Source organism: Callospermophilus lateralis, chromosome 2 (genome assembly GCF_048772815.1).
Source record: "Callospermophilus lateralis isolate mCalLat2 chromosome 2, mCalLat2.hap1, whole genome shotgun sequence".
Lineage (NCBI taxonomy): Eukaryota > Metazoa > Chordata > Mammalia > Rodentia > Sciuridae > Callospermophilus > Callospermophilus lateralis.
In genome coordinates, this window is record NC_135306.1 from 156,502,376 (window position 1) to 156,560,714 (window position 58,339).

The 58,339-nt window shown below is 35.4% G+C and overlaps 2 protein-coding genes and 1 pseudogene across 2 annotated transcripts in view; 2 read left to right on the top strand and 1 right to left on the bottom strand.

The window, feature by feature from the left end:
• Positions 1–11,589, top strand: part of Znf215 (zinc finger protein 215) — a 15,735-nt gene extending 4,146 nt beyond the window's left edge. Inside the window, exons 2-6 of the mRNA XM_076842462.1 lie at positions 3,131–3,550; positions 5,985–6,067; positions 7,527–7,659; positions 7,972–8,067; positions 10,709–11,589. Of these exons, the coding sequence (XP_076698577.1) occupies positions 3,131–3,550; positions 5,985–6,067; positions 7,527–7,659; positions 7,972–8,067; positions 10,709–11,589 (1,613 nt within the window). The remainder of the gene's footprint in view (positions 1–3,130; positions 3,551–5,984; positions 6,068–7,526; positions 7,660–7,971; positions 8,068–10,708) is intronic.
• Positions 11,590–19,418: 7,829 nt separating this feature from the next.
• On the top strand, positions 19,419–20,271 carry LOC143391473 (N-alpha-acetyltransferase 50 pseudogene; annotated as a pseudogene).
• Positions 20,272–32,616: 12,345 nt separating this feature from the next.
• On the bottom strand, positions 32,617–44,749 carry Znf214 (zinc finger protein 214). The gene is made up of 3 exons (XM_076844174.2): positions 44,733–44,749; positions 35,612–35,754; positions 32,617–34,310 (listed from the first exon to the last, which is right to left on the bottom strand). The coding sequence occupies exons 1-3, from the start codon at positions 44,747–44,749 to the stop codon at positions 32,617–32,619; spliced, it is 1,854 nt and encodes a 617-aa protein (XP_076700289.1).
• Between the last annotated feature and the right edge of the window lie 13,590 nt (positions 44,750–58,339).

A 58,339-nucleotide genomic window follows, 5' to 3' on the forward strand; every position in this document is an offset into this window, starting at 1 on the left:
CCCTGGTGGCAAAAACTCCTTTGGTTGAGAACCACTGGCCTAAAAGATATAATAAAAATGACCCCTTGAATGATAGATGGCATCTGGATTAGGGGAACTACAAATCAAATAAAAATCTGTATCTGGACTTCCCTGAATGAAGTTACTCCTATTGTTTGGCAGGTTATTTGAGGCTCAGAGAGTTATAGGAGATTTTGGCTCCTGTGAGTAAGGCTTTTCAGCCAAGGTGCTTCCTGTGTGACGTATGTGAGTCCTGTCTCCTTTGCACTTGAGGTATACTCTTGAGTACTGTCACTGGAAAAAAAAAAAAATCTCTTTTACTCCTCTGCTACCAAGCTTTTACCTTTTGAGTAAATTGGAACTAAATGTGACCTGTGATAATGTTTGTGAGTCTAAATGTTTAGTTGAGCCTAAGACCCCTTGGTGGGCATTGCAGTCTGGCCTGTTGTTAAGTCTGAACAAATGTAAATTACAGTCTGGGAATTCACTTTTTAATTTATCCCTAATAATGAAATGGTTCATGGATTTTTTTTCCTAATATATTTTAATAATTGTGTCAGTGTCTTAATTTCTAGTGCTATTTTGCCAGTTTTTCACTCATATAACTTCATTGGTTTTTTTTTAATATTTATTTTTTAGTTGTAGGACACAATATCTTTATTTTATTTATTTATTTTTATGTGATGCTTAGGATTGAATCCAGGGCCTCCCTCGTGTGAGGTAAGCGCTCTACCTCTGAGCCACAACCCCAGCTCCTCATTGGTATTTTAATAAGAGATTAGGATGACATCTATCTAGTGTGAAGCCTTAACCTTAATATCCTGCCTGAAAATTTGTCAAATATTATATAATTTTGCTCAGTTTTTTAATGAATTGTTATCTGCTATAGAATCAATCTAATTTCAATCAAATTATGAGGTTTTTTTAAAGATCAAGATACCATTTCTTTTATCACTTGTTTTGAGATGTCATTTATCTATATTTGTTTCTCTATCTTGTGGGGATGTGTTTGAGGGGCAGAGAAAGTGTATTTGCCTTTTTTTTAAACCTATATTTTTTTCTATTGGTGCATTATAATTATTCTTAATAGTGGAATTTGTTGTTACATATTCACATGTACACACAATAGTTTCATTTCCTAGTATCTCCCTTTTCCTTTTCTACCCTCCCCTCCCTGGTCTCCTTAATTCTTTCTACTGGTCTGTCTTCTGTTTTCACGAAACACCCACTCACCCCCCTGGTTTTTTTTTTCCTTGTTCCTCTGTAGCTTCCACATAAAAGGGAAAGCATAGGACCCTTGCTTGATTTTCTGAGTTCTACTTATTTCACTTAATTTAATGCTTTAAAGTTTCACCCATTTTTCTAAAAATGATATAATTTCATTCTTTATGACTAAATAAAACTTAACTATACATATGTACCACGTTTTCTTTATCCATTTATTCATTGACAGACACCTAGACTGGTCCAATAATGTGGCTTGTGAAATGTGCTATTATAAACTTGGGTATGCATGTATCACTATTGTATAGCTGGGTTATATGTGGTTCCATGTCTTTTAATGAACTTCCATGCTGATTTCCATAGTTGTTGTACTAATTTACCATCCCAGCAACAATGTGGAAGTATTCCTTTTTTCTCACATTCTCTCTTGTATTTGTTATTTATATTCTTAAAGGCTGCCCTTATAACTGGAGGGAGATGAAATCATAATGTAGTTTTGATTTGCATTTCCCTGATTGTTAAAGATTTTGAACATGTTTATTTGTTGGTCATTTGTATTTCTTCTTTTGAGAGTGGGTCTGTTTAGTCTGAGCATTTATTGGTTGAGTTATGGGGGGAGTTGCTGTTAAGTTTTTTGAGTTATTTATATATTATGGATGTTAAACCTCTGCTGGAAGAATAGTTTGCAAAGATGTTCTTCCATTCTCTTCATACTCTTGTTTTATTTGCTATACAGAAGCTTTTGGATTTGGTGCCATCCAATTTCCTAATTAAGCTTTAGCAGTCCTTTTGAGAAAATTGTTGCCTGAGCCAGTATATTGGAATGTTGACCCTACATTTTCTTCCAGCAGTTGAAGTTTCTGGTCTAATTCCTACGTCCTTATCCACTTCAAGCTGACTCTTGTGCAAGTGAGAGATAGGGATATAGTTTCATTCTTCTACATATGGATAACCAGTTTTTCTAGCACCATTTGTTAAAAGGATTGTCTTTTCTCCAATGTATGTTTTTGGCACCTTTGTCAAGGATCGGATGAGTATATCTGTTTCTGAGTCCCTTTTTTGTTCCATTGATACGTGTGTCTATTTTTATGCCAGTACTATGCAGTTTATAAAGAATGCCATTGATATTTTGATGGAGGTTGTATTAAATCTGTAGATCACTTTTGGTGATATGGCCATTTTAACTATTAATTTTGCCTACCCGTGAACGTGGGAGGTCTTTCAATTTCTTTGTTCAGTACTCTATAATTTTTATTGTCGAGGTCTTCCACCTCTTTTGTTAGATTTATTCTTAGGAATTGTATTTATTTTTTTAGGTTATTGTGAATGAAATTGTTTTCCAGATTTCTTTTTCACTGAATTCATTATTAGTGTATAGGAAAACTATTAATTTTTTGTATGTTGATTTTTATATATTGATACTTTACTAGCTCCAAAAGTCTTCTGGAGCTTTTATGCATCTTCTAAATATAAGACCATATCTTCTGCAGTGATAATTTGAGTTCTTCCTTTCCTGTTTGTATCCCTTTTAATTTCTTCCATTGACAAATTGCTCAGGCTAAGATTTCAAGTATTATATTAAATAGGAATTGTGAGAGCAGACATACTCATATTTTCCTATTCTAAGAAAGGAAAACAAAAATGAAAGAGAATCCATAATTTTTTTAGGTAATTTTAAGAATAATTTTTACTTATGCTATTTTACCTTTCAACAACATTCTAATAAATGTTTACTATCCATGGGTCAAATTTGTCTTTTTTCAGTCTCTTGGGAAGCTGATTTCTACAGCTGAAGCTCCTGGAACTCTTCTTACTGTGATATAACCTGGTTCAAATCATACTGCCTATAGTAACTGGTGCTTAGCCAAACCTAAAAAGTACTGGAATCCTCAGATTTGAACTACAGCAGGCATTCTATTTAGGAAGATTCAGCCTCTTAACAAGTTGGTGGCTATCTTAAAACTCCAAAACTTGACTCTGCATGAAAAAAGTGAGGTCTTGAGAACAGATATGTCTTGGCATCAGGAAACCCTTACTGCTATGGAAACATACGACTCTGAGGAGTCTCGTCAAAAATTCAGACATTTCCAGTATTCAGAAGTGTCCGGACCCCATGAAGCCCTGAGCAAACTCTGGGACCTCTGTCTTCAGTGGCTGAGACCAGAGATTCATTCAAAGGAGCAAATCCTAGAACTTTTGGTGCTGGAACAATTCCGGACAATCCTTCCTGAAGAAGTCAGGGCTTGGATAAATTTACAGCATCCCAAGAACAGCAAAGATGTGGTGACTCTCATAGAAGATGTGATTGAAATACTCAAAGACAAAGGTGAGAATTTAGAAAATTTTAGGTCGAGTAATTGGCTTTCCTGTATTAAGAAAAACTATCTATTCTGTATCACTCTATTAGGATTTTCTGTTACTTCACTAGCAAGACTGAACTTTAATCTGTAAGCAATAGAAATAGAGCATTAGAACACAGATTGGGCAGGGGAATAACACTGTTTTGTTTGCCTTTTAAAAATGTAGCCAGGTGCAGTGGTACATACCTGTAATCCCAGTGGCTTGAGAGACTGAGGCAGGAGGATCACAAGTTCAAAGCTGGCCTTGAGCAACTTAGTAAGGCCCTACACAATTTAGCAAGACCCTGTCTCAAAAAAAAGAGGGGGACGCTGGGGATGTGGCTCAGTGGTTCAATCCCTGGTACCAAAATAAAAGAATGTGGAGCAGGGATTGGCAAAAATATGGCCCACGAGCCAAATATTTTTAGAAATGAAATTTTATCGGAACATAACCATGTCCATTTTCCTACATTTTGTCTATGTTGCTTTCATGCTATGGCCTGAGTTAAGTAATTATAGTAGAGAGTATTGCCTGCAAAACATAAAATATTTCTATCTATTCCTTTAGAATAGGAAATGTATACCAACTTCTCATGAAATGGATAGACCTATAGAACCTGAGGGTTCTAAAAATAGGAAAACAAATTGTTGTACTAGATTAGGTATTAGAGAATGCAGATACATTAGCAAAACAGAAGAGTTTAAGCCTAAAGAATTTTGTCTAGGTAAAATATAAGAGTAGGATAAGGTTTGATATATACTAATGTGCTCTGGCTAGTATGAATGAAATAAATAGTGAATTTTTTTGTGTGTGGAGAAGTTAATGCATTAATGATGTGGTGTGTTGAATTTTGTGTGTGGAGAGGATAATACATTTAATTATGTGATGTGCTAAATTTGAGGTTCCCATGGGCGATCCACAATTTAAAAGCAGTATATAGTTAATGCTACAACAAAAAGTATTCAGAAAGATTTGGAAATAGAGCTAAGCTAGAAGTAGGAGAAATACAAATCCTCAGGAAGCATCAATATTTAAGAGCTAGTCCAGATTACAGTAAGTACAGAGGATAGAGGCCATGTTAAGCCTACCATGTTAAGGTCATTAGTAAAATTCAAACTGAGAAACTATAAGACAATCCACTTTTCTAAGAGGGCAGAAGTATTTAGAGATTAAAAGAAACTTAAAAGATGTGTGCCCAGTATTGTGAATATCTAGACCTTATAAGACATGGGCAACTGACTGGATATTTGAAAAGGAATTATTTCCAATGTCATCGTGGTATTATGGTCCTATTCAGTCATTATCTAGAAAAAAAGATATAAATTGAACTGAGAAAAAGAACACAAACCAGGTAAACAGGCTAGAAAAGAATAATGAAACAAAGAACCAAGAAAGATTATTTTTTTGAGCTAAAAAAAGTCTTCAAGAAAGAAATGTTCTTTCTGTTGAAATGTTCAACAGTGGTGCAACAAAAAATTCCTATTAAAATAAGTATTGAAGAAAATTTAGTGAAATTGTTAATTATGGAGGAATTTTAAGCTTTAGTTTGAACAGTTTCAGAGGAGTTGGGGTCATAATTTATAGTGGGTTGTATTACATTATTATTGCTACTATTGCCAACTCTATTTTTTTCAGCAATATGTTAAAATCCATTATCATTACCTAAGACATTTTAACATCAAAATACAGCCCTTGAAATTGAATAAATTTAAAGTTATAACAAACTTACCACATTGTTTCTATTTTTTTCTCATTTCACCCTGAATCAATGAAAACTTCATCTCAGACCAATAAAACTCTGTAGTCTGACAGTTGAGGATTGCCATATAACTCATGGATCCTGGAGAAACTTTAGTAGCCCATGAGTCTACTTCTTATCAAAGGGCTAGAGAAGAGAAAGTTTCATTAAATTGTTTCCTTTAAAGAATCAGTATTTCAAAGTGACCAGACTGCCTCGTCTATGCAGCTTAATAGAAAACAACTCTTAAATAGAATTTTCCTCAGTATGGCTGAGGAGTGATTAATTAAATAAAATATTTTTAGCTCCAAGTGGAATTAACAGCCTGTGGTAGCTAGGCCTTAGTTAAGTTTTAGTAATGATGGGATCAAAGCTATTTTTTTAAATCTGGTATAAACAGATAAGGTCTCAAAATACTATCTTGGCCCTCTTTGCTCTGATCTAGTAGATCATAACCCTTGATGATATATCAGAATCACTTTTGGAATTTTTCAGAAGTTATAATCAATACTCTTATCCTCTACTCTTGGGGATTCTAATTGCTAGTAGGGCCCAATTATATTTGCAAAGGTTGTCAGATGATTTCTATGATTAACATGTTAAAACTACTACTGTAATCATTAAACATTACTCGCAGGCAAAACTTCTCTTCCTCCCTAATATTTTCCTTCATCTTCCTCAGATACACCCTTCGAGAACTGTGTCCTTCAGAATGGGAGCACAAGGGAGAACATGGAAGCTGACTCACTAACAGGGAAGCCTCAGGTGAAGTAGGGTTCCACTCTTTGCTAGAAATATATGCTCTTTTTAAATGTGACCTGCTTTTACTTTTTATCTTTAAACTTTTTTCAAATATGGTTCTATCCAAGGGTGTTAGTCTCTTATTCTTTCACAGGACATTGGACTGATTTTAGTTGGTGATACACTCTGGAAATATTTTCTTTAGCCTCATATATTCTTTGTGCATCTGTTCCCTCAAGAAGATAAGATGATAATTAAAGCAAAAGAGCCTAAAATAGAAAGCTTAGAATTAAAAATGAAGGGGGTCCAAGAGTAGAATCCTGAGCAATGTTATTTATTATACAGGAGTAGAAGAAACCTCAAAGGATACTGAAAGAAAAGATACAGAAGAAAATTAGGAAACTATGGTATCACTTAGGGTCAAAGTACTAGAATAATTAAAGGAAAAAATGCTTTAAAAAGTCAGAGTAATACAACCTAGGGGCTGGTTATTGTGGTTCAGTGGTAAAGCGGTTGCCTAGCATGTGTAAGGCACTGGGTTTGATTCTCAGCGCCACATATAAATAAATAAATAAAAATTAAAAAAAAATACAACCTAAGCAGTGTCTGTTTACTTATCATGGAGAGACTAATGTGCACAGGGACAGAAGCCAGGTTGTGTTGGGTTATGGAAAGAAGAGAAGGTGAAGAATTAGGCAGAATTAATGTAGACAGACTGACTCTGAAGGAGAAAGGAAGAGATTTATGTATTTCCATGTGACTAAAGTTGCCAATAATAACAAGGTTGAGGGTGCTAGAGAGACAAGAGTAAATTTATTCACTAACACATATTTGAGAATATGATTGGGAAATAAAACAAAATCTCTACTTTGCGGAGATTACATTCTAGTACAGGTAGCAGGTAAATATAAGCTAGTATAGTATTTCAAATAGTAATAATTTTTGCAAAGAATAAAAACAGAATGGGGCCAGGGTTATGGCTCAGTGGTAGAGCTAGCATGTGTGAGGCACTGGGTTCGATCCCCGGTACCACATAAAAATAAACAAATAAAATAGAGCGTCAAAAAAAAAAAAAAAAAAAAAACAAGATGGAGTAAAGACAAATCCGTTATCAGACAGTCTTGTCAGGGTGACATTGAGCTGTGACACCTGAATGATAAGGAATTAGACTACATTTCTCAATTAGAGAAAACATCCCATCTCTTTCAGCAGAGCCTACATTTTGGTTACAATTTCCCCTTGAATCTGCCTGAAACTCTTCCCATCCTGAACTTTTATATAAATTCTTGGTGCTCTGTAATGTTTTGTTCCATATATAAAAATTTGATGAACCCTTACTACAATTTCATATTTATCACTTAGAACCTTAAACGTCCTATTTCTTATATAGTCTGACTTCTTCCCTGTTCTCTCCAAATTCATTCCTTTTGTGATAATATTTTTTGGGGTAACCTTTTGTTAAAAAGGAACTTAAATGTTTTAGGAACCATTGACATTCAAAGATGTGGTTGTGGAGTTCACCAAGGAAGAGTGGGGGCAACTGGACCCTGCTGTAAAGAACCTTTACAGGGATGTGATGCTGGAGAACTATAGGAACCTGCATTCATTGCATAAAGGTGGTTTCTATGTATTTATTTACTCTATTAGTAATCTCTCTTTCTACTGTGAAAAGCTATCGAACTGGTAGAGTCCTTATGTTCCTTTGGGTCTGGGTTCAGGTTTCCTAATATCCTTTGGGTTCAGTAGCACATTTTCCTACTCTGTGTGGTTGAAAGTCCTTTTCTATGTGCAGCCAGAAATATACAGACATGGTGCTCCTCTGGCCGCCTCCTTCAGCAGCTTATCCTGCTGTCTTGTCTTCCCTATAAAAATGTGTTAAGTGTCTATATGTTTTTTGTTGTCATCATTTTTATTTTTCCCATGCACAGCTCATCCACTTTCTAAACCAGTTGAGATCCCCAAATTGGAGAGCAAGAAAGAAGGATGGATAATGGAGGGAGAAGTCCCAAGAAGGACCATTTGGGGTAAGAACCAGGCAGATATGATATATTTGTAAGAAGCTAGGGTTTATTAAACCTACAGATAGTGACCTGCCTTTGAATTATTAGCTGGGTGTAATCAAAATTTTTACCCAAAAAAGCATCGTTACCTTTTATTCACAGGTTCTCTTTCCTGTGTGGCAAAATATTGTCATGGGTAGGACCACAACTTCAAGCTGGGTGGCTTGGGGAAACCTTTGTGCTGGTTTTCTCACCTGTAACTTAAAAGTTAATAATAGTAGCTCCCTCCAGATTACTGTGAGGATTAAATGAATTGATACATGGAACACACTTAGAACATTGCCTGGTACATGGTAAGTGCTAAATAAACAACCATTAATCAACTAACATTAAATGTTATCCTTCCTTTTGAAGAAAATAAAACTTCACTTTATGCTAGAGTGACTTTTAGCAATCATCCACTTTTCCTTCTTTGTAAAACTTCTTAATTTGTCCTTTAACTCCCACAACATCATAATCTTTTCTTATTAACACTTTGTAATAGTGTAAAACTATTGTAAGGATATATTAAAAAGGAATATAGTTCAGACCCCAGAGTTACACAATATCAACGTGTTGGTTTGAATTTTTTAAAGCCATTTCTTTGTGATGCAGATCTGTGGTTTCTGAAAATTTCTTTTATTCCTAAAATATGGAACAGTTTTCAAATTTTTTCCAAGATTCAACAGGAATATATCATTTTATATCCTGTTCTTTTCACCTTTTGTATCATGACCAGTTACCTGTTTTACCAAATAAACTATGAAAATGTGCTTTCTGATTCACACTTAACGTTCCTTTACACATTATAATATTTTTAATCATCCCCTACCACCACTGTTGGATATTTAGGCTGTACCAATTTTTCAAGCATTATCCGATGATTTCATAGGATAAAGTTATTATGTGAGACTAATTTTAAAAAATAGGATTGAAAGCAGCTGGGGTTGTGGCTCAGTGGTAGAGCGCTTGCCTAGCATATGTGAGGCCCTGGGTTCGATTCTAAGCACCACATATAAATAAAAATAATAAAAAATAAAGATCATTGGCAACTAATAAACATTAAAAAAAATAGGAATGAAAAAGTTACCTGAAAAATGAGTTGTACACATTACAAATATGAGAACAACAAAGATTTATTTAGGGAAATGCAATTATGAATGATACTATTAAATACTGCTACAACAATTACTGTTTTAATTATCTGTGGTTTCTAACAAATAATCCGAAAACAATCATTTTATTCCCATTTTTTTCTAAGTTGACTGAGGAGTTTTTATGTTCCATGTGATGTTGGCTGGGGATGCAATGTCTTGGGGTTCTAATGAGATAGAATGTCCAATATAGCACATGACATGATTGGAAGTTGATACTGACTGTCCCTGGGAACATAGTTGGTCCGATGGACACAGTACCTATCATGGCTTCTCCTTGAGGTTTGGGCTTCTCTTGGCACAGTGGCCAGATTCTCTGAGAGCAAATGTCCTGAGAGGAATCAGAAGCTATCAGTCTTTTAAAGATTAGGTCAACAGGTGGCATAATATCACTTCTACAATCTTATGTTTGCTAAGCTGACACAGGATCAAGTCTCTACTTGTGTATGAGAAAAGTGGCAAAGAATGTGTAGCTATGTCCACAAGTCATCCATACTCTTCCCCCTTGTAAAATATATGTACTCTTTCCCAAGACCCCAAGAACCTCTTCTTATTATCAGACTTGAAGTTCAGAATCTCATCATCTAAATTGGGTACAGGTTTGAAAGTGGTTCCTCTCTTTTCTCTGAAGATCTGTATATTAAAATGACATGTGGCCAGCGCCCCCCACACTCAGCATACATTGGTGAGGCAGAGACAAGAAAAATGGATTAAAATCCCATTGTATATTCCTAGGCTCCATTCAATAGATTGATTTAATACTCTAGCTTCTAGCATGGCTGTGGTGCAAATGATAATTTCTGATATAAAATTAGATTAATTTGGCTGAGTTGATAAATATTTGTCAAATTTGGCAGTATCACTGGGGCTGATTTGGGATAAAAGTGGAATGTATGTGGGTTCCCAGAGGGAACATGTAGGGGTTTCTGATCCCTAGAGCATTCCAAATTCAGACAGTAGCTCCTTTCTCAAGATGGCTCCTGGAAACAGCAACCTAGGGTTTGGTGAGAGATTAGGTAATACTCAGTCCAAAGTGAGGCTGCTATCGCAGCTGGAATTGCCAAGCATTTACATTGGTAAAAGTTTGCTGATACTCTTTCACCTTTACCCTGCAAAAGGGAGACTTTTTCCCCCAGCTATGGCATGTGACCAGGTATTTAATTTCTCTTATTATGTTCTTGACCTAGGTCTTTGAATCTTACAAGAACCCAGCTCTCTCTTGTTGATTTCCAGTGTTCTTCCATGGTCATTCACTTCAAAATACAAATACATGGTAACTTTGATTTTCTTTGTGGAAGAGGACATGAATACTGGGCTCCTCTATTCAATTACCTTCTATAAGTATCCTCACCTCTTATTTACATTCTGCATTTAAGACCAACAATACCTACATATTCCATTATGTGAATTAGCTTCTCTTTCCTCACTAAGCAATTTTACTTCTTTTTATCTAATTTTGTATTTCTTTTTAGACATGGAAACTGTTTCAAAAGATCAAGATGCAGTTCCAAAGCAGAGGGCTTCTACAGAAGAATCATCCTATGGAGTAATTATGACAAGGTTTACCAAAAGTGAACATCCTTTCTTAGAAGGCTGGAAAAGTGAGGATTGGTTACATGAAATCCAGAAAAATCAGAACATAAGTTTGCTGCAACAGGCTTCTATTCATAAAACTGTCTGCACTGAAGAGGGAGACTCTGAATGTAATGAAAATAAGAAAAGCTTTAATTCAGTTAGCTCAATATGGGATATACAACAGGGAATTCCTATGGGAAAGGGTCTCACAAAAGAACACAAGTTTAAAACTAATTTCAAATCCAATTCAGAATCAGTGGGTAAGAAACATTTAGAATATAATGAATGTGGAAATGCCTTGAATCTAAGTACACATATTATTCAACCCCCCAAAAGTCACACAACAGTGAATTCCTATGAATGTTATCAATGTGGAAAAGCCTTCAGCCGGACTTCATCCCTCATTCGACATCAGATCATTCACACTGGAGAGAAACCCTATAAATGCAGTGAATGCGGGAGATTGTTCAACCGAAATACAAACCTTATAAAACATAAAAAAATTCATACTAAGGCTAAGATTTATGAAGACAATAAAAGTGGAAAAGCCTTGTGTAAAAGTGAAGACAATAATAAAAACCCAAGACTCCATTCTGGAGACAGTTCCTATGAATGTGTTGACTGTGGAAAATCCTTCAACCGCAGCTCTTCCCTTATTCGACATCAGATGATTCATACAGGAGAGAAACCATTCAAATGTAAGGACTGTAAGAAAACCTTCAACAGACATTCAAACCTTATTAAACACCAGAAACTTCATGCTAGAGATCAATTCTGAAAAGGAAGAAATACTAGAAAACCTTCAGTTAGAGTGTAGAACTCATTCAGCATCCATGAATTTTTGCTAGAGGGAATCCCATGCATATAAGAAAATATTTGTCAGATTATTTTTTAAATGATGTAACAATATTGGAGAGAAATCTGTTTGAGAGATCTTTTCCAGATTCCCAAAATGAAGCCATAAGGGTTTGAAGTTAATACAAAGACTAGTATGGTAATATGTTTTTGATTATTTTGATGTAACCTTCATCTTTCTCTTGTCCATAAAATGTTATGTGTAGCATACTTATGTTCACCTGATTTATTAATGAAGTGTCTATTAGGGAGAAGCCAATCAATATTGTTGATGATATTCAATATTAAACTGTTGGTCCTTATAAGAAAGTCACGCACACATAAAAAGGAGCTTTTGAGGATATATGAAGATAGTTCTAAGGATTAATGGGAAAGAGTACAGTGAAAGACTGTTACTTCACCCTTAACAATATCCTTGGCAACTAGAATTGGGAGAAACTTATCAATTGCAATGGGAAATGGGTGTGGTTTTGTTCAGTTATATGTAGTCTTAATATTTCATTTTTTTAAAAAAGTACTTTGAGATTTAGGATGGAGAAACATTGTAGCCTAGGTCTGTCATTAGTTCCAGACATTCTGAGGTCAATAAAATGTCTTACTACTATGTGTGCTAGAAATGTATTTACTATAGGGTAGCTCAGGGTCCCAAATTGTTTCTTAAGCCAAGAAGCATGTCTTAATCTACCCAAATGATTGGAGACATTCCCAATAAATAATGATGCTGGCTTTTTGTCAAAAGTTCTAGACTAATACGAAAGTCAAATCTCCCTCTTATTACCCTCTTATAAGTATTCCCTTACAAAAGTATTTGTAATTACATGCAGAGCCCACCCTGTTAATTCAGATAATTTCCTGATCTTAAAATCCTTAATCACATATGTACAAAGATTTTTTTAATTTATATTTTTAAGTTTTCCGGGATTTTTTTTTTAAATCGTTCACAGGGTCTAGGGATTAGGGGTCTGGGTATCTTTGGGGAAGAGGAACATTATACAGCTCCCAACTGCTATGACCAATTACCACAAATTTAGCAACTCCACACAAATGTATCATAGATCTTCAGGATATAAGTCCAACATGGGTCTTAATTGGATAAATTCAGATGTCAATAGGCTGTGTTCTTTCTTGGAGATTCTAAAAGAGAATCTCTTTGCCTGTCCCAAACTTCTAAAGGTACTCAGATTATTTGGTCTGTGGCTCTTCCTCCATTTGCACAGCCAGTAGTGTTGCCCTCTTCTTCCATAGTAACATCTTTCCCTGACTAGCTCTCCTCTCCTCTCCCACCTTTAAGGACCTTCTAAATAAACTAAGGCCCCCAGAAAACTCAAGACAATCTCTTTAAAATCCTCTAATAAATAACTGTAATATCATCTACAACTTTAATTTCCTTTTGCCATGGAATCTCACAGATTCCCAGGTTCTGGGATTAGGACATAGAAATCTCTATTGTGCTATTATGCTCCTTACCAGAGTACACCTCTGTTATTACATCTCTGTTATTTGTGCTGACAAACTATCCCAGAATTAAGCCTGAACCCGTGTTTTTCATATTGTTTAAGGGGTAGTAGAATCAAGCTTCAGCAGCAGCACAATGCAATTGCTTATCTCCTGTATTCTTATCTGGGTAGAAAAAAATTAGATCCTAAACTCAAAGACCAAAATCAGTGAAGTACTTTAAAACCTAATTATTGTTTTCCTTCTTAAAATTAATAATATCTCAAATAGTCTAACTGAAAGATTATGAGCTATTAATAAAAGTTACCCAGTAAGACCAGGTCCCTGTATTTTTTCAGCATCTCATCTATGTACAGCATCCTCTGAGCAGAGTCCACTGCCACATCCTTGAATGTCATTGTCCCCTAAAATATCAAACATTCCTCTAAAAATATCAGAAAGGAGTTTTGCAAACTGGAACAAGTTGAGAGGAGGAAAAAGATGTTGCTCTGACCCTTGATGAGACATTATTTGGAAATCTAATTTTGTGTTATACCATGCAAAACAGACAAAAGCTGATGATAGAATTAACCACTCTAAAAAATGAGGCTAGAGTAAAATGATTTATGACATAATTAGAAAAAATGTATAATATAGCAGAGGGTCAAAATGGTTTAAGGTCTTCAAACTACACACCTTTCCCAACCATAACAAGTATACAAGGATGTTTTGTATATTTCTTTTTCATTGGGCTATATGATAAAATATAATACTTGCATACAATAAAATAGGGAAAGTCATAAGTCCCTGAAAGATTTCACAAAGTACAGAATTACTATTGGAGGAGTAAGAAGGTTTCACAGTGATGGACCATAAAAGGTGGATATTGTTTATTTAGATGATAGGAATAGCTATACAAATAATGGGTAAAGAACAAAGTAGGTAAATCTTTTAATTGTAAAGGCTATATATGTAGGCTGCAGAAAAAAACTTTGAGGAGAAAAGCATTCATCCATCTCCCCACCAATTAGACTCCCCAAGTAAACATTGTTATTGATGTTTCTTTCCAGGAAATCATATACATAGAGAAAATAGAGCAGTGATTGTCTAGACATGAGAGGTGGAAGTATAACTATAAGTGGATACAAGGGAACTACTTGTAGTGACGGATTATCTGAAAACTGCATTGGGACAGTGCACAACTCTATAAGCTTACTAAAATCAACTATATACTGATGATGGATGGACTACATATAAATTGTATGTCATTGAGGCTGTTAAGAAATAGACATTCATATATCTGTGTATTAAACTACATGAGATCAGATGTTCATACCGTTGTACAGTATTTAGAGCTGTATCATAACTTTTTGTTATACAGAGAACTATAATTTTAAGCCATTTCCTGTTGACATGTGCTTTTGTTTCCCGGTTTGGGTTCATACAAAGCATGATATGTGAATTGTCTTAATGTTTTGGTTCACTTTCAGGTTTCTATATTTTTTTGCACAATAAGAAAGTATAAATAGGAGTAACAGTTTATTTTTTATCTTCTGGCTGATGTATAATAAAATAGAAAATATTATCTTGGCACAGGGAGTAATAATATTAGAGCTGCTCTTAGGATTGTAATAAAGTTTGCAGGAAGCACACCTCAGAGATTCACACCAGAAACTTGAAAACACAATGTTGGGTATGTTGGAGACTCTTCCCAATAAAAAAGTAGACATGAGTTCTGGAGCAAGAACATTCTTTTTGTAGAAGGTAATTGTTCACCCTTTGAAAAGCAGCTTTTGACATAATACTGGGTCTTAGTAACTGAGACTGAACTCCTGTCTGCAACTTCAAATTACTATGCAGTCACACCCACTTTGAGCTTGATAGTGTCAGATCCAGTCTCAGAGTTCTCCAGAGAAATGGCACAAATAGAATATATGTATTATAATAGGGAATTTCTTAAATTGACTTACAGAGATTGAATTGTCCCAGTGCCTGTCTGCAGGCTGGAGAATTAGGAAAAACAGTAACTGCTCTGTCCAAGAAGCAAGAGAGCTTCAGAACAAGAGGGAGCAATGATGGAGCCCCATTTTGGGGGTGAAGGCTTGGAAGTACCTCACAAAAATTATAGAGTCTTGAGGCTAAATTTACAGATAGGTAGATAGTGTAGTTAGGTAAATCAGGTCTAATACCGAGTAAGATAAAGAAAATGGAGACCATTATTGAGAATGGAGTCCAGGAAAGCAGGGCAGCACTTGGGGAAATTGAAATGTTAATGTCCCCAAGGCCCAGAACCCATCCTAAGGAACTGCTAATGAAACAGCTCCCAGCCAGCAGAGAGGTACTAATCAAACCACCCCAGGCCCTTCCTGCCCAGATTACTCCTTCAGCCCACCTATCTCCCACCTTTTGGGCCTTCCCACCAGTATTCTATCACTGCAAGATAAAGGGAAACAAAGGACATGATGTTGGAAAACTAAAAGAAGACTTTAGCTATTAAAAAAGGGAAGACCTCCCCCTTCCATGGATTCTGCCTTTTGGGTCCCCTTCTTCCTCCGGGAAGAAGTCTTTTCTGCTGTCCTTTAATAAAGCTTCCATTTTCCACTCTACACTTGACTCAGTGTGTTTCTTTGGTGTTATACTTCAGCATTCGGGGGAGCAAGGACTCGTCACCGGTAAACAGCAGTAAGAATCTGACATCCATAGGCCACAGCAGCAACCAAAATAAAGCACCTGCTCAAGAAGACTCAAGTGTTCATGTGAGCTTCTGCTTTTTGGTTCCATCTGGACCCTTGGCCTATTGGACAGTGTTAGGTCAGTGGTGGCGGCTGAGAACAAAACAGCCCGCGCCAGAAAAGAACATCAATCAGAAAAGAACATCAATCAGGTGCCAGCGGAAACACCTGTCAATCAGCCAGATCTCCTGACTAACGCCTGTCAATCAGCAGGACCCCCTGCTCCAATCCTGGAATTTAGCCAACTCCCCTGACCAACTCCAAGGGGGCAAGGGACCCTAGAAACACCTTTTCCTGTCCCAAGCCCTTCCCTTCCTACTGTAAGCCCCATAAAAGTCCAGTCCGGTGGAGCTTCCATGTGGTTTCTCCTCAGACCCTTCCCCTGTCCACTCTCTGGGTCTGATTGAGTTCCGCTTGGAGTGATATCTCAATAAAGCCTGTTCAGCGGCCCTTTTAAATCTGCCTCCTTTGGTTGCTGCCTGCCTCACCTGATCTAACAGACATTCAGGGATGACCAATCTTCTCTGGAAGCACCTTCAAAGACACCCCAAAAAGTGTGCTTTATCAATTTTCTAAGCAACCCTCAATCTAGACAAATTGGCAACAAAGTAACCACCATTTTCAAAGATATAAAGTCGAATGGCTACAACAGCAATCCATCTTTGAGCAAAAATGGTTTATTTGAGATCTGAGGATTCAAATTTCATGAATAGGTGGCCCAGACTCCTCTTGGCTCTTCCTGAACCTTATGTATGACCCTAAAGGGTGTTTCCTGTGACCAAAGAGAGAAAATAAAAATACAGACCTGGTTCACCTAAGAGTTGGCTCAGTATGTTGCTGTGAGCCAAAATCAACCTGCTGCTGTACCTCATTCTCACTCAGGGATGGCCCTAATATACAAATGATGAAGAGAGATCTTTTCTGTGTCAAAATCATAACAATGGCGGAAAAAATCTGATCAAATTATTATAAGACACAGAACTGTGTATATAATACTACCACTTTTATTTTTAAAACTGAAAATAATATTCATATATCTTTGCTGTGTATGTATGATTTTTTTTAAAGGAATCTTTATACACTAGGAAATAATGGGTACTGGTTAGGTGAGAATTAGGAGTGAAAGGAAAACTGTTCACTTTATATAAACTTGTATCTTGTATTTACAGCCACATTAATGTGGCTATTTTTGAAAAGGTAATGTTTAATGTAAAACAATACACTTTCAAAGAATGTCTGTGTTGTCTTATATATGAACAGCTATTTGCATAGGTATTATCTCCATTGAAAGGAAAAATCCAGGGGCTGGGGTTGTGGTTCAGCAGTAGAGTGCTAGCCTAGCACAAGCAAGCTGCTGGGTTCAATCCTCTGCACTACATAAAAATAAATAAATAAATAAAATAAAGTTTAAGAAAAGGAAAAATCCAGACTAAGTTATTTAAGCAATTCAAAACAAAACAAAACAAAAAGAATTACGGAATCAAGAAGCAGGCAGTCTTCAGAACCAAGAACTGCCAGTCAATGTTTGTAGTACAAAGTAGAATGTTTACAACTTTTGTAGAAAAATATAAGTGAATATACAGACAACTGGTTACAGATAAACTGGTTAATTGGTTATAGTGCCTCCTACAAATTACCTGATTGGTTTAGTCTTTCCATGCTTGGTTCTGGAAACTAGTCCAAGTCAATGACCACCCACAAATTTTATCCAACACCTAATTCACCAATTCCAGATCCCCAAAATATACACATATGATTTTGAAAAAGAAGAATAAGGGTATATTTACCCTACCAGCTTTACATTCCCAACATAAAGCCTCAATTATGATATACCTGCAAAATTAAACCAGGAAAAATCTATATACACCCTCTAGCTTCACTGCTCTTAATTAAAAAAAATAACAAAACTAAATTTTGGAGATCACACAGCTGAGCAATACAGTACGAGTCTCCCACAAGCTTTGCTCTAGGTAACACACCCCTGAGGTGTGGGTTATGATAACCATTGCCTATGTTTCTCTTCAGGGACTTGAAGGCCACTTTTGCTGAAAACACTGACTCTTCAGCCTGCAGTCACTTGGGTGACTGGAATAGGGTGAAAAGGCTTGGTATCTTTGTGTTCATATGGTGTCTGTCTCCATTGCTGCCTTAACTTTTGAATCGGATTCCACTCAGCACTTGTATGTAGATGTGTTGATCATTTGAGAGATGTTTTGCCCCGAACTATAATATAGGGTTAACTTGGCCTAGACATGCCTATTCTCTCCACCCACTTCAAGGCAACAACCAGTCACCAAGATTACACCAGAACATGAAATGAGTGAAAAGAAGAGGTACCCAAATTCCTGGAAGATCTCAACTATTCCCAAAAAGACATGAATATTTCTCCCCTTTAGTGTCCCCCAGTAAATCACGAACCATTTCTGAGCTATGATTTTGCTACAAAGTGCGTTCCATGGGACTTTTCTCGAAGAAACTGTGAAATGAAAATGACATAAATTTTTGAGAAGACTAAACGGAATCCATGAATCCATGTGCTGTGAAAATTAATACAGTACTTTATTATGTGGCAGATATTATTCTAGAGAGGAAAGACCTGTTCAGATTGTCTCAAGACTCATCTTATTTCAACCTCTTTATTTTACAGTCAAATGCTACTTGAGCTCAGAAAGGTCAAATGATTATTCCAACCGCATACCCTCACTGAGAGACATCCTGAATGAGACCCTGAGAGTTTTTCAGATTTTCAGCTGATATGCTATTAGCAGGGAAACTATTCCAAAAGGTGTTAAAGTTGTAATTCAATTGACAATTTTCATGTTCAGTGAGAGGCACCTGTACACATGTAGTCATTGTGGTCTGTGTTCTAAGTTCTAGGACCTGATAAAATGAACAGAAATACACTATAGTTATTTATCACCTTTTGGGCGGGATCACATGGTTTTTCAGCCTCTGCATAGCCTCGTACAATACTCTGTAGGTATTAGGATTTGATCAGTCTACTTGATAGGCATTTCTGGCAGAATCTGCCTGACTCATTCTTTTCCTTCCAGAATTGCTGATGACAGTGTGCATTATTCCCAATTCACACTAACCTAAAGATTGTAAGTTTGTAGCTATTGTATAAAAATATACTATTTCTTCTTAAAAATGGACCTAAACTCAGGAAGTCTAGCTCTTAATCATTAGGCTATATTTATTCCTAAAACTTTTCATATTTTGTTCATCTTTTTAAATATTTCTACTTCCTCTCACCCCTCAGATTATTGCAATTTACTCAGACTAAGATAAGAAGCATTCTCTGGAAAACCCACCCTGACTCATCAAGGCATAATTATTCCCCTGGTACAATTAGAGGTTCATTTATAATATCCAGATTTAAAAAAAAAAAAAGCCCTAGTCCTTTAAGAGTAGTTCAAACCCCAACATAAAAACATTAACTGATTTCACTATCTTTAAAATACTATAGGCTCGACTACAAGGTTACACAGCAATTTTTTTTCATTTCTGGAAAATACGTTGGCCTTCTTTCCATTAAAATAATATCTAGAGGCGGCGGCGGCGGGCGGGAGCTGAGAGCCCTGAGTGCACGCGTGAAGAAGCGGCGGCACCAGCGCGGCTGCTGGAGACACCCCCGCCCCCTTCGAAGACTCAGGGCCGCCCTCGACTTTCGCGGCCTCCGTCACCCCTTCAGCTCTGTGTCCTAGGCGAGGAGGCCGGCTTGTGGGGTTGAGTGGCCCGAACTGAGGGCGCCGAGAGCTTGGGGCGGCCAGCGCGACGGCGTTGATAGCGGTGGTAACGAGGGCCTCAGCAGGCGGGGAAGATGAAAGGTAGCCGGATCGAGTTGGGAGATGTAACACCACACAATATTAAACAGTTGAAGAGATTGAACCAGGTCATTTTTCCAGTCAGCTACAATGACAAGTTCTACAAGGATGTGCTGGAGGTTGGCGAGCTAGCAAAACTTGCCTATTTCAATGATATTGCTGTAGGTGCAGTATGCTGCAGGGTGGATCATTCACAGATTCAGAAGAGACTTTACATCATGACGCTAGGATGTCTTGCACCTTACAGAAGGCTAGGAATAGGAACTAAAATGTTAAATCACGTCCTAAACATCTGTGAAAAAGATGGCACTTTTGACAACATCTATCTGCACGTTCAGATCAGCAATGAGTCAGCAATTGACTTCTACAGGAAGTTTGGCTTTGAGATTATTGAGACAAAGAAGAACTACTATAAGAGAATAGAGCCTGCAGATGCTCATGTGCTTCAGAAAAACCTCAAAGTCCCTTCTGGTCAGAATGCAGATGCGCAGAAAACAGACAACTGAACAAATTACAAATGAACTTTCTTGCACTTGCTTGTCGCCAAATAAAAGAGAGGCCCATTGATTCCCTGCCCCTGTCCCCCGCCTTTCCTAAGTTTTCCTCTCTCCTTGTTCCTTTTTTTTCCTCATTTCTTTTCTTCCTCTAGAAGTTTTAATACTTTCAAGGACTTTTAAAAATAATCATGTTTGGATTGTTTTAGTTTCTCTCTCTCTCTCTCTCTCTCTCTCTCTCTCTCTCTCTCTCTCTTTTGGTGTGTGTGTGTGTACGGTGGTTGTCTTGAAAGAAGGAGAAGGTAGATCTGTTTAGTTTCACAGTTAAAATGTATGGTCCCAAAATTTGGGTGTCAGATGATTTCAATTTTTTTTTTCCTTATTTCCTGCTTTCACATTGAAGGGCAGAGCCTACAGATATTGTTTATTTCTAAAGATAAAAAGAAGCAGCAGCAATATCTTGTTCTGTAATTCATAGACAAGTTTAGTGTGTTTGTGGTACTCTAGGTTCTTAAAAACTATTTGTGGGATGTTAATCCCTAGACATTGCCTTCACTCCACCTTTAGTCCTTCTGAGCATTTTCTCAGGAGTTGGACCATTTTTATCTCCGTAAGAAATATCGAGTTTATTTAGGTTTTTAAAGCAATCTTTCCCTGACTGATGGATGAGGCAGTTTGGGTAGATTGTGTTATATTTTGGTCTGAAAGCATTTGAGTTAAACTGCTTTTTTGCTAATGAGTGAAGTGGTTATTAGAAGATTTGTTTTTCTTGCTATTGATATTAGAGTCATTAATTTTTAGAGTATGAGCTGGTGAAAAAAACTTTTTTTATTCTCCCAGCTAGAGATATGGCCTTTAACTGACCTAAAGAGCTTTGTTGTGATCTTTTTTTTTCCCCCCAACCTTTTTCCTTCAGCAAACCCAATAATAGTCTAACCTTAAAAGTGGAGTTGATGTCCTTATAGGTCAGTATCCCTAAATCAACCTAAAGCAGGTGTTTTCTCGTAAACATATTAAAAAAAATACCTAAAAGGAAGCCTAGATGGACTGTGGCACAATAAATGCATTTAATGTCAACTAATGCAGGTTTTTAATTGAAAGTGTGGCCACTGAACATTTGATTATATAGGAAAAAATATCTAAACAGTATTTTTGAGAATAACATAGCTATGCTATTGCTTATCTGTTGGAGAACATCCCAGATTTGCTTATACTCTGTGCCTACAATAATGAGTTTAAGGATTTGGGATAAGGGGAATTGTTAAACAAATTGCTTCTAAGAAAGATAGAAGCATAAAGTGTTAATGCAGATATCACTGTGACCTCCTCTACTGACAGACTGGTTTTTGTCAGAACATTTTCTGACATGTAGAGAGTGGCTTTAACAGGTTGATAACTTTATGAGAGACATCTGACATACTTGTGTTTTACTTTCATTGCCCCATCTTCAATATTTAGAATTTTTTGGTTTGTCAGTAGTGATGGTTCAAGAAATGCCCTCATTAGACTTTACAAACAATGCACAGGTCTTGAGTTTTCTGTCATTTGACGTTAAGGAAGTTTGATTCATAATATTGATCCTCATGTAAAATTCTGGTATAAAAGTCTCATGTCCAAATAGGTTAAATGACAATATTATTTTATAGAATGTACACACTTTATATCCTTAAGTTTTTATTTGTAAGTGTGAGAGTACAAAGTAAAATAGACTTCCATAGTCTTGAGTGCCAAGAAAAAGATAAGAAAGGAAGATGGCTGGTGAATGAATTTTTAGTGTTCTAATCTTAAATTAGTAAAAATCCTAGAAAGACCACACTGTTTTCTTCATTATCAATTCTTTAAACAATCCAAATGTAGGCTTAGAAGAAAAGTTTAGCATTAAGTACCTTTTCCTTTGTGGATAAGATTCAGCTTGCTCTTGACAAGAAAAGAGTGCTTGAGTTACAGGAAGTGTAATTAGTGTGAAGAATTCAGCCTTTTTGTAAACTTCCAGATATCAAAATAGATTTTGATATATAACTGAGTTTTCTGAGATGACACTGCCTCTATTTCTATATCCATTTCACCTGGACTTTCTAAGCAGTCCTATGAATGTATCCCTATATGTGGTTATCAAAAACCGAATAGCTGCCTCACGACAATTAAGTACTTGTTATTTAAAGAGGGAAAAATATTAAAGTTTGAATTGAGTTTGTAGGCTTTCTGTCATTTAGTTTCTTTTTCCACACTAGTTAAAAGATTTAACCTAAATTCTAAGTGTTTGTAAAGGGTTAACTGTCCTACATCAAACTTGTGTTAAATAATTCCATCCACTTATACAAGAAGAAGATTTGGAAGAAGTAGAAGTTGGGCACTAGTTTGTATGCCTATGAGTCAGTAAAGACTAAAGTAATACCCCATGTTGAGTTGATTATTTTGATATATGATAAAAAAATCTTTGAGGTAAAATAGTAATTCTGTTAACTGGAAGATCACAGGATATATCCATCATATATTTCAGGACAGATAGTTTTTACAGTGGGGCAAGTAGGTTAAATTTATACTGTATGGAATTTGCATTTAGGTTCTAAAGAAAAGAATCTGTAGAGAAATCTATGCAATGTATAATTTGTCCAGATTAGTTTTCATTTGAGGAAAGGAGTTCTGAAATATCTTCAAAGTTTACTCATCAATTGAAAATCTTTAAAAAAGAGATTATTAGGAAACTGGTGTGTGGTGGTGGAAAAGAAAAGCTCCCTCAGTTTTTGGAGGGAAAACTTTAAAATTACTTTAATGGCTAAGTTTACTTGGTGCAGTTAAGAATTAAACTTGTCAATTTTAACATTGCTGTTACATCTGAAATAAACTTATGTGATGTTCTGGTAGTGAAAAAAATAATATCTAGAGTCCAGTTTTAAAAATACCTTCTGACATATTCATCAAAATGAAAATTATTCAAAATTTTATTACTTCTCACTTCCACTGTTGATACTGTTAAACCTTATTTGTTGGGGTTTACTGCAATATTTCCTAATTGGATTCCCTGCTTCATCCCTAGTCCCTATCTTTAGTCAATTCTTAACATAGCATTCAGAATGAACCTATAAAATTTAAGTCAGATCGTGTCACTAAAAATCCTCCAATGACTTCTCATGTCACTTAAAGAGAGTCCTTGCAGTGATTTATAAGGCATATATAACCTTTAGTCTCATTCCCTATTTTCTTCCTTCCTTACTGTGCCATGGTACATTCTAGATAAACTCTTAGCTAACCTCAGAATCTTTGCACTTGTTAAAGCTTCTCTATGGAATTCTTCTCCCTAGATATCTATGTGGCTCACTTGCTCTCTCAAGTATTTTAATCTTTCTTGAAATATTATCTCAGTGAGACCGTCCTTGATTAACCTATCTAAAACTACAGACTTTTTCACTACCTACCTGAAGTTTTCAATTATTTTTTCCTTGGCATTTATTATCAATATACATATCAAAATTTTTGAGATGTGGTTTCACTATATTGTTCAGATTGTCCTCAAACATGATCTTCCTGCCTCTGCCTCCCAAGTAGCTGGGATTGCAGACACATGCCACTATACCCAGTTGCATGTATGATTTTTAAAATAATTATTTTATTTTAAATTTTATCTTGCTTATGATCTGCATCAACTTTAGGAAGCAATTTTGACAAAGGTAAGGATTTTCATCTATTTTGTTTACTATTATGCCCCCCACATTCTGAAACAAGATCACATAGTAGGTGCTCAATTCATGTCTATTAAATGAATTGTTGGAAGAAAGTGATATCTGCAATAAAGAAAAAAATAGAGAATATAGTATGATATCTTGCCACAATAGTTCATATGTCATGAATATTTTCACATAAACTAGGACTTTTTCAGGCTAGAAGGTGGGAGATCAAAATCTCCTCTTTGCCATTAACATCAGAAACAAATTGTAGCTCAGAATTTTCCCTTCATATTTCCAGCTTTTATTCTCCTTATACTTCTGTTATAGTTATTGAATAGCAGTGAAGAGTAAAGAGAGAATTTATCATTCAAAACAGGATTCTTTTGAAAGCAAAAGGGGCTATCATTAATAAATGCACTAGGACAAGAAGCAATAATGAAGTCACTGGTTTGTTCCTTATTTTTCAGTACTGGGGATTGAACCCAGGACCTTAAACGTGCTAGGAAAGCACCATCCCAATTGAGTTACATCTTAAGACCTAAGAAACAATAGCTGAGACTATCCCAGGAAAACCATTATGATTCCTCTAATGTGGTCCCAACTAAGAACATTTCTATAAAATATGGATCTTTTTTGGCATGTAAGATTAAGAAACTTAATGATTGATGCATAGGATTTACGATTCATATTGTAGAAATTTGACATAACTTCATTCAGGGGTAAAAAAAATTATCACTCTTGCTGGACAAGAATAAGTTCTTGTCTTAAAAATTACATGTATTTAGAGAGGTCACCTGTTCTCAGAGAAGGGAAACTGAAGAGTTCAGAGCCTGGGAGAAGAGCAAGTTCCTGCTCACCTGAGGAACACTGCTGGCGGTCTGTTCCTTCAACTCTTATTTCCTGATCTTTCCTGAATACAGTTTGAAATTTGAGAGAAGAAGAAGATAGCAAAACACAAAATCAATGGCTATGAATTTACAGTCCAATGTTAGCATAGCCATTCTTCGTAAGCGATGAGAAGGATATTTAGGAAGCAAATCACCAATGGAGGGAAGGAAAACTGTGAGACAACTAAGACAGCAACACGTCCCATGAGTCATATTTGCCGGGAATGGAGATTGAACTTCCCTTTCTGATTACATTTGAGGACCCTCACACAACAGAAACAACAGAGTCCCTTGCAGCATGTGCTCCAGCAACTTAAGAGCATTTGAAAACCTGAAGAGACCAGCCAACAGGAGGCCTTCATAGGTTATAACCACAGAAAGAGTGACACTCTAAATTAATTGTACAAATTAATTAACAACATATAAATTGCAATTTAATTTTCTAACATGGCATGAATTGCATTAAGTAGACACTGTAAATCATTTTTATTCAAAATCATCACTGAGGTTGAGTACTTCTTCATATTTAAACTCACTGTATTTGTTTTATATTTATGCTTTTTTTTTCTTTGCTCCATATGTTAATGGGCTAATTTTAACTTGAAGTTGATGCAGTACTAATGAGAACTTTGTGCTGGACTCTGACCCCAGCACCCAATCAGGGCAATGTGCCTTCAAGTAATCAGGAAGATATCTGTCCTGGACCATGTTTTTTCAAGGCAGCCATCTCTCAATAACACCAACGTGAGAACACTCTGCCTTGCTATCTTCCATCCAAACCCTGAAAATGCTTTCGGGTCTCAGTGCCAGGTAACTTTAAGTCACTCTGAGAAGAACCCTGCCCTCCCTGTGAAGACAGCAGTCCAAAAGCCAGAGGGTATCTTCTTTAAAGTTACCAAGGCTGCCTCCAAAAGGCAAGGCATGGGCCAAAGGATCAACTCTCAGGCTCTGGCCAGGTGTCCTGATCTGACCAAAGAGCCCTGCCTGCAACCTGCAGCACAGAGAGAGGACCCAAACCCCAAACTCACCATCAGGGCCCCATAGAGACTGGCCAGAATGACTGAAGGAAGCCTCCCTAGGAGCAGTTCCTTCTAAACTCCCCAGGGGACCACTCGGAGACCAGACTAGAGGGTTCTCCAATTTCTCTAATCTTCAAGGTGCAAGTGGACTTGGAAGAAAAGTGTCATCCAACTGATCAGGAAAATTCTCACTCCAATACCTCACACTCCCTTGCACCCACTCCTGGGTGGGGAAGCAGTACCCCACTGTTGTTTGGGAGAGGCAGCTGCCAGGAGAGATAAAAACAACAACAACAACAACAACAACAAACAGAAAGCAAATAAGAACAAAAGAAAGTGTTGACGCCAGGGGTGGGTAGCAAGCAAGAGGGGGATAACACAGATGTAAAAGAAAAATGGGGATCCAATGGGAGGCATTGAGACTGAGGCAGTAATGGGGAAAGAAGTGAAGCAGGAATGCCATAAGTCAGAGCAAGGATGGAGACATGCCTTTACAGCCTGCTTTGTCACAGATGTTGCAACAGCGCCATCTAGAGGACTCAACTCCTCCTGCATAAGTTGGATCAAGCTGTCCCATGTCAGGGATGACAATGGGAGGTCGCTGATTCTGCAGTAGACCTTGAAAATAGTTTTGTTAGCATACCTCAGTCTTACCTTTAAAATGATGGTTTAATAGTAATATTAGCTAGTGAGTAGTCAAGTGATTGAATGTAGCAAAAGTTAGAAGATTCTAGTGTTCTATTGTCTTCACCACAAAAAAAAATTGAATATTAGAAAATACAGGAAAAACAAAGTGATGAAAAAGAAAGTAAAAACCCACTAAACACAAATAATGGAAAGTCAAGTTCTGCATATGAAACACAGTAAAATGTGCACTTTTTGTAACATTTAGTGGGATAGAAGAAAGTAGTTGTTCTTGATGGTAAGAACATTCTCCATGAGCAGCATTCATGTCCTGATATTGGATGTCAGAAAGGCTAATAAATTAGAGAAAGAAATAAAAAAATTACATGTATTTACATATATGATGCCAAATTACTATAACTATACAAACTGAATATTTACATACTTCAAAACCTGATATTTTAATATGAACCATATAAAACTGCCATTTTGGTGGGCTGAAAAAGTTGAAAATCAGAAATTTCATATGGTTCAATAAAATTATTAGCCTAGATTTTAGTTTTAGTCCCCAGAGTCATTTTTAAGATAGATTGGTTTTGGTGGGGGTGATTAGAGATTAAACCCAGGGGTGCTTAACTATGAGCCATATCCACAGTCCTTTTAATTCTTTTTTTTTTTTTTTTTTTGAACAGGGTCTTGCCAAGTTGCTTTGGACCTAGCTAAGTTGATGAGGCTGGCTTTGAATTTGTAATCCTCCTGCCTCAGCCTCCCAAGTCACTGGAATTACAGACATGTGCCACGTCACCCAGCTTAAGATGGAATATTTTTAATGACCACAGAATGATAGTGATAGATGGGTTTCTGGAAATAACCTAGGCTAATCTCATTTTATTAATGAGGAAACAGGTCTAAAGGTGTCAGATCAGTTGCTCTAAGATATAATTTTAGTTTAGCAATGACATCAAGTATTATACTCAACTTTCCGGACACTGAATTCTTTCAGTAACATCGTATATCTAGAATAAGGAAAAGAACTCTAAGGTATTGTGTGAAATAAAGTTGTAGGAATGACACTTTAGACTCCCCAACAAGACTTTATAAACTACATACTACAAGTGACAAAAGACTTTGATTATACAGTATAAATCTGAAAGAAAGGGACTTCACAAATGTTATTAAAACAACGATCTTGAGACAAAAAAAAATGATATTGGTGGGTGGGGAATATTAAAAAAATGCTACAATAAGTATATTGAACAACTATCTTTGTATGTGTTCTAATATAACTGAGAATGTTTGGCTCAAATCCACTACTTTCTAAAGAAATCTATTTGTACATCAGCCCTTAACAATGATGTTATATGCTTTCCATCATCCCTGGCCATTTCTGAAGAGACCAAAGTAGATATCTGATGGAATGCTAGCCAAGCCCAAGGTTTACCAGTATCCTATGGCTTAGCCTGGTCTCAAAGGCTTGTTCAAAAGTAATCATTATAAGCTGAGTTAATTACCTTCTACCTTTCAGAAATTTGAATATACACTGCAAGGGTAGGTGGGGGGGGGAGATGACAGGTTAGTAGAGGGAAAGGAAATGGGAGAAAATGATATTCAGAAGTGAATGGCAATTAGAAGTCATGCATAAAGTAAATAAATAAGTCAACCTATAGAGAGAAGAGGAGGTCCAAAGGAGAAAAGAAACAATAAGATAATGAAAGAGTAGCTTCATTGTCTAATGACTTTCTAGCATGGTTTCCATGATGAAGTTTTTGTCCTTGGAATTTTTCTGTGAGATTCTACTATTATGTGATGTAATATAACCCTATTTATTGCATTGTATAACTTGAATGGATCTGTATTCTTTACAATTAGAAGTTCCCCAACAGTGGTATCGTTCCTAGCTATGGAATTATGTAGCAAAAAGTAGTAACATACTTAAAGCACATTGTTGGCCAAATAACATTCCCCAAAAGTCTATAACAATTTACCTTCAACATCCGTGGTATGTAAGCATATATCACTCCATACTTTTACTGAAAATATCTATTGTTTTTGTTATTAAAAGTAATGTTTCAGGGCTGGGTCTCGGCAGTAGTGCACTTGCCTGGCATGTGTGAGGCACTCAGTTTGATTCTCAGCACCACATATAAATAAATAAAATGAAGGTCTATCAGCAACTAATAATAATAATAATGTTTCCTTGTTTCATGTTCTTTGTAAATTTTTAAGCTTTGTACTCATTTGATTAATTCATATTCATACTTTCATCATCATGGCAAATATTTTCCTTCTTTTTTGTCTGGTTTCCATAATTTCCCCCCAGTTTTGAAATTCTTATATAGTTAAATTCCTGTACAGGGAACAGGAATTGAAAACTTGTGCTTTCACCAACATGTATTTTATGATATAGATCACGAGATAAAGGCCTAATTTTGTTTTTTACCCAAGAGTTATTATCTGAGTACCACCATTTACTGCACAATCCTCCTTCTATTCATAGATCTTCATTATATGTGAAGTATATGTGCATATTTACTAAGTGTATTATATACAATATGTAATACACATACTAGTATATTTCTAAACTATTGACTCAGATTCTAATTTTTTTCAAATATATAATCATGTTCTCCATTACAATGTCAACTTGCAACTTATTATATGTTAGGGCAATCTCATTTATCTTATAATTATTTTCTCTTTTCTCCAATGCCTCTTTTTTTTTTTTTTTAGTGCTAGAATTTTACATTTAAAACCTCACCAAAATTCTCTTTTGAGATTTGGAACAAATCTATAAATTAACTTGGGAACATTCCCTCTAGAAAAATTTTAAGACATTTTTTATGTCCTTGTTAATTTTCATTAATCTTATTAATATCATTCCACATTTTAATTTGATCCCTTAAAAAATTTAGTGGCAATTACAAAGGCATTTCCCACTCATTATATTTTTTGACTTTTTGCAAGAGTTTAGAAAAGTAGTTATTTTGCATATTTAGCCTACTTTGATGGGTTAATTATATTTTTAAATATTTTAAAAACATAGACAACGCTTTTGGTTTGCCTAATACCATCAGTCTTTTATATTTAATGAGTATCATTTTGCTTTTCCATGTGAAATAATATCCAATCAAAATTTTAATTCAATCAGTATTTTTGAAACTTTTTAGGGACTAGGGTTGTAGCTCAGTGGCAGAGTGCTTACCTAGCACATGTGAGGCACTTGGTTCAATCCTCAGCACTACATAAAATAAATAAATAAAATATTTTAAAGGACTTTTAATAAGGCATTTAACCTATTTTAAGAAATTGAGCCTTTATCTTGTTCCAGTCTTATTTTTTTAATACCAATTTCTTGAGTTCTTTTGTATTGTCTTTGACATAGGGGCTAAATATTTTGTTATTATCTTATCCATTGTTATAAAAGGTATATGTTTTAGTTCAATTAGATGCATTTTCTAAGTTTTTGCCAAAATATGTTCCCTTGAATTGTTAAAATCAAGAAGAAAATGCTATAGAGTTTCTGATATTTAAGATTATGAGTGTATCATACTTTCTTTTGCTATCTCTTCCCAAGAGTTGTCAGATTTAGCAAACAGAAACAGAAGAACCTGGTGAATTTGAATTTCAAAAATAAAATTTTAGTATAAGTACTTGGGACATACTTAAAAATAATTAAAATGGGGGCTGGGGATGTGGCTCAAGCGGTGGCGTGCTCGCCTGGCATGCATGCGGCCCGGGTTCGATCCTCAGCACCACATACAAAGTTGTTGTGTACGCCGATAACTAAAAAATAAATATTAAAATTCTCTCTCTCTTTAAAAAAAATAATTAAAATGTATATACTTATTTGAAATTCAAACTTAAGTCAACTGCATCTTATCTGACAAACTTACTCTTCCCTACAGACTTTTATATATATATTCTGCTTTTATACTTAGCATTTGTATATTTTCCTGCACATCTATTTAATATTTTAAGTTTTGTAAACAAATTAACTATTCAGCCATAACTGCAAGTTTAACTGATTTCAGAAGTCATCACCAATCCTTTTATACCATGATTTCCACATTTGAACTCTAAGAAAGGCAAGTATATGGTAAACTTTGTTTCTTGCTTATAGTTTTATATATATATATATATGTTGATAAAAATTTTGTTTTTAATCTCAATTCTGAAAGTCACTTGCTTTTTGAGTTACTGTTGCAAAATCTTTACTCATGTTCCCTTTTTGATTTTGTAGATCACCAGAATTTTTCATTCTCCATACTTTTGTTTTCTTTTTCTAAGCTGTTTCTAAGATTGTTTTTAAAAACACTTTTGCCTAAAATCTAGTGAACATATATTTTTAAATCAGGAAAAATTAATTTCTTTGGTGACTGATTCTGTTTTTAATGTTTCCCTGGCCTCAAACTCACTATTCTCCTGCCTGCTTCCTGAACAGTTGAGATTACAGATGCACCCAAGTGTTCTTTTACCTTCCTTAGAAACTTTAATCCTTACATTGTATTCCCTGATCTTCACGTGTTTTCTCATTGTTTCTATCACATTATCCTTTTCATTTATTCATTACATTACTTGATGTTCTACAATGTTCATTCTGCTCATAGCCTTTACTTTCATACAGAATTTTAAATTTCTCTGAAGACCTTGCTGTTGTCTATTTCTCTTCTTTACTTACTGAGTTCTACTCTAGCTTTATTGATATTTTTGTTATGATACTGAGGATACCAATTTTTATGAAATTCTGTTCTGGAACCTGAAAGAGCCAATTTTCAGGGTTTTAGGCTTCTAAGTCTTCAGGATGATATTCCTTTCTTTGATATTACAATTCCTTCTTATTTTCCTAAACAGGTCCATTTTTTCTTAGGAAGTAATATCTAAACATAACTATGCATCAATAGTTAGGACTTGTGGTTTAAATATTAGATGTCCCCCAAAAGTGTATGTGACACAATGCAAGAAAGTTTAGAGATGAAATGACTGGGTTGAGAGCCTTAACCCAATCAGTGAATTAATCCTAATAGGGATTAACTAAGATAACTGAAGGCAGGTAGAGTATGGCTGGAGATGGGTCACTGGGGGTGTGCCTTAAGGGTATACATTTTGTCCCTGAAGAGTGGACTCTCTCTGCTACCTGGTACTATGTGTCCAGCTGTTTTCTTCTGGCACCTTTACACCATGGTCACACCCTGAGGAATGCATTAAGACCGCTGAAAACTGTGAGCCCCCAAATAAACTTTTCCTCCTCTATTTGTTCTTGTCAGGTCTTTTGGTCATAGCAGTGAAAAGATGACCAAAATAGGATTTGAGTATTCCCAACTCTATGACACATAATGGCCAACTCTCTTGTTACACAATTAGCTGGAGGGTTCACTGTTACACAGCTGAGTTCAATTCTGTTCCTAGCAGATATTTCCATATTACCATTCTGTTCTACTGAAGTTAAATTCTATTGCTTGAATCTCTATTTCTGAACCAATAGATGATCTTTAGTTTCTAGAATTCACTTTTAACTTTCATCCATACCTTTCTTAGGGAATCTAAATCTACTTGGTCTCTGAGCCTATGAATGAATGTGGAAATCTGGAGAGAAGTGGTTACCTCAAAGTGCAGCATCCTAGCAACAGTAGAATGGTTCCTGAGTTTTCGGGATGACATTGATAACATCACCAATGTATCTATTATCTTAGATACAGGGTCATACAATGTTTTCTCATCTTTTATCAGGTTGGTTTTGTTGCATAAGCAATTGAATTCTACTATAGTTTATTTGTCCATATTTGAACAATACCAGTTTGAATTTCAACTTTTGCAAATTCCATCTTTTTTGTGGCTTCCCAAAGACTTTCCGAGGATGTCAAGAGATGCTCTTTCAAAGATGACTAGCCAGTTTCAATTAAAACCAAAATGAAATGTTTAATGACTTCAAAATTAAAAGCATTTTGAAGTCAGTGAAAATACAAGTTGGACATTCAGTTTGATTTCATAAACATTAAAATGCACTGGAAAAAAGACTAGAATGCAGCAGGATGCAAAAAAAAATCTTTCCTTAAACTTTAATATACATTTTGTAATAATTATGTGTATTTATAGTAAAGAAAATACATTTAATTTTAAATAAATAGTAATTCTCCTAAGAACTGCCTCTTGAGGTAGGAGGGGAAACTATTTTTGTTTAGAATTTTGTATTAATTACAGGATTTCTTTTCCAGCAGCATTTATTGAGTTTAATGATTAAGCTTTACTTGAAGCTATTAATAAACAAGATTTATACAGTTTCTCTCTTGTGATTATTGTGAAGATGTGAATTCTGATCAAACCCTTTATAATACTCATGGCATTTATAAGTTTTCTCTCCCACGTGGACTCTTTGATGAATTCGAAGTGCTGAGCTATGACTGAAACCCTTACCACACTTTGCACATTGATAAGGCTTCTCTCCAGTATGGACCCTCTGGTGGATGTGAAGATTAGAGCTGTGACTAAAGCCTTTCCCGCAATCAGCACATTTATAGGGTTTTTCTCCTGTATGAACTCTCTGATGAATGAGAAGATGTGAACGCTGACTGAATCCCTTACCACACTCTTCACATTTATAAGGTTTCTCTCCAGTGTGTATTCTTCGATGAGTGTGAAGTTTTGAACTCTTGCTAAAGCCCTTCCCACAGTCATGACAGGTATAAGGTTTCTCTCCTGTGTGGACCCTCTGGTGAATGCGAAGATCTGAGCTGTGGCTGAAGTCTTTCCCACAGTCACTACATTTATAAGGCTTCTCTCCTGTATGCACTCTCTGATGAATTTGAAGATTTGAGCGTTGAGTAAAGCGCTTACCACAGTCATCACATTTAAAAGACTTCTCTCCTGTGTGTACTAACCGATGAATTCGAAGATTTGAGCTCTGACTGAAGCCCTTACCACATTCATCACACTTATATGGTTTTTCTCCAGTGTGGACTCTCTGATGAACATGAAGTACTGAACTCCGACTAAAACTCTTACCACACTGATCACACTTAAAGGGTTTTTCTTCTGTGTGAAGACTCTGATGAATGTGAAATAGTGAATTTGTACTGAGGTCCTTATTACACTCAGATTTATAGTGTTTCTCTTCTGTATGGACACTTTGATGACTATGAAGACAAGAAATCTGACTGAAGCTCTTACCGCATATATTACATATATAAGGTATACCCCCTGTGAAGACTCTCTGATGAAAGTAAACTCCTGAGCCATGACTAAAGTTACTGCCAACTTCATCACATCCATACAGCTTCTTACTTATGTGGATTCTTGGATATCTGTAAAAATCTGATCTCTGAGAGAAGCATGCTGTGCCAATGGAGTATGGATAGAGGTTTTCTCCAAGTTGATTTCTCTTGTGGAGAACACATTGTGAGTTCCAATGACGAATTTCTTTACATTTATTACATACACAGTATTTCTCCTCCATAGAATCTCTCAGTAGGTCACACTGGCATATCTCCCCAATATATACTGGAAGGGCTTCTTCCACTGAGATATAAGAATGCTGAGTTATGAATTTCTGGTCTTTTTCCATAAAAAGATTTTTCCTAGATATGACAAGATGGTTTCCGTCCCCCCGAAAACCATGGGAATCATTCATGAAATCTTCTCTACTAAAGTCTTGGGTAGTTTTGGTTTCTAAGGACTGCCAAGGTATTAACTTTCTGAATTTTAAGTTCCTATGGATTGCACCATCAAAGGTCAGTTCATAGTTTCCATACCCTGGTACTTGTGTGGAGAGAATTAACCACTCTTGACACTGGGAAAGATCTTGTTGCTTTACATTTTTGGAATCTACCCCTTGAATGGTTTCATTATAATTCTGATTCTCGTATATCTGAGTGCTAGCATTTCTCCAGCTCTGCAAGGAGGAAAAATTTTCATATTGTAAGTATTTGAATCGTTCTTCTTGTGGCTTGTAGCTCTCACTCAAGTTTCCTAGAAGAATAAACAGTTACTTTAGTGGTGATATGAAGGTTGTGCTTAAAGCTTTCCAATTATCTAAATCAAAGACTTTCATAATGGTAGGAAGATATGTGTGGAGAGGAGTAGGAATGAAGGGAATGACTTTGGCCGATCCATTTGGGTCAGAGATTTATTTATTTTTGTACATTCATGTATATATTTATTCATTTGCTCATTCATTCATTTCACAAACATACCTTGAGCATCAATTTACAATTTATCAGGTACTATGTATAATAAAAAATAAGGCCAACTGCTTCATAGAAACAGTTTTGAAGACTAAACTTAACTATATTACTTTATTTGGGACATTATTATAAGAAGTAAAATATGTTTCTATTTTTCTGCTATAGAATAGTGTGGGAGACTGTGTGGGAAAAAAACGGCTACATTAACTCTACTTATGCCTTTGGGTGCTCTCCTTCCACACTGTGTCTAGGCTTGGTAATATAATCTGCTCACTGGGATAACAGCTAAACTGTCACAAGCAGAAATTTGAAGAGTGCTTGCCTTCTCTCTTGCTGCTTTTGAAAATTCTGCGACCACCGCCACCATATGAAGAAAGGGACATATAGCCAATGTATCTCCAATATCCCTAGTTATTTTGAGCCAACTGTCAGACATATGAATTAGGCCAGTCAGCCTTATCTTAAAACCACCCAGTCCCAAGAAAATCCCTCTATGAAACATCATCCATGATTCCTATTGAGGAATCATGAAAAAATAATAAATTTTATCTTAAGCCACTAAGTTTGGGGTAGTTTGTTATATAACAAAAGGCAATTTGTACAAACAATATGAAGAAAAACAACTTTAGGAACAAACAAAACTTACTATGTATGGAGATTTGTGCTCTAAGAATAATATAGAAAATAATTAAAAATAATAATCACAAATATCTAGGTAACTGCATAACCCAGATGTCTTAGAAGATATTTTGCCTTATATTTTACAGGTTGAGCATCCCTAATCCAAACATTCAAAAATCTGAAATACTCCAAAATCCAGTGCTGATATAATGCTCAAAAAATTTCAGACTTTGGAGCATTTTTGGATTAGGATTGCTCAAACAATAAAGATCATACAAATATTCCAAAATCCAAAAAATTCCAAAATCTAAAAAACATTTTTGGTCCCAAGCATTTTGAATGAGAGATACTCAAACTAGATTTGTCATCTGGCTTAAAACATATTTTGTGAATATTTCTTCTATCACACTCAACAAAATTGGTTCTAGAAAGCTCTAAATTCCTTGTGAGCTGGGATAACTTTACCTAATGACATGACATTTGTGTAGTTCTCCCACATAACCTCCCAGTAGAGATTTTTTTGAGAAGAATCCAGGAATTTCCACTCTTCCCAAGTAAAAATAATTGTTACATCTTCAAATGTTACTGCCATCTGGTTAAAGATCAGGCTTTTGTGGCAGAAGAAATCTAAGTGAGAGGATGAACAAAGAAAAAGATATTTAGTAGGTAACATAAGTGGCAAACCACATAGAAAAAGAAAGAACTTCAAAAAAGGAAGAAAAACAAGAAAGGTAAGGGGAGAAAAAACAAGTAGCCAAATGGCTTAAAAATATATCCCAATATCAAATATTATCACTATCAAAGAAACACTTACATAGCACTTGTCTGTCAACCAATGAGCTAATGACTTCAACTTATATTTTAGTTAGTCCTCATAGCAATCCTGTGTTGTAGATACTATTATTATTTCTGTACTACAAAATAGTAAATAATGGTTGAAACAGACTAATTCCAATGATCACAGAGCTAGAAGGCAGTCCAGAAGGGACCCACACATGTACACTTCAGACAAGAATAATTTGCCAAATGCAATAATGTTACTCAATATTGCTTATATTATTGCTTCATGGGTGATCATTTTAGATATTATTTACTTCTTCCTATGAGGTGATGAATTATATACTAGAGTTCTATTCATCATTTTCATACTATTTTCACTAATTTTCAGTTAAATCAATGCAGTGCTTACATAATGTTGACTATGATTAGAAAGTTCGTTTGAAAGGATGATTTGTTTTGTTCTAAGAAATTTGCTATCCTCATATTCTTATTTTGAAAAGCTCTATATAATTTATTTTATCAAGTGTCTCAGCCTATCCAACCGTTTTATTTTGGAAATGTTATCTTCTTGCTCTAATCTGGACTGGCTACTCTTTAAAGTTCAATTTTCAATATTCCATAATTCTTTGTTTTACTCTGTCATTTTGGAGGAACACATCAAAATGAGTCCAAACAAACCTATGAATATTAAGCTCACTGCCAGTGAAAAAGGCAACGGTAAGAAGCAGACAAGGTATTCCTCAATATACATCATTTAAGAGAATCTCCAAGCAGGATTACTAGGAAAAATTTCCAGATCATTTGAATCACAGTACACTTGAAATCATCATTAACCCCTCATAACTGAGTGCAGAAATGTAGACTAAATTTTTTTTTTCTCAGAATTGATTCATTGTTATAAGCATTGCTTCTGAGACTGATTTTTTTTTAAATTCTAATGAATCTGTAGGTAATATTTTGTTTCCTCTATAAAAATATTTTAGGATCTTCTTTTGTTGATTCCTTGGTTTGGGACTTTTTTGTTGATTATTCAGTGAGCTTTACAATCTAGAGATTGCTCAACTCTATGAAATGTTCTCATATTTCTCTGCAAAATTCTTTTCTTGATTTCTTTCATCTAGAAGACTGCACTTAAACTGAGTCCCCTATTAGTCATATATCATTCTCCTGGATAGTCTGTATTTGCTTTGTCCATTTTCCATTATATAATTTGTTTCTGTCTGTTTATTCTATCATATGGAAAAGTTTCCCAATTTTACCTTCAACTTTTCTGTTGAATTTTTATTTTTTATTTTTATATTTTAATTTCAATGAGATTATGTTCATACTCATGGTTGTTTTTCTTGACATTCTTTCTCACTTTATTGATGCTTTAAATATCTTTCTAAGAGTAAGAGTTTCGTGGATATAATGTCTTCTTTAATTACTTTAGAAATATTAATTAGAGTTTATAGTCTCTTGTCTACATAATGTTTCCTCAGACTCAATCCCTGTTTGCCCCACATTCATCTTGATTTCTATCTTTAAAATTGAAGAATCTACTCAAATATCTTATAATTCTTCTTTTAGCTGTATATGTGATTCAAATACCAGAATTTTCCAGGAGTGTTCAGCTAGTTCAGAAAATTAAATGTCTAATCTCCTGTTTTTAGAAATGAAGATTTGTAAATATACAAAATTCCTACATAAAATATTAGCTAATTGAATTAAGTAATGTATCAATAATACATCATGATCAAGTGCAGTTTATTCCAGGTACGCAAGGAGAGTTCAACAAAAGAAAAATTTAGCAACATAATTTCCTGTATTAATAACTATAGAAGACAATCATGATTATCTCAGTTAATTCAGGAAAATCACGTAATATAAATTCTGTTAAATTGAACACCTACCTATACATGATATTAAGAAAAGCTTTTAGCAAACTAAAAAAATTTTTAAACTCTCTAAAATGTTAAAGGTATATACTAAGAACTATAGACTTAATGGAGATATTTCAATTGTAGTTCTTTATAATAGTAACAAGAAAAGAATAAACACCATCACTGTTGCATAGTACTAGAAGTTCTGGTAAATACTATAAGGAAAAGAAATAATGGGCATGAAGATTGGAAGCAAAAATACTAAATGTCATTATTTTCATACTTAGAGACATGTATCTTGAAAACCCATGAATATACACATAAAACAAACTAAATATTCAGCAAAATAAACTAGTTACAATAAGACAATAGCATACTGTATTAGCAATCAACTACTAGAAAGTAAAATTTCATATACAACAGCAACAAACAGACCAGTTGAACCAAGAATATAAAAAACTCTATCCTTTCAAATTCTAAAGAGAAAAAGGAAGATTATCTGAATAAAAGGAGAAGCATGCTTCCATGCTCTTGGATGAGATGATTTAAATGCAATACAATTCAAGAATATTTGCAGTTGGATTTTTTTTTTCGAGAAACACAATATACTTTTTTTTTTTCCCTTGAAATTTATAGGGAAGGAAAAGAAGTCCATAAAGAGAAGTAAACCAAGTGGGAAGACTTGCCTTACTGATAATGACATACCACCAAAGGCTAGTAGCAAAATTAGAAGAGAACAATCAATTAGTATAACAGAATAGAGGCCTCTCACTAACCAATATGCTTCTTTATGAAAACATGTTAACAATAAAGGTAGCATTATAAATCAAAGAGGAAAGTATGGATTCTTCACTAGATGGTGTTACAAAAAATGATTAATCATATGAAGAAAAAATTAACAGGATTCCAGTATTATACCATATGTAATGGAAACACTACTTAACTGTTAAGGAAAGGCAATAAAGTAATCACAAGAAAATACTAGAATTTGAAAACATTTGCCATTGTTAAATGAATCCAAGAACTAGTTCTCTAGGGGAAAATATTAACATTACAATAGGTAAATCAAATAATATATAAAGCAAGTAAAATCCAGCAACACTTGTAGATTATAAATTATCATAATGCTGTATAACAATTCCAACACTTAAAGGCTTAAAAGAAAATTATTTATTATCTCTAACATTTTCTCTAGGCCAGAAATTTAGGAGTGGGTAGGCAGTTTTGGCTCAAATCTCTTATGAAATTGTTGTGAATTATTGTCTAGATCAATAGTCATCAAGTATCTCGACTGGGAGGGAGGATTCACTATCACGATGATTCCCTCACATGGCAGGCAAATTGTTACTGATTGTTGATGTGGGGTCTCAGTTTCTCTCCACTTGGTCCTTTCATGTGGCCTGGACTATCTCTCAACATGGTAGCAATTTTCCCATGAGAAAAGAAGGAAAAGGTTCATTATTTTTATGACTTAGTCTCATAATTCACACTGCATCATTTCTACTGAACTCCATGGTTTGAACCTATCATAAGCCTCTGACAGATCTGAGAGGAAGGGACATAGGCCCTGCCTTTTGATGGGGAAGAACATCAAGTCACATTTCAAGAAGAACATTAAGGACAAGATAAATTATAATCGTGGTCATCTTTGGTAAATTTAATTTCCTACAACACTAAGGCATATTATAGCACAATAAATTGATACTTTATTCCAGAATGTAAAGGAAGAGTTAAAATGAAAAGTTATTAAGTTTAAACCTTCTTAATAATGTCAAATAAGAAAGTCATATAATTATTTCAGTGAATGCTGAAAGAATACTTCCTGATCATATCTTAAAACCAAAAACAAAACATTAAAGGCATTCCCATTAAAACTGTAAACCTGAAAAAGATATTGGAGATCCATGATCTTTTCACCACTGATGTGAAAGCACATAGATTTTCTGTAGAGGGTAGGCTGCATATCTGAAGACTGTCATAAAATCAGCTGAAAATAACTGGAAGTAATAAAACAAATTAATGTCCTCAAAATTCCACTAATACAGTTGTACTCTATGGAAGCTTACATTATGTATACCAGAAGATATGTACAAGAACAATTAGAGTATAATCGTTACTATAACAGCAAAAGGCTGGAAACAATCCAAATGGTTCAACAACAATAGGATAGAAAAATAAGTTGTTCATACTATGAAATAGTACACAGTAGTGAAAAGGAACTATAGTTATGTAAAACAACACAGATACAGTGTAAAAATAAAACATTATCCTAAATAAATCATTCACAGAAGAATATATTTAGTCATTACATTGTACAATGTACAAAAATATGCAAAACTAAATAATTTCTAAGAGATGCAAATATGCACATTTTAAAATATAGGGGAAAGACTTAAAAATACTAAATACAACTTTTAATAAAGTGGTTATACACCCACCTGGTGGGAATGAAAATGAGGGGTTATCAGGAAGTTTTTAAAAGTATTTGCTGGTTTAGATGATGAGTGCAGATGTTATCTTATATTTTAAATTGTACAAATGTGTTTTCATATACTCTTCTGCATATATGCAATACATTACAATAAAGTTAAATTTTATTTATCATACATAACATTCAATTAATACAGAAAAATAGCAAAAACATTATAACAAATTATTCTATGTAATATTTATAATAACAATACAAATATAAATATAAATTCCTCAAAAGAAGTTTGACAAAAATACTTAGAGCCTATATAAAGATAGTTCTAGAATCTTCACATCTGGAAGGATTAAAAAAGGGTTGAAAGAGTATGAAGATCCCATTCAATCTTAGGTAAATTTCTCTAAATTTACCTCTATTTTATAGGATCCAATCAAGATACTAACAAGATTTTGATGAGGGGGTAGAAAAGATCTAACACAGTGGTTTTCAAGTGCTTTTGTGGAAAAAAAAAAAAAAGGAAATTCTGAAAGAGGAATAATAAGGGGAGACTAATTTAATAACATGTTTAAACTATAATAAGGCCTCTATAATAGCATCGGTTTGACACAGGAATAAAGAAAACAATATAAAAAAAATAGAAGCCTGCAAATGGTCCTAGGTTCAACAGTGGATTTTAAACATGACAGATGTGACATCAAATTTGTGGGAAAAAATATGGCTTATTTAATTAATGATGTTTGGACAACTAAATAGACACTTGGAAGGAAACAATGAAGCTAGATTTTCTTCCTCCATATTTATGGCTTGGTGACTAAAAAGAGTTGTATCAGATATGAATTATATTTTAAGTAATAACTAATAAAATAGCAATTGACTCTTAGTGAGTTCTTTCTATATGTCAAACACTGTGCTAATTTTTTTTGTGTGTGCCCTTATGTACCATCATACTCCTACACAGTAAGTTTTATTTCCCCACTTTAAAGATGAGAAACTGGTCAAGTAATTAAATCTAGTTCATAAAACTAAGAAATAGTAGACATGAAATAAGCATAGACAGCAAGCTAAGATAGCACTAGCTATATTTTGACCAATATTCTATACTAATAAAACATACTGAAAGGTTAATATATTCAGTATTTAAAACTAATTATATGTAACTTTAACATTTTTTTTCCCAAAATGGAAATCACCATAATGTCATTCTGAGGAAAATTTCTAACATATGATCTCTTTTTTTCTTTATCCTTTTTTTTAAACTTTATTTTATTTATTTATTTTTATGTGGTGCCGAGGATCAACCCCAGGGCCTTGCACATGCGAGGCGAGCGCTCTACTGCTGAGTCATAACCCCAGCCCCTTTCTTTATCCTTATTAAATAAAAAAACTTATTCGTCTTAGTTGCCCATTAAGTTAAGTACATGTAATGGAACAACAATAAAAACACTCTGATACCAGTAAATATATTGGGAAATGGATCCACAAAACAGTAAAGCCCAAAAGTGATTTGTATGTGTGTCAAGAATTACTGATTTGGGGGGGTTGGGGTTGTGGCTCAATGGTAGAGCACTTGCCTAGCATGCATGAGGTACTGGGTTGAATCCTCAGCATCACATTAAAAGAGAAAAAATTTTTTAAAAAAGTTAAATAAACAAGATAAAGGTATTGTGTCCATCTACAACTAAAATATTTCAAAAATTACTAATTTTGTATATGAAAAGGGAGAACCACATTCAGTAGAGAAAGCAAATATTACCAGAAAAATTAAATAACCAAGTAGGAATAAAAAAAAAAAAATGTTTAAGTTCTACTGTCATTTCTCACATTCAAATAAATTTCTGATAGACTCAGGAGTTAAACTTTTAAAATACTTAAAAGTATAAAAAATAATTGAGAAAATAAAAGTAATTATATATTAGTTTGGAAATAAAGTATATATTAAATTTGGAAATAAAAATATATTTCAATGCATAAAAATATAAAGATAATATTTTGCTTTATACAAATTCAAAGCTCATTTAAACAAAGAAGCCCTTGAAAGTAAAGGGCAAATGGTAAAGTAAGAGAAATATTTACAATATGTCAACAAATGATTTTTTTTTATCTATATACAAGACTATCAAATGGAAACAAAAAGATTAATAGGGAAAAAGGTAATATATGTCAATAGACCCTTCATCAAAAAAAATGCAAATTCTCAATAAACATAAGTGAAAAAATAGTAAACCTTACTGAAGATTAAAGAGGATGCAAATGAAAGAAAAGTTTTAAAAATAATATCTAATGCTGGTAAAAGTTGAGCAAGTTAGGATCAAATTGTCATGCAATTTTAAATTCATGCAGTATGAACTTAAAAAAAAGAACTTTAGGTTTTCAAAAGCCTAAAACATATTTATATCTGTTGACTGTTTTCCTATTTCTCAAAGTATATCTTAAGAAAGTAAAAAAGACATGTGTTTAATAAATTTTGTATAAGAATATTAATTAGAAGTGGTTTATAATAGCAAAATAAGACATACTTAAATTTTCCCTAATAAAAGAATATTTAAATAAAGAATGTATATACCTTGAATTAAATATTATATAGTCATTATAACTCATACTACTAAGAAATGCTTAGAAAAATGTTCATAGTATGTTAAATGAAAAAAATATACAGATAATAGTCACTCATATTTAGCAAATATTTATTGAATGCTTACTACATGCAAGGTCCAGTTCTATACACTGGGAATATTCCCTGCCTTCCTGAAAAATTTTTAATAAATTTTTTTATAAATACTCATCTTCTGTATACATGTACCTGAGATAAACCTATGTTTAGTATTTATATATATGTGTATGCATATATGTATGCATACATAATAATGTTTAAATAGGTTAGTGAGTATGTATGCATATTAAGTATTAGGTAAAAGGCTATAAGTAAGCACATCTAAATGTCAATAATGGCTGCTTATGGTTCATGTTGCACAAGAATAAATAACACATTTAATACGAATACTCCTCTATACTATGGCTTCATTTTGTACATTTATATTCCCCTGCAATAAGTTTGGTTACCTAATTTGTCCCCTCTAATTCTACCTGAGAGTAAATGATGATTTTCCTGTAAATCTGAGCTACTGTTAATGTGTTTTAAGTGCCATTCATTCTGATACAATTTAATGTGGATAACTCCATATATTATTAATTTCCTGGTTTAATGTCTGTAAAGACATTCTAATATATTTATCTCAGAACACTAAGAACAATACAAATGATATGTAGCCTGAACTTGAATGACTGAATGAAGGAATGAGTTAATGTTGGTAAAAATACCTGGGTAGGAGTCATGGGCATGCTGCACAGGAGGCTTAGAAGCCTTTCTGCAAGTGAGGAACATGTTCTAAGCAATCTGATCCATGCGTCCTCACTGCTACTTCTACTACCTCCATTACCCATGAAGAATCAGGGCATTTTATAAGTAAGAAAAGACAATCCTATTTACCTGAGATCAAATTGTGAGGAAGACAGCATACAACTGTTTCTCCTTTGTGCTTCTCTTCTGGGAATGGGTGGAATGTTGAGACAACTAAGCTGGAGGTGGGTGAGGAAAGAAGGAATGAAAAACTGAGCATGGCACTAAATTCCCACACAGTAAGTAAAAATGACTCCCAAATCTCCTACAAAGAGGTCCAAAAAAGCCCAGAAACATTCCTGTTCCCCTTCAAGGATTAGAAAGCAGAGCCATAAAAATTGGCACTTTGATGCTTCTAAGCGTCTAGAGACACTAAGGGATAAAACTCTAGACATGAAAAACAAAATTTGATTTCACAGTTTGGTCTCTCCAGGGAGAAATTAATAATATATGGAGTTATCCACATTAAATTGTACCAGAATGAATGGCACTTAAAACACAGCAACAGCAGCTCAGATTTACAGGAAAATCATCATTTAGTCTCAGGGAGAATTAGAGGGGACAAATTAGGTAACCAGACTTATTGCAGGGGAGTATAAATGTACAAAATGAAGCCATAGTATAGAGGAGTATTCATATTAAATGTGTTATTTATTCTTGTGCAACAGGAACCATAAGCAGCCATTATTGACATTTAGATGTGTTTACTTATAGCCTTTTACCTAATACTTAATATGCATACATACTCATTAACCTGTAAACATTATTAAATTATTTATTAATTACATGTATTATTATATGGTTTATTTATATAAATTATTAATATAAGATCATAAAGTAAATAATAGCAGCACATATAAAAGTCTTCTTTCTGTTTTTAGAGTATTGCTCATATTTTGTTAAATTAACTTAAGGAAAAATAATTCCATTGCCTTCTCCTACTTATTACAACAAAATACTAGATTTACTATCTATCACAAAGGAAACCGGAATTTTGGAGAAGGATCAAGATCTAGACCTTCCAGAATATGATTATAATCTCAACTCTGCTATCAATCATTTCTAGAACTTTATAAAAAGATCCAAGTTCTACACTTTCCAAGGCCTTGGTTTCCTCACCTGTAAAGTGGGGGCATGAGCCTTTACCACTCAGGTTCTTCCTTGCTGATCACGGGTAAGTCTCTGGGAAAAAAGATAGGCAATTAGTTAAGAACCCGCTATCTCTCAAGAGAAAAAAACTATTCACGCAGGTTCCAAGATGAGACATCAGAGTTCCACCAAAGCGCCACCGGCCGAGCTAGGTAGCATCCCTTCACTTGCACCAATGGTACTCAAGGAGCGGGATCTCAGGGCTACAGATCGGCGAAGCCTCGGCTCCTGCACCAAGACCCGCAGGCCTCTGATGTGCATCCAGGTCCCCGGCCGAGTCCGCCCCAACACCTCCCAACCCAGCACCCGACCACGGGGCCAAGCTGCCTTTTGCCCTCTTCCCTCCTTAATCCTTAATAGGAGAGGAGCTAGGAGTAACCCACTTATGCCGGGGTGTCGCCAATGTTTCTAAGTCGGAGTCGCTTTTCGGCCCAACTCTACTTTTCTGTCACTCTTCCTTCAGCCACAGCACTTCCCGCCCTTTTCCACATCTGGCTTGGCCCTCTCGAGAGTCCGCGTCACTTACGCAGCCTCTGAAGAAACACCCGGAGGGTCCAAAACCCTAGGTCCACGCAAACAATGGCGCAGCCCGGCTAGAACGAAACGGAAGTCCGGTGTCTTCCAAGGCGTTGACTCAGCCGCGTTTCCAAGGATACGAGAGGGGCGGGGTGGAAGAGGAGCGCTCTGGAGGACGTGGCTCCTGATTGGCCAGAAAGATCGAGCTGTAGCGTAGCTCAACCCCTAGCAGTTCTTATTCCCGCGCGAAAGGACGGTATCCTCTGGCGGTTCTGAACCTTGGATGGAGCCTCCAGATGCTGAAGGTCCCGGGAAGTGGGGCATGGCTGAGGTGTCCGGGAAATGAGGTCACTGGCTTCGAATAGTCCTGGGATACTCACAATAGTCCTGGGATACTACAAATGCATAACCCCTTAGCATAAACCCTAGGAAATACTTGCTGTAGGATCGCTTTGGTTGGCGAAATGTGGTTGCGCCCACTTCGTGCCCTTGGAGGAACTGGCATCCCAGTAGCCCTTGTCCTGCCTAATCTTGAGGTTGGAGGCAAAGTGGGGCTGAGATGAACCCGTGGAAAGGAACCCCTCCTCGGTGTCCTGGGACTGCAGAAAGACTTGGAAGTGCATGCTCTTTTTTATTTTTAAATTTTTTAAAAATTGTTGATAGACCTTTATTTTATATATTTATATGTGCTACTGAGAATCAAACCCAGTGTCTCAAACATGCCAGGAAAGTGTGCTACTGCTGAGCCCCAGCCCCAGCCTGCGCACGCTCTTTTACTAGGAAGTTGAGTGTGATATATTATGAAAATGTTTTTGCTTCCTTAAACTCTCTCTCTCTATCTCTTCAGCCCTGGATATGATTAGTAGTATTAAAACATTTTACTAGGCAAGGAAGCTTTGGTAAAGTTGTCATTAAAAGCAAAGAACTCCCTGGATTCTAATCTGAGTAAGTCAGTTATTATTGATGAACCTTGGCTGCAACACAGGCCTCTTAGTGTAGTTAAAATGCTTAAACCAGAATATAATTTGTATGCAACCAAAGACATGAAAAATTGTGCTGTTTATGTGTTAATAAGAATTGTAATGCATTCCACTGTCATATATAAATTTAAAAAAGAAGAAAAATAAAGAGCATAGTCAAAAAATGATTAAACCAGTTCCTGGTACATAGCAAGCACTTTTAAGTTTTAACTATATAGTTTAGTATTTAATAGGAGTAAATGACCCAGAGTCTGCCTGCCTGTGTCCCAACACAATGAGCACTTGAATTTCTTAAGACTTCATTGACCACATTTGGAAAATCATTTTGCATGGACCTCTCTCTGCCTTGAACATCAAGTTTAGCAATTAGAGCTTTGTTTCTAACAAAACATGTATGAAGATACGAATGGTGTGACTCTACTTTGTGTACAACCAGAGAAATGAAAAATTGTGCTCCATTTGTGTACTATGAATCAAAATCCATTCTGCTGTCATGTGTAACTAATTAGATAAATAAATAAATAAACAAACTGACTTCACAACCTGTTTTTGTAATTCACTAGGTTGTATGGGCAAGTAATTTAACCTCTCACCTTCAGACTTCTCATATGTAAGATGAAGATCTCAATGTAGCAAAACAGTTATAATTGATAAAGTCCTAAATGCACATTGACCAGTAAGAACAAACAATGGAGTTGGGCTCTTCTAGTATTCTACTTTCAACCATAGTATATTAGTCATTACTGTTAAAAATAATATGGCTAATCTATATAGTTAACTTTTCATCATTTCCAGCATATACAAACACCAAATATTAGCTGTTGATGTTGTTTGACTTGTATTTTCATTTTTTAAAAATAGTGTGCTTTAAAACTAAATTATTTTATATCAGAGGATATGAGAGTTGTAACTGGACTTTGAGCATTTTAAAACTCTTTTTGAGAGAGAAGTGAAACCTAGGATTTCAAACGACCAATTGCTAATGGATTAAGAACAATAATCACATTGCCTTTTGCCTTCAGGTGCATTAATAATGTGTTCTTCTTGCCAAGTTTGGAGAAAATCAGGACTTTTTCATATAAATGAAAGTGAATGGGTCTCCCATTTCATAAGGTCAATAACATCTCTGTTAAAGATAGATGTGGAAGTTTTCAGAGATCTTAAGGAATTCCTACTTGAATGAGCTTCTCTACTGCCTGATCATAGTTATCAGCTTCAACTAAACCAGGGAAGTGGGTCTTATAGAGAAAAACCTTGGAATTAGAGCATGAATTTAGAAGCCTAGTGTGGGTCTCCATCCCTCTGGGAAGGATATAAATGTGAACAACATGAGAGCCAAGATGTGAGAAATTAAATGTAATGTTTCTTGAAAAATATCTGAACCTCAGATCTGTGGAAATTCTAGGAGATTTGTACAAATCTATTGGGATTCTTTGGCTCCCACAACACCAAGAAGAAGCTGGACATGTAGGCTAACTATTCCTGGGCTGAGTATGAGAGATTATAAGAAAATTATAGAGCAAGAGGGATTTATCCAGGTGCTTTTGTAGAAAACTGGCAGGTTCATGCTCCTGTTCAATGGCTGATAGAAGCAGAGATCTCTTTGTCTTCCCCTGACTGTGGAACTGCTTCTACTTAAAATATTCCATTAACCAGACTTGAACCTCAGTGAACTGGCTAACAAAATGAAACAAAACCAACCAACCAACCAACCAACCCTAGGAAGACCCAGTTGTCAGAGAAACAAATAGAATGTGTATCTGAGGAACTATAACTGCTGAAGGGCAGAGAGAAAAAAGGATGGAAATCAAGGGGAAAAAAAGATAAAAGGCTTATCTATGAGATCTAATGTACAGATACAGAATTTCCAGAAAGAGAAAAGGGAATTAGTAGAAATGAAAAGACAAATGAATAACAAAATAATGGCAACTTTCTTATTAGTTGGACATTTTTTGAAAGGCCTGAATCTGTAGATCTACAGAACTCATTACATTTTCAGTTTATATTAATAAGTAAAGGCAAGCTAGATGTATCAAAGTATAATTCCTACACTCTAGGGTGAAAAAGAAAACTAATAAACTTCCAAAAAAGATGTAAGTTATCTAAAAAGAAAAATGATATCGGACTTCTTATTTGTAGTTTAAGAAGCCAGATTTGTAGTTTAAAAGCAATACAGACTAGTAAACTAAACAGTCCATCAACCAAACTATCATTGCCTGTCATGATGAAAGAACTACTTGAGGATTTGTAAGAATTTGAATTCATTTCATTCAAGTTTCCCTAAAATATAAGGAAGCAATTAATGAAAGGACTATAAACAAATAACAAACTAAAAACAGATACCCCCACAAAAAATTTTGAGTAACAGAGGAAAGTCATGATATAAAATAAATAAGGTAACATACATAAGTAATGTAATAAACCATTCTGCTAAATATGATAGGACTGATGCTTAGCAGGGGCTCAGGCCCTGGGAAACAGATTTGGGATCCTGGAAGGTTAATAAACACATTTTATTTGAAGGCAGCAGCAAACCCAGCCTCCTGGGTCTTTCCATATGCCTTTATAATATGCAGGCCAACCAAAAGGGAAAATGCCAACAGGTTACATGAATGAGTACATGCTCACAAGTAGATGTTTATGACCTTGAGTACATATGCTGAATCAGTGTATTTATCATCTTGACTACCTACTAAAAACATAACTTGCTGGAAGTCTTGGCAAGGAACCTAATTGTAGCTATCTTGGGCCTGCCCAACAAGTGATTTTTACTATATAAAAGCAGAATCTATCAGACTGAGTCAAACAATAAAAACCAAACTTATGCTGTTTATAAGAAACATTGTGAGATATGTTTTACAAGAAAGATACCAGGCAAACAGACGGGAAGTTTCAACTAGTTGAAGGTTAAGACCTAAAGAGAGGGGGCTGGGGTTGTAGCTCAGTGTTAAAGCATTTGCCTAGCTAGTTTGTGAGGCACTGGGTTCTAGTCTCAGCATCACATTTACATAAATTAATAAATAAATAAATCAAAGTCCATTGAACTTAAAAAACATTTTAGAGAGAAAGAGTTTTATATACTGATAAAAGGCACAATTTTTGAAGAAGTACAATGGTGTCAAGCCTGTTGAATATATACAACAAAGATACATAAATTTAAGAACTTGATAAATACAAATTTGTGATAAATATCAATACATTTGTGTCAGATTAACTTTAAGAGATTAAAAAAGGGAATACATAAATTGAATGATATAAAAAGGCATATAGAAAAATTTATATGCCTTGAATAAAGAATGTATTTTTATGTTCATAGAACATTGACAAGAACTGTGAGCTTTATCATTCTTATGCCCAGCTGATTACTGTGTTTTTAATTGCTCTGAGAAAACAATCAAAGAAAACTTCCACACCTTCTCACACCCCACCCACATCCATGTGCCCACCTGCATCAGTGCCCATTTGGTCTTTTACCATGGATGAGTAGTCTGTGCTCCAAGCTTAGAAACCTATTCACTTAGTCATCATATTCTAGCCATTCTTGCTCCCATGTACCTAACTCCAGTCCATTTCCTACATTATCATTTTTTTCCTCTTTATTGGACATCAACAATCAAGCATATATCCTTTTTAAAAAATAAAAAAAGCAAAAAACAAAAACAAAAACCTCTTTAGGACCCTGTCTTTGTTTGGGCAGCCAATCACAATACCACAAACTGTGTGCCTAACAAATAACAGAAACTTATTCCTCAGAATTCTGGAGACTAGAATTCCAAGATCAAGGCACTGACAGATTCCATGTCCTGTGAGGGTTCACTGCATGATCTATAGGCAGTTAACTTCTCATTAAGTCCTCATATGGCAAAAGTGATAAGTAATGATCATTTTCACAAGTCACTGCAACAATCTCAAAAGTCTAGGTATCTCATAAACATCCTCTGTCCAAATAACACTTCAAAATACAAATTTATATAAACAGAAAATAGAACAAGATGATAGCAGTATGAATATTTACGCAGATTGCCTTTTAAGACGACAAAACAAGATGGAGATTTTGTTTTTCTTTTGATTTTTGATTTTCTTTTCTTGGCACCTTATTAGTTTTATGAAGAATGATATCTCACTAACATCAGTGTGAGAAGACATCTTTAAAATGTTTCTGAAATGCCTTTTTGCTATAGTTGTTAATTAAGAAGACTTACTTTTAAAAAAAAATATTTATTTTTTAGTTGTAGTTGGACACAATACATTTATTTTATTTATTTTTATGTAGTGCTGAGGATCCAACCCAGGGTCTCACACTTGCTAGAGGAGCACTCTACTGCTGAGCCACAGAAGACTTACATTTTCATTTTTATTATTTAGTATTTTAAGATTTAAAAAAGATCTACAAAATTAAATTTTACTAAAGTAATAAAGAGGAGATAAAGCAGAATTTTCTTTAATAACATTGCATTAAGGAGCAAACAATATTCTTTGCCACAGGGGCTAATTTCAGTGGGAATTAAAGTTAAAGGAAAGTCTGGCACAGTGGCACATGCCTGTAATCCCATCTACCCAGGAGGCTGAGGCAGGAGAATCACAAATTCAAGTCCAGCTTCAGCAACTTAGGGAGAATCTGTCAAATCAATCAATCAATCAATCAAAAAGGGCTGGGGATGTAGCTTAAGGCTGGAGATGTAGGGTAAAATGCCCCTGGGTTCAATCCCTAGTACTGAAAAAAATAAATAAATAAAAATAAAATAAAAAATGAAGCAAAGGAAAAAGAAAAAAGGTCACTCAATTGCACTAAAATTTATAATATTAGAATACTTAAGCTCTATGTAAAATTAAATATGATCAAGCATATGTAAATTTAATTTTAAATGTCTAATTCATTTTTATTCAGGTACAGTTTCAGGACCCTCAAGTTTCTAAAACTTTCTTTAGCTTCTTTAACTGTCTACTCAGTTTTTTTCCCCCCAGGGAATAAATGCATTCTATGTCATAACTTTATGGGCATGTTAAAATGGCTTCAGAACCTAGACTTCCAACATTCATAGTTTTTCTTAAAGTGGATGTACTTGTGAACATAATAATGTACACCTTTGAAGGCCAATATTTAACCAATTAAAGTACTAGCTTAGAATCAAATAAAGGAGAGTTTATCTTCTTCCTGATCTCACAAAACATTGGTTATCCTTTTGAGTTAGTTTTTACATGAATCTTTGTAATCTAGGCTTATGATCTGTAACTGTGATTGAGATGGTTGGATCCGTCTTGTTACCTAGCACGCCTGAGCCCCTTAGCATCAGCTGCCTAGCATATATATATATATATATATATATCTGCTTAATGCCAATGAATACTGGCTCCTTTGCCAATAAAGTGTAAAGCGCTCCGTGAAGATTCCACCTGGAGAAATGCTACCTTAAATGAGGAGATGGTCAACTCCAGAATCTCCCAGATTTTGCTATCTAAATCCAAAGAGGTCTTTTGAATGGTTTATTCTGAGAAAATGGAAGCCATACCAAGAGAAGGCCCGTTTATTCATTTAATCCAGAGATCTCTTATCTCAGAATTAGACAAATCTATTCCTGGAGTTACTGGACCTATTAGGTTCTAAGCCAACTTTGAGATCCCTGTCTTCAGTGGCCAAGGTCATAAATTTACACAAGAGCAGTTTTGGTCCTGTGGGATTTGGATGAAGTTGGGCTATCAGTAAATCAACATAGTGAAGGTGACCATTGTGGTTGATTTGATTCACACTTTCCTCTGTTATGTTAAGGAGGCTCTTGCCCGAGGGCCTCTTCAGCTGAGATTTCCTCCTCCCGGAATGCTTTAATCTCCCAGACATCTGCATGGCTTAGACTAGCTTTCTATAAATGGCTCCTTAGCAGTGTTCTCCCTTTCCACTTAAAGACAAATAGGACCCATCCATTCCCTACCGCATCTCCACCATCATGCCCCTTAGGCCCCATTATTTTTCTTCACAGCAATTATCACCACACTATATATGCTACTAAAAAAAAAAAAAAAATCTGAGCTCCTCCAATAGAATTTAAGCTCCATATGGATGGAGGATAAGGGAACAGACTTTGGTTATTTTGTTCACTGCTAGAGAGGACCTAGAAAACTGCCAGGCACAAAGTAGGGGCTCAACGCAAATTATTGGATAGGTGAATAAATGAAGGGATATTATTTACTGGGAGTCAACCAGTCTGATCATTAAGGCTGGGTCCAACTCCCAGATGTTTTTTCCCCAACCACAGGGTTATTTTTCATCAGGAAAGGAAGTTGTGTGCCCGCAGGTGGGCAGAGTGATGAGGACCCCCCTCTATTGAAACAAAGTGTCTTCTTTGTGGGGAAACTCCAGTGGGAGGCGTAGACAGACCATGGGACCTAAGCCCCCTTGTGTGGCCAGCCAATCACTGGGCGGGACACCGGGAGCCAACCCCTCTGCGCCAGCCCACCCACGCAGCCAGCCCTCTTTGCTGGTTTGCTGAGCTTAATTCGGAGGAGGGAGAGAGGCTTTAAAGGGCTAAAGGTTGAGCTCTCCCTTCTCATCAGAAAGCAGGTACGGGTAGAACCTTTTCCTTTTGATTTGTGGCTTTCAACACGGGGATTTACCCTTTGCCACCGACACCCACGAAGACCCACGGTATGAAAAGACCTGTCTCTTCTTAGATGTGCGTTCTATATGCTGTAGAATAGGAAGGACTCCGGGGGTGGGGGGTCCTTCCAGCGCCCACATTCTGTTTTAAGACGAGGGAAGAGGCCCTGGACTAAGTCCCGAGGATCTTCCCGGCCTGGGTGGTGGAGAAGGCCAAGGTGCAGTCTTTCAGGCGTGGCCGTTGTCCTCGAGGGAGAGGGGAATGTGGCGAGTCTGCGGTCACCTGGGACAGGGATGGGAGACAGAATCGGGGTTCGCACGTAATGAGGAGTTTTTGCGTGGAGACCCACTGTCACTTGTAAACTCATGTGCTGACTGCTTTTAACTTTCCAGTTAAAGTTTTAAAGTGGTCTGAATAGCCCATTTTAATCAGACCCGGGCAATCTAGGCGAGGCCCTCTCTGTGACTCTGGCAAGTGTTTTTCTTTAAATTCAAGGCTATTCCTGTCACCTGTGCTCTGCTGGTACTCATCTTGCTTCAGCCTTCTGTCCTGACTGGAAAGCAAAGAAACCGCCTGAAAGCTGCTTTTCCTGTGCTCCTCACTACCAGCTTATTTCTTATTTTGGTAGCAAACTTGTAGAACGCATGTATCAGTAACCTAAAATTCTCTCTCTACAGAGGCTACCAATAATCGCCCACCCACCAAATCCAATGATAGTTGGCAGGTATTCATTTGTCTCTTGGGGATTTGACAAAAAGATTTTGCCTTTTTGGCTCCCCTTCCATTAATTTAAAGGAGTTCATTTTGATTAAAGAAAGTTTTCACAAATCCCAAACAACAAGAACAAAAAAACCAAAACAACCCCCCCCCAAAAAAAAAAAAAAAAAACACCTGTGGATAGTATTTTGATGTATTTTTAAATGAATGCAAAGGGTTTGTTTTAATTCCTTAGTTATGATCCTCATATTTCTGCCATATACTTTTAGTCCTGTACATATTGTATATTGTCTATTTTAATGATTGAACAGACAAGCATGGGCCATACTTTTATGTGTTTTTCACTGATCATAATTGGATTCTTTGAGATTATTCTGAAAAAGCACCCTTATGCCCAAAACTTTCTTTTCTGTATTTGAGATTTTTCCCATGGTATGATGACCCAGAGAAGAAAGTACTGATTGAAAAGTTATGCAAGTTTTTAACATTTTCAGTAGTTGTGGACATGTAGCTTTCCAAGTATAACAATTAACATTTATGTTAACAGTATCTGCTTCATCCCATTCTTAACATGGTATTATTTTTTTAAGTTTATTTTTGCCATTTTGATAATTGAGAAGTGTTATTTTCTGGTTTGCATCAGTTTTGGTATCTAAGTTTGAACTTTTTTTTTTTTAAATATTTAACACTTGTTAGCCATTTGCTTTTTTCTTAAACTTCTATAAATGGGCAATTCATGATAAATTTGTTTTCATTCTATCCTGGTCTGTTTGTATCATGCCTTTATTAAAGATGATATGAACCTTTTAAAACCATATTTTAATGTGAACTGTAGGTAACTACATTAAATACAAATGGCAGTTTCATAAGTGATTACCAAGTGATCCCTCATAGAAATCATTACCAGTACTTAAGAGCCCCAGAGTATGCACTCCTACATCTTGTCCTGCAGCTGTAACTCAACCAACTTTTTGGGTACTTTATTATACCTACTCCATTTTAAAAATACATATGCCTTCATAAACATTATAGTTCAGTGGGGTTTTTTTTGTTTTAATCTTTTAAAAATGGAATTATGAAATGCACAATCTTATTTGGTTTGGCTTCTTTCAGTGATCATGAGATGATTCATCCTAGTGAATGTAGCTGCAGGTGATGTATTTTTGTTACTGAATAGGATTTCATTATACAAATTTACCATAATTTTGTTATTAGTTCTGTAGGCAGACTCATTTTTTCCTAGTGTTTGGAAACTACAGATCATACTGTGGTAGTTCTTCTTGCATTATTTCTGAAGCATATGTACACGCATTTCTACTGGAGAGTTGGGAGGAAGGTAATTGCTAAAACATGAGACTATGCCTATCTCCAATTGAAAAAACCATTTTATTTTAGAATAAACTTTTTAGAATCACAGAAAGTTCTTGTATACTTCTTACTTTTTTTGTTACAACTAGGACAGTAATTAAGTTAATTCAGCTGCACTTAACTTGGTTTTCACAAGTTTTTTTCCTACTTTTTTTTTTTTTTCTTTTTGTATTCCTGGATTCTGTTCAGGATACCCATATTACATCTGGTCACTTTCTCTTTCGTCTCTTCTGGTCTGTGAGGGTTTCTTAGTCTTTGTCTCTGACCACAACAATTTGAGAAGTTACACATATTTTGTGGCATGTCCCTCCATTTGGTTTGTTTGATGTTTTACTCTTGGGTAGATTGGGATTATGGGCCTGAGGGAGGAGTAACTGTGATGTGCCGTTCTCAGTACACACTTGGGAATGATATTATTAACCTTCATCATGGGACTGAGACAGTGTTTGTCATGTTTCTCTATAAAGTTGCTCTACTTCTTTATTCTACATTTTGGAAGCAAATCGCCAAGCAGAAGGGTGCCTGCAACGTGATGGGAGGGGGTGAAGCTCCACCTCCTGGAGGAGGGGTATGCAGCAGTGAGTTAAAGATTTTTGGAAAGTGGTTTCAACTGGGGCAATTCGCTGCCCTGGGGAAATTTAGCAATATCTAGAAGCATTTTATTTGTCACAGCTGCAGAAGATCAAGAGTTTTAATGGCTTCAAGTGGGTACAGACCAGGAATGCTACTAAGCATCATATAACAAACACATAGCAGAAAATTATCTAAATTTGTCAGTAAATAATTTATCCAAAAATGTCATTAAAGCTGAGATTGAGAAACTGCTATTGGAGATTCCATGAGGACAATCAAGAAAGGAAATCAGGCAGATCTATGGGAGGAAGTAAACAAAAATATGCTCTTCTCTGGGGTAAATGACATTTCCCCACAGAACTTCTTATTTCTATCCTCAACCATAAAGAACCTCTCCTTCCTTTGTGTTCTCCCAAGACTACTGTAGCTCAGGTGACAGCTGTTATATATTTAGAAGTCATCTTCTAGCCAGGCATTCAGCACAGGTTCTAGTATCATAGATCATGGCGGCACCAATTTCATGTAAATGAACTCCCAGTGCCTAGAAAAAGGCAGCACTACTTAAGAGAAAGAGTATGATTTGTAGTTGGATAGGCTATTTGTCAACTCTGTGACCTAATTTCTAAGTGTCTGTATCTGTAAAATGTAAGTAAAACCAAACTTTAGGGAGTGTTTTAAAGACTAGACAATCTTGGGGCTGGGGTTGTGGCTCAGTGGTAGAGTGCGCGCCTTGCCAGGTTCAATCCTAGCACCACATAAAAATAAAGGTATTGTGTCCATCTACAACTAAAAAAATATTTTTTTAAAACAGGCTAGATAATCTTTTCATAAAGAGCAGTAGGTACTCAAGAAATATAGTCACTATGAATATGAGCTGAAGGAATAATTTATTTTGAACAAATATTTTAATTATTGTAGGTGGTAAAAGTTCATGTCATTTATTTTAAATTGAAATTCTCTTAACCCTGGTTGCCCATATTGGTTCAAAACATTTTGGGATAAATGAATACCTTCACATAAGAGAAGCAGCACCAAATTATCTGTTTTTCTCCTGAAAATGTAAATAAAAGAACACAAACCAAAAAATCCCTTGAAAACAACAAATTCATTAAGAAAAGGCCAGAGTATATTGTATTCTAATCGGAATTGCAGATATAATGTAGTTGAAACCCAATAGAATTCTGACTTGAATAAAACTTGTCTCAGAGGAACACAAATGAAAAAAGTGTGGGATTATGAGAGTCAGGGAGAGAGAAAATATCAAGATATAAGGTGTTCTCCATGTATATATGTCAAAATATTCTCTACTGTCATGTATATCGAAAGAACAAATTTTAAAAAGACATAAGGTGGTGTTAAAATGCATTATTATGAATGGTACCTTGTAAGTTACGGGCATGTATTAACTTCCTTAATCCTTATGATGTAGGCATTCTTGCCATTCATGCTTACAGATATGAAAAATTAATCCCCAAGTACCTGTTGGCTTTTGTAACAGCGTGGTAATTAGCTGAGCTATCTTGGTGTAAGTATAGAGGAAGCAGTTAGATTGAAGTAGACTGAAAACTGTAATAAGTAGAGAAGATGCTTTAGAAGTTTGACTATAAACATGAAGGGTGTATGGTGTGAAGGGAACATCTATGAAAGACTAAATTATATTTGGAAAGGCCTAAAGGAAAGACCTAGAAGACGGGGAGAAGTTGAAGATAGAAGAGAGAAAATGAGATGAGAGATCACTCACGGATCACTTTGAGAACAGTTAATGTTGATGGAATTCAGATCACAGGTGGAAGGATAAGCTACAGAAAGGGGGTAGGGCCACTTTGTTATAGGAAAGAAGAATAAAAAGGCCTATTTACAGTGATATCTGAAAATTTTTTAGTTAGGAAGTCAGGAATGTGTTCTATGCCTTACTTTCCCTCACCTGCCATATTCTGTATGTCATGGAGAAGTTTGTATTCCTTTAAAGGTTCTATAAATTTATTCCCTTTTACTACTTTTAAAAAAGTCACTATGTAACCTATTTTTGTCAGATTTATCTGTAATCTAGAATATTTCTGCAGTGTAGAAAAAAAAAACAAAAAAACAAAAAAAACCTCTAAACCTGCTGATAGTTCACCAATAACTATAGGACAAATCCACTTTCCATTTAAGCAATTAAACTGTCCCTTTTGTACATTTTTACTTCCATCACCTGTCTTTTCCAGTACCATTAACAAGAATGAAAGACTGCAAAGGGCAGAGGGTTTGAGAGAGATCTAAGCTGAGAGATCTAAGCTGAATTCTATCTGTTCACTTTTTAGCTCTGTCTTTTCAGGCAGATCACTGAAGAGGAGGTGAGGACCTTGAAGGTATTAGGGAGTGTGTTTAAGTGGCTAACTGGAATGCCCATGCTGAATAAAAAACTGAATAAAGTGGCTGATAAATGAAATGCAGGGCTCAAAAGACTAGAATTTGGTGTTTGAAAAACTGTCATGGGAATCAAGGCTTGAAATTGCTCAATTAATTCTAAGATATTAGTAGAAAGTGAGTTATGGGAATCTGCAATTTAAGAATTTTAGTAATAGCTACTGAAACCTGCGATGACAGCATTAGAGTAAAATGTTGGAGTGCAATAAGGTCATGGGAGTTGATGTCAAGGATATGAAGGAATTCTATCTGGGATGAGCTTTAACAGTGAACTTCACCCACAGTAACTGATGTTGGGAGTGGGTATGAAAGGAGTTTGTGAGCAAGCACCAGACATTTAGAGCCTCTATGAATTTGTGACCAGACATGACATGGTAAAATGAGATTGTGGGATGTTCCAATTGCATGTTTCAAGAATTAT

Coding starts and splice junctions, on each gene's coding strand:
- Znf214 (XM_076844174.2), bottom strand. Junction 34,311..35,611: donor CACAAATGTCATGTCATTAG/GTAAAGTTATCC, acceptor TTATTCTTCTAG/GAAACTTGAGTGAGAGCTAC.